At 42.4% G+C, this 65,384-nt stretch overlaps 2 protein-coding genes across 2 annotated transcripts; one reads left to right on the forward strand and one right to left on the reverse strand.

The window, feature by feature from the left end:
• Positions 1–5,404: 5,404 nt before the first annotated feature.
• On the reverse strand, positions 5,405–19,706 carry LRRC38 (leucine rich repeat containing 38). The gene is made up of 2 exons (XM_068171447.1): positions 18,916–19,706; positions 5,405–6,995 (listed from the first exon to the last, which is right to left on the reverse strand). Exons 1-2 carry the CDS (start codon positions 19,541–19,543, stop codon positions 6,742–6,744), a joined length of 882 nt encoding a protein of 293 aa, XP_068027548.1. The 5' UTR covers positions 19,544–19,706; the 3' UTR covers positions 5,405–6,741.
• An 18,536-nt stretch (positions 19,707–38,242) lies between these two features.
• On the forward strand, positions 38,243–50,827 carry PDPN (podoplanin). Its single transcript, XM_068171358.1, has 5 exons — positions 38,243–38,646; positions 49,384–49,469; positions 49,975–50,068; positions 50,307–50,345; positions 50,712–50,827. The coding sequence occupies exons 1-5, from the start codon at positions 38,577–38,579 to the stop codon at positions 50,825–50,827; spliced, it is 405 nt and encodes a 134-aa protein (XP_068027459.1). The 5' UTR covers positions 38,243–38,576.
• The last annotated feature ends 14,557 nt before the right edge of the window (positions 50,828–65,384 follow it).

The following is a 65,384-nucleotide window of genomic DNA, read 5'->3' on the forward strand; positions in this document are numbered from 1 at the left end:
GCCCTAGGAGGAAATCAGTGAAACTACTTACAGAGCATTCATTTTTTTATGAAGATAGGCTCTAGGGGGGGTTTTTGTTTGCCTGTTAATTTTGGTGGCTGTTTTGTTTTATATTTAAATAATAACAATCATAAGACAACTGAATTATTTTGGACACTCGGCTGTTGCAGGTTATTGGTCAAGGCACTGCAAGTCTAAACTCACAACCTGTGTTAATTTATAGCCAATATTCCACACTTCCCTGCCAGTCTGTAGATTGAAAATACAATCTCTGATATAAATGTGAAAATACAATCTCGTTACAAATAGATTGTAATATTTACAAATTAGGTAAGTACTCAACAAAGCAACTGTCTTAGGTTGCAAATGCAAGATGTGGGTGGGGGTTTGTATTCCATTGCCATCTGTTAGAATGAGGTGGGGCAGTTTTCTTTATCTCTTCCATGACCCCTCCTCCCTCCAGGAGATCTCTTCTGTTCATGGGCCATTAATTATTAATTATCTTCTGTTAATGGGCCAGTGAGTGTCCCTGCATGACTGATAAAATCCCATCATCCCACTGGGAGAAGCTCCAGTCAGAGGGAGGAGCCAAGCATTCCTACCTGGATGCAATCTGAGTTCTGAAGCACCACAGCAGCCTTTGCCCACAGCATTCCCAGAGAAAGCCCAGGCCCATCTCCAGCAGTCCTGGAGCTTCAGAGGAAAACTCCCCCCTTGTCCAGGATCCCTGCTCCAGTAGAGCCACAGCTGGCACTGCAGGAGGGCTGAGCCACCATGGGATGGGACGGCTGCCACCACCCTGACCCACAGGGTGTCAGGGCCTGTGCTGACTCTGTCAGTGTTGATTTGTATTACTGCATTGTTTATTTTTATTTTTCCCAGTAAAAAACTGTTATTTCTGCTCCCATATCTTTGCCTGAGAGCCCCTTAACTTCAAAATTATAACAATTCAGAGGGAGGGGGTTTCCATTTTCCATTTCAAGAGAGGCTCCTGCCTTCCTTAGCAGACACCTTATTGGGGTTCCCAACACCTGTCTTTTAAAACCAAGACAGCAACCCAAAACTAATGTTCTGCTATGAAAATACAAGTCAATCTAATTATGCCTCATCTTCCTTTTTAATTATATTTACCATACATCTCTCTCATCCTTCTGGTTGCCCCTGTATTTGTAAAACCATCAAATTCTGTGCTTTTATGGAATCTTTTGGAGCTCAGAGAAGTGTTTTCCCATTTTCATATGTACAGTTCATAGAGATGCAAAGGGCATCTCATTGCATTTGCCAAACTGACCAAAGCGACCTGGGGGTGATATTCTGGTCATTTCCTCCCTTGATCCAAATTCATGTTTGAAGCCAGGTTTTCAAAGGCTAAAGAGTGATGCCAATTGGTGAGAAGCATGACCAGGAGAAGAAAAAGGAGTAGTCCAAACCTAAGCACTGATATTCCAGTGATGATAATTCAGCTTGGAGGAATGACCTCACACTCTGGAAGGGTTGAAGCAAAACCTGCCAGCACCATTATCTGGATGGACTTTTTAACTTCTGAGCTGATATGAGATTTTTATACAGCCTTCTGAGTGACAGCTCACATTTCACATTCAAATGAAAACTTTTGAGAAGGCAAATGGTACTTTGGTTGGGAGCACTAAACTTTGAAAATGCACCTGAGATTAATTTCTGGTGGAAATAGACAATTCCACGTACCTGGGTGTGAGCTGGCCAACCTTCAGAGCTCACCACTGCTCCAGAAACTGGTGGAAAAGCAGCTCTGAGATGAAAACAAACCAGCTTTGAAGCAAACTTGTCTCTGCTGAGCAGCCCTGGCCCAAGCTGGTTCACTCCTTACTTGCTGCCCACCTCTCTGCAAGCTTTTCACATCCCACAAAATGAACAGTAGAAGCCTGCTCTAAAGTATTTACTGGTAGGGGTTTTGACAAGCCCCAAAAATACACACTATGTGCTGCTAACCCAGAGTTACACAATTTCACATGGCTTCAGGGAGCTCTGGGTGGGGTGTGAGAGCTGCTGGGAACTGGAAAGACACAGCATAATTCAAGTCCTGCTTTGTGACAGAGGGGCTGCTGTTGCTCTCTCTCTCTATGTCAGCTCAAAATTCAGTAGTTTTTTTCCTACTCACTCTTTATAATAGAAGTTGGGTGGTTGGATAGATAGCTGGACCTGTGCTTTTCCTGGTTTGGTTAGTTCTGTGGTGATTTGTTGCTGCACTGTTCAGAGGAAGCACCAAGCTGGGATGTTATTTTAGATACAATTGTGATATGAAGATACAGAAACCAATACCTAAAAGTCAATGTGGGAGTGTGAATCTGATTACAAATCCAGGTATTTTTGTGACAAAGCATCACTAATAATGTGTTTGTGGTTCTCCATAGTTTTCTACAGTTCTGTGACAAGGCTATATTGCTCCAATGGTGACAGGGAGGACATGAAATAATAAAAGATTCTGGTGGCTTGTGTGTCACAGGCTCTTTGTCACTCAGAACCCTTGGCAGATCTTACTCTCCAAGAAATTTAATTTCCTGATGTATATTTCTGGTTTCTTCTTGGAAAGACTACACAAGGATTCAGCATTCCACCATCACCTTCACCACCACGAATCACAAGGACTTTCCTCCACAGTGCCACGGGGGGTCAATGAAACAGGTTAAACCACAGGTGATCAAACATTGTCCTCTCAGAGGAATGGTTGGATTTGGACACTATCAAAGCCCTGCTCCTTTATTCTGGGGGATGTGAGCTGAACTTAGACATGCCAGCCCTGGAAAAAAACTAATTAGTTGGAAGGCTGGAAGATCTTGCACAGAGCTGCTGCCTGGGGTCTGCAGCCAGCACAGAGGGACCTCGGCTGGGGATGGGGGACAGGGCCCAGCTCAGGTCCCCCCCAGCTGCAGCCCCTCCTCTGGGGCTCCAAGGGGGGACAGTAACAGCAAGCTCCAGGATTGTCACACACCTCTGCCCACACAGGGGAGTGCACACAGCTCTTCCCACAGCTGAAAGACAAGGCCAGTTTTTGCCATTTCTATGTATGCCAGGCTGAATTTTAGCTGCCAATGTGCAATGGGTCACTCTCTGCTCCTTGTCTGAGGTAGGCAAGCACTGTGGTCCTCTGTAGGATCATCCAGAGCCACCCCTTTGACATATCCCAGTGCATTTTTATTCCAGTACTGCTGTAAAACCTGGCCCATTAATGTTCATGTCTGAGCAAGAGACACAGCAGGAAAGATGGTGGCTCACTGGGGATGAAACGTTGGGTTTGGACAGTTGTTTTAGGTGATCTTTCTTTTAATATTTTGTGGATTAGGGCTTTTTAAAACTCGTGTGCACACTTCTAAAAGTCAGACTGTCTCAATGACATCGTGCAGGTTTGGTTTTTTGCGCAGATTTTGGATCCTCACACATACCAAGCTCTAGCATTTCATCAAGGAGACATATCTGCAGGCAATGTGGCAGCTGCTTCCTGGCTCCTGGAGCCTGCAATGCTTTATTTGGGTCATGCAGAGTGTCTTCCCTTCCCCTTGAAGCAGGTAAAATGTCTGCTTGGTTCTGACAGTGACACCACGAAAGTGAAGCTATTTTAGAAGGGAAGTTGTAAATGAAGAACTTTGCACAGTACATTTCTAATCACCTACTGGCAGTGCTGCTGGAGTAAAGGGAAGCTAAATTCAGCTCTCACTTGCCACCACTGTAACTCCTCTGATCCCAATGTGGGTCACTGCAGCCTGGGCAGGGAGTGCAGGCTCACCACATCCCAGCCACGGAAATATCCCCTCACAGCAACACTCCCCATGCCCCAAAACCTGGAGAGGGGATTAGCTCTGTGTTCCACCTTTGTGGAGCTAAATCTGGAGTGCAACACAGCCCTGAGGCTGATGATGAAATCAGCTTTCAAGGTTTTGCAGGGGATCATTATGGTGCTCACTAGTTCTGGCAATATTCCGACAGGAGAGTGTTTTGCTCTCAAAATTCTGTAAAATTAGAAAAATCCCAATTAGAACTAAATCCAAGTTCTGTCTCACTTACTAGCAATTAGAATTATTCAAAATCAATATTAATCGTTGGCAACTGCTAGTGCTTACAATGAATCAATATTACTAACTGGAGATGTTCAATAGTTCTGAAATATACTTTTTTTCTTTACTTATAGGGAAAAACAGAATTTAAAAATATCACTAAAGTTTCTGATCCAGAAAAAACCCTACATTGCAAAATCCCTTTGGTGCCATGGAGTATCCAGAATAGCAGCTTCCCAAATAAAGCTTTGCCAAGCCTTGCTCTCCAGCTTGTGCTGCGTTGTGTGGGTGGCAGCTTGGTGTGCTCCTCGCTGTTCTGAGGGTGCTACGTCCCAGATAGAACCAGAGCTTGCAGGGCTTTGTGTTGGGTTCAACAAAAAGCTACAAACTATAAACAAATCTACATCTTCCTTCCGAGGCACCAGAGTAGGGTGAACCTGCAAGTGAGAGCGGAGCCCAGTGAAGACAGCAGAGTTTGATACATGACCTCTGCACAATTACTGAGCCTTCCAGGCTGATGACACCAAGCCATGAGTTCATTACCAGGGGCAGGGAACATCCCCTGGTGACTCCCTGGGAGGTTTGGCAGGACAAATCATTTTGCTAACGGGTTGTGAGTTTTGGGTCCATAATAAGTATGACCCAGTTTCCTTTTCCATGACTGAACAATTTGCACGGCTCTGAATATCAAACTGTTGATAACAGATCTGTATTTGTGGGAAAGGTAGGTGGCTGAGGAACTGCCCTGGACAACATGAGTTTCCAACCACCCCACACAGCCTCCCTTAGAAAGGGTGAATCCTGCATGGTTTTTGTCCTTTTTCATTCCCACATACAAATAAACATCAAAACCCAGGTTGAAATTATAAATATATTTGTGTTGTTAATAATCATGGCACTACACAGTGAAAATCATGTAATTTCATTTTTTTCTTGAAGGAATTGTATTAGAATAAGACAGCATTGATACAGATTAGCCTCTCACTGTCCTGCTTAATTCTGTCTCAGTGTGTTTCCAGAAGTCAGCTCCTAGCAATGGGAGCAGGAAGTGCATTGGATGAGCTGTCGAGAGAACAGAAATAAACGCTCTCCTGGTTGTGACCTCAGCGTGGTGCACACCCAGAGCCAGCCCTGGCAGCCAGGCAGGAGCTGCAGAGCTGCCAGCACAGCCCCACTGCCCCAGGACAGGGCTGACCCCCAGGGACAGCCCCCGAGGCTTCAGGGGGATGAGCAGCTGGGTGCTGGTCAGGCTGCAGCTCCAGGAGCTGAGGCACGGCCAGACTGGGGCTGGCTGAAGGTTTTCCAGCTGATCCCGGCTGGGTGGGGATCCCCAGGAGTGCTGATGGGAGGTGTCTGCTGGACCCTGTCACCCCCAGCCACGCAGGGTGACTCCCTCCTACTGAGCAAGGCAGTATTTTAAACAAAGAGTGCTTTTTAAAAGAAATAATAGCATTTACAGTAGTTAAACAAATGCTACTTTTTATCAGCTCTAATTACTTTACAATAGCATACAGTCCTTAGCTTGCTTTTTACTATGTTGTTCATTACTTTAAGCCCTCACAGCTACTCTAGATAACAATTTAAATACACAGAGCTTTAAAAAAATATTTCCATTTCAAATATTTTAAAAATATACTTATCCTAAAAAGCTGTCCAGCACTATTCCAAAAATCTCTTGTAATAAATGTCTTTTTAAATTTTAACAAAAATATCTACCGTCATATAGAAGAGCTCAAGTTTTGACAAATCTATAATACAGTCAGAAATATGTTGGGCCAGATTTCACTTTTGTTTATACAGTTGCCAATTTGGATCATGGTATTTGTCTCATTTGGGTTATTCCAGTTTAACCAGGAGCAGAATATAGCCCTTAGTGCTTTAAAATAGCTAAATGGACTGGATGCTGCAACAGTTACTGGTGCCGAGCATTTCGGGGAGGGAAATCCTTTACTTCACTGCATCTAAAAATGCAAAAGGATGTTAAATTTAGTATTTGTGCCATGACCAAAGAAGTGCCAGGCATCTGCAGTGGATGACTCAGACCCAGAATCATATTCACTTACAGAATTTTCTTTTTTTTTTTTGCTGAATGGTGCCTGCAATTGCTGTCATTAAATGGAGGATGAATGTTTCTGGAGAACTTTTGTAGGGGGGAAAGTGCCAACCTTCCTCTCATGCTTTCTACAATTCTAGGAATCATTTTAATTGAATTTTGTGTGAGTTTTCATAGAATCTCCCAGTACTTAGATCTAGGAAGGATACAATTTTGAATTGCTTCTGTATTTTCAACCTGAAACATCTCCATTCATCCAGCCATTTTCAAAGTGTATCTAGAACAAGCTTCAAGCACTTATGAAAATCTGCATCTCATCAGGACAATCTGGAAACTCATCTTTTAAAACATTGGAGCTTTTTTTTTTTTTTTTTTGCTTTTCCCCCCTTTTTCTTTCAATCTTCAAGCTTAAATGCAGTGTTTGGTTAAGGACCATGGGAATCAACCCGGTCTGATTGCAGCAGGGTACATGTGCAAGAAGAGGTGACAGTCTCAGCTCTGCCATTCCTGCCTGTGACCAGCAGTGGCTAGAAGGGATCCTTACACATTGTGACTTTAAGTCATGTTTAAAGCTTTCACTCTGCTTTTTTTTTCCTCATAGACTTTGGCTGATGATCTGGTAACTGATAAACCAAGGAAATTTAAGGATTTTGACTAAGTTCAGTCCTCACTGTCATCTTCATCTTCATCGTCGTCCTTGCTGGGAGCACACCTTTGGAAGCAGTGCACCAGGGTGGCCAGGAAGAAGCTGGAGAGAATTGCAGCGATGGACACGGCGACTCCAGAGAAGATGATGATAAAAAGGTCTGTCAATGACAAACTGAATTTGCATTCACTAAAGCTGACCTCAGATAACTCATTCAGAAAGATCCTTCTGTTCTCCATGGGCAGGGAGCACTGGATTTCATGGAGACCTGCAAGGAAGAGGAAAGGGAAGCAAATCAGTAGATGAATTCTTCTGTTGTTCTGGGTCAGAGATTGAATGGCTGAAGAAAAGTTTTAGGGTTAGTTCCAGGTTTACAAAATTGTAAAATATTCAGGGGGAAATAGAACAATGTCACTATCCAAAAGTGACAAGTTTTGTTCCCTGTTACTTAGCCCCATAGCCCCTTTGAGCAGCTTCTGGAAATTAGGTTATTTCATCTGCAGCTTTCCAGGGATCAGGTGTGATCTAGGACCATGATTTGGAGGAATTAAGAAAGTGAATGTTGAACCCTAGATGCATATAAACCTGCAGACCTGAAAGCAATTCCCAGCTACTCCATCTGAACAAAAACTCTGACTCCAAAACAGGGTAAGAGGGACACTGAAGTTCCTTCCACACCCTTCTACATTACTTTTTTTCCCTGTAGTTCCAAACTAGAGTTGTTTTCTATTTTTTTTTTCCTGGTCAAACAAGAGTTTGGTTTTAATGGATGCTTCTTTGTCTGTGACCTGCTTTCTCCTTTTCTCTCTGGCTGCCCTGAAGCCATTCAGACTGACAGATATTGTTCCTCCCTGCATTACTGGAGAATGCCAAGAGCTGGGTTCTTTGTAGTGAAAGCAAAAACCCCCAGATTTAAGAAGTGGTGAGAATGCAGTTGGATCCTGGATGGTAAAAGCACACAGTTCACTGCATATGCCCAGCTCCCTCTTCACGGGGGAACATCAGGAGAGGGCTTTCCAGGGCTAGAATGGAACTCATACTGAAGTGAATAAAGTCTGTAGAGATTCTGGCAAGGCAGCTTTTGTCTCACTATTAAGGACATGAATGTAGAAATGCAAGAATTGTGTCTTAATGACACGAGATCTGCTGCTGAGTTATTTGATCCACTTCTTCTCTACTGATGATCCCGGGCTGCTCTCTCTGGTTTGGGCTCTGCCTTGCTGTGTGCACACAGAGGATGGCATTTCTGTCCCACGGGTCTGCCACAGAACCATGATGTCACTTTAAACAAGGAGTGGTGATGATAAGATTCCCTCTGCATTTGTGAACCATAGCTTTCCTGTGGCTGGATAGCTGGGGCATGTGATGTTTCGCTGCTAAACCCATGCTCCTCGGGTTAGTGCTGCTGCCCTGACTGATTGTCTGCAGCCAGCCCGGCCCAGCTGTTGTGTTGATTTGAGAAGGAGTTGTAATTAACTCCACTGTGGAACCAATTATCACCGTGACCTACTTGACCTTGCAATGACGATTGTATTAAATTTTGATCCCTAAAAGCCATCCTTTATCTGTTGTGTTTGCCTAAAGTTCTGTGGCTTTCCCTCTTTCTCATGCTGCTGTGACTGGGAAGGTCCTGAGAGCTGCCCAGCAGTGTCAGCAGCCAGCCTGGCCAAGGCTCGCTGGTTCTGCAGGCACACTGCTGCCCAAAGCCACGCTGGTGCTCCTGAGCCCGGCGAGCCCTGGCCGTGCACAGCAGATGGGGAACAAGCACAGCTTGCTCTGGAGATCTGTGAAACCTCCTGTCATTGGGACTGACCTGGCAGAGAAAGCAGCTACATGGTTTCAAACATCCTCTGAGACTTCTGAAAGTCTGACCCTGCAGTGTTCATGTCTTCTGCACGAGCTGATACCCTGGAGCACCTGAGCATGCAGAGACTGAGGAGATACAAACCTGCCCTCTCCAGCCTCCCCCTACAAACCTTCCTACTGAACCAACTGAGAGCTGGCCACCACATCATACTTTCATTTCAGTAAGACTTGGAAGTAGCAGCTCTAGGCATTAATCAGAGTAAGCAAAATGGGGAACAGATGAATATCCTTCTCTGTTCAAAACCATGAGAAATGAGTGAAAAATTATAGGCTGGAATTTCAACACCTGTGTCTTTTAAATCAGATTTTAAAAAGCAAAGATTTTTTTTTCAGTAAATAAATATAATCCTGACAGTAATCAAAGCATTTGCATGAGTGCAACATACTGCAAATTCATTTGAAGAAGAAATTCCTTGTTAATATGAAAAGATCACTGCAGCATTTTGGCAGGAAAACCTGTACCAAGTGAGTACAGCACCTACACAAATTCCATTTCACTTGTAGCAAGCACAAGAAAAAACAAGGGTTTTTTGTACAACTGTGTTTCTGGAAAAGAAATCAGTCTTACACAGGTTGAGACCTCCTGAGAACTGCTGTTTTCAGAGCATCCGAGTCAAGCTCCTCAAAAGAAAGAGGGCACAGGTGACCATAAGCAACTCTACCTTTTAAAATTTCTGTCCAACTGCAAAAGAAATACTTCTGTGCAGGAGTGATGGGATGGAATATCAGATCTGGATAAGGGAGGAAGTAAAAAAATAATATATTAAAAAATAAAGAGAGCAAAGAAGGCTCCAAAAGAAAACTCTTGTCCTGAGCAGTTCTACGTACTGCAGTCCTTGGCTTTAGAGAAAACTTACCATAGTAACATTTGCCCAGGATCCCAAACATGGGAAGGAGCTCTCTCCTTCATTCCCAGCAGCAGTTCTGCCATGGATCAAAGCTGACCCTGTGCACTCTGAGCTCTATTCCTATTTCCCTGATGCTTTCACTTTACAGCACAACACACAGAATGCAAACAGCAAAGGATCTGCAGCACACCAAGGCACTTAGAGGGTATTGCTTGCTATGAGAATCAGTGTGCTGCAAGGATTTTGAGACTCATTATACAATAAGGAGAAATAAAGATGCTCCTCTCCATGTAGCCATGGGTACTGGAATCTAGGTCATGTTCTCAAACCAAATAGATAAGATGGGAATTTGCTGCTTGCTTTATTCTGTGACAGCCCAACACACTTCTGTGGCCTCAAGTTTTTAGAGAATTCTTAGTTATTGGAATAACAGATGCCAGTAGATGAAATACAGCACCACAGACCAGGGGCCAGGGCAGGGGTCTCATGGCTCCCAGCCTGTAGCTTCAGCCACGCTGTGAAGGCACCACCTCTTCCAAAAGACAGGAGTGAGCTGAGCTCTCCTACCCACACACAGGGCAGCCTCCCAAAGATGTGCTGGAACAGCCAGGGCAGACTGCAGAGCTGGGGGCAAGCACAGGGCAGTGGCTGAGGGGAAGGAAGATTGGTCAGTCCTGTTGGGTGGATGTTTCTCTTCACGGAGTCGTGACACTGTTGAAGAACCCAGCACAGCCAAACAGAAGCTTTTCTTTGGACTCCAAAGAGAATTTGGGACAGACTGTTCATTTGGAACAGTCAACAGTAAGACCAGCAGTTCTATCTTTGGTGGCACGAGCAATTTCTCCTTCCAAAGCTGATGCAGGGGTTGTTGCACCAGAGCTTCCAACTCTTCACCTGAAAATACCATCACTTACTGGTCACACACCTGCTGAAGATGAGAAATGGACAAACCCATTTCATCTGCTTCCTTCCACAGACACACAGCCCTGGCTTTACATTATTTACAAGTAGGCTGTTCCTGTGACATAAGAGTCCTGAGAACTGAGGGTCTGTACCCCACCTGTCTGTTCCATTGGTGCCAGCAATAGATCCATCTTTGCTCTTTCCTTGGGCAGGAAGAAATTCCAGGCATTAAACACCCTCTGCATGAACAATGAACTAAAGAGTGGTTTCTAGAAGGTGATCAGTATTAATTGTAGGGTGTAACATTTTTCCTTTGTCTGATTCTGCTGTATTTAGGCTGGCTCAATCAAATCCCTGTCCCCACACACAACCTCTAAAGGACAGGAGATGCCATTTAACATTAGAGCTCTGCTTTCTCACACTTTTACCTGAATGATATTCATTTTTATAGTCTGTTTGTGAGGGTTTTCTGTATTTTTTAATGATTTATTTATTCTGTAGAGTTTATTCTTTTAAAAGACCAGCCAGGATTCTTGCAAAGGGCATGCCAAAGCAGCTTGGTATTTAGTGCTTGGCTGCAGCAAGAGAGCCTTTGATGACAGTTATATATATCTACCTCATTGCTCCCACAACATATTCAAGGAGTTGCTTCTTCATACCAAACAAAACTGTAAATGAAATAACAAGTGTGAGTGTGCTATAAATACACAGCCTGGGTTATTTTGGTCAGGGCCATCCCATTATCTGTAATGACTCCAGCTGTCCCAAGGACAATGTCACACACCCTGTATCCTTCTGCTATGTCACCAGAAGGAGCAGATGTACTGCACTGGTGCTGATTGCTTTGAAATGCCAGGCAAGGCACAGGTGCTGGATTCTACACAGGCTTCTCTCAACTCTGGGAGAATAAGGATGGAAATACAGGTATGTACCCTGAGGAATAGATTGTCTAAGTAACACGGGAAGTGTGAAAATGCTGGAATTCCAGAACCACAATGTTAAAATGAGAGGTTTGTTTTTAAAAAGAAGGGGAAAAAAAGGTGTGTTCATAAAGAAGTGATGCAGGAGGGTTCCAGGTAGAGTTATTTCAATGAAATTCCCAAATAGGTTTCAGAACAATATGACTTGGGACACCTTATATTAGAGGAGTACAACTCCACCAAGTCCAGCAGTTAAACCCTGCCAATAAATCACAGGCAATTAGGCTGCTGCTAGATCCTAAAAACCACTTTGAGTTTGTTTCTGTTCGGGACTATGCCCAGGCTGAAATCTTTCCCTGTATAACTGAGCTTCCTAGAAAACAGAAGCAGCCCAAAACTAGTCTGCATGCAAAAAATTAATAATTTGTAAATTACTGAAAAGAGACAAAAAAGGCTGTAATGCCCCAAAGTTATAACTGCACTGATCTCACCATCTCAAAACCCCAACAAAGACCCAGAGGCCCTGCTTCATCTGCACCCTGCTGGGACTTTGCAGCCATAACCCAGCCACGTTTCTCCCAGGTTCTTGTGATCAGGAATTTTTTAATCATCGAGTGCACTGACATTGCCTGCTCCTGCCTGTGCCAGGGGCTTTCCCTGGGCATGTTGACTGCTGCCCTACTGCACTGTGAGTTTCAGCTAAAGACAAGCATCAAGGGCATCACTTTCTCCAGGTCCACTTGACCCTGTTTTGAAGGACTCCTTGTGTCTTTCTGTCTCTGCTTATTTCTAATCCCTATGCTAAATATATTTTTGACTGGAGAACTTCTGGAATTTATTATCATTTCAAAGTTATGGTCTGTCTGTTAGCAGAAAGACATTGCCCAGCTATAATTTTGGATGCTGAGTTAAAAAAAAAAAAAAAAGGGAAAAAAAAGAAGCCTCAATTCTTTTGGGGTCTTTTAGAGTTCACAAAAAGCAGGTACCAGGACAAAGAGCTTCCCACCATTCAGCAATGGACAGCAGAATGAGATAATGCAAAGGCTCACTGGGACATGCATTAGGATGTATGGAAATAGATCCACAGAAATATCTGAAACCATAAATGTTTAAATGAGCTGCATGCCCACATGTTCACTACTACGGATACACTAAATATAAGAGCACTACAATAGGCTTTTTATTTTAGAGTAAAATTGGCATTTGCCCTTTTGGGTGGAATTTAGCTGTTTCCTTGTGTTGCTGAACGCAGTTGACACAGATTTGAAATGTTTAAATGTGGCATGTTGTTTCTTGTGTAGTATTTTCCTCCCAGCTATGGTTTGCCTTAGTCTCCTTAAACACTGTCACAAATGTATTAGATGTATTAATAAGCAATGAGAGAGGCATTGCCTCTGAAGTGAGATGAGATTTCATTGAAAATAGCCTTGAGCGATCAGAACAGTAAAGCTTAAAAACCTTGAAGCCTAGATTTAGGTCCCTAAATAAAACTTTTTTGGCCAAGTGCCCTAAAGATTTGCAGAACAGCTTTGGAGGGTACTTAGCAGTTTTTCTCACTGCCTAAATACAAAGTTCAGCATCAGGTGTTCACATCTGCAAGTGCTGTCCTCACATCTTCAAATCTGTGAAAGATGGAAGTACTCCAAACAACCTTAGGATGGAAGAAACAGAGTGAAAAGCCAGTGGCAGTCAGATCATTTTACTGAAAATGTCTGGGAGATCAAATTATATATTTATATATGTATATATAGAAACAGATTTGATGTGCATGTTGAAGAATATAATTTCTGTGAGGAGTTTCTGCTTGAGTGGCATAAAAGCTGCTGAATGTGTGAAATGTCTTAGGGCTTTTAATTCCTTTCCAGGCACACAGATCTCCTGTTCTGTCCTGGTGATGTGGGAGCATGTGCATGATACTGGGGGAGAGCTGATGGTTGCAATGGACAGAACAGCCTGTCCTTGCTAGCTGCAGCTCACTCGGGTTCTATATTGGTACATGAAGTTAAGGAGCCTTCTCTCCACAGCAGATGAACAAATAAGTGCTAATAAAGACTGATAAGGCAAGAGGATTTGTAAAACACTCAGTTTCCTTGCTGGCTGTCGGTTCAAATGTTAAACAAAACCTGTTCTCTTGTGTCATTATGATGCTTTGTTTTGAAGAAAAGATCTAGTATTTTCTGTAAACCCATTAAAGGCCTGGATTAGTGAAGTGATTGTTTAATTTATAAGAATAAGTTATGCAATAGATCTCAGATTGGAACGGGATAGTAGAGAGAGCCAAGAGATGGTAGAGATGGTAACCTCATGGCACGGAATGTCTGAACAAGCTTAGAAAAATCATTCCTTTCTCCTGGGTCTAGAAGGGTCTGGAGGGTAACTCCTGTGAGGGGCAGCTGAAGGAGCTGGGGGGGGCTCAGCCTGGAGAAAAGGAGGCTCAGGGGGGACCTTGTGGCTCTGCACAACTCCTGACAGGAGGGGACAGCCGGGGGGATCGGGACCTGCTCCAGGGGACAGGGACAGGAGGAGAGGGAACGGCCTCAGGCTGGGCCAGGGCAGGCTCAGGGTGGGCACCAGCAGGAATTTCCCCATGGAAAGGGTGCTCAGGCCTTGGCAGGGGCTTCCCAGGGAGGTTTGGAGTGCCCACCCCTGGAGGTGTCCAAGGAAGGGCTGGAGGTGGCACTCAGGGCTCTGGGCTGGGGACAAGGTGGGCATGGGCACAGCTGGGACTCGATGGCCTTAGGGGTCTTTTCCAACCTCAGTGATTATATTTTATGATTCTCACTACACTGATTCACTTCTGAATCCCTCTTTTAGGACTGAATTCGGTCTGAATTTCCTGCTTACAGCCTCACTGTCACCTGCTCTTGGCTTTTTTCCTACCTTCCCTCACTGCCATCCTTCTCCCCGTTCTTTTGCTTTATCTGGAAGTATGCTACTTCACCAGAATTTACTTCTCCATCCATTCCGAAGAGGTCTTGAAAACTACAGAAGCCTTTCAGGTAGCCAAACAGCATCTGTGTCAGTACTGACACTAAAACCTTCTTGGAATATCTTAGAATTGTGTAGCCACCACCCACAGCTTTCCAAAATGGAGCAACAGTTGATCAAATGAGCACCAGTCCTCACCTCAACTTTGGCTACTTCAATTTCAGATATTCAGAACATCTGTTTTATTTATCACAGCACAAATCTATTTGGAATTCTGTCTCTGGCCACTTCTGAACGAGTTTTTAAAATCTTCCTGGAAATACAAACGTGCAAAGGCTACCCATAAAAATGCTCAGTCTGAACCTTTGCTAAAAGTCTTTCTAATACTGCTTTTATAGAGAGCAGCAAAATTTTTAATTCTTGCAATGGGTAGTGGGGAACTTAAATAACTAAACAAATAAATCAATTAATCCCAGAAACTGAATACAATTTCCCAAACATAAGGGGAAGAAAGAAAGTAAAAAGCAAAATGAGGGCAAGATGACAGAAAGGAGACACTACAGTCACTCTCCAAGGAGTACTTAAGTTCTAATTAAAAGTATGTTAAAAATACTTTAGTCATTAGCAAACAAGGTCGCAGGCCCAGCTGCCCAAAGCCTATTCACAGAAAATAAAAATCAGCAACAGGAATTTCAACAAAGACCTTCAATGTGGCCATTGCAGATTACTTGTCTTGCTTTGTTACAGGCATTTATCTGAACCCAATCCCTTCATCCTGATGGGATCCTCAGAGAGATTCAAGAAATGTCTTTTGCACTAATTTTAAACAAGAAGTATCAGCAAAAATTTATTTCATCAAAGCCCTTTGTATTTAAACACTGAAATGGAAGGTTCATAACCCTCTGTTCTGTCATTTGCACCAGTGAAAATCTTTTGCTGGCTGAGCCCTGAGTTTCAAAGAGTATTACTAAAAGGACTAGGTTAAGAGATGAGCAAAAAAAGAAAAGTGCAATTTTAGCCAAGATAAATGTGATGAACAACAAGCTCTGAAAGCAGAAGAAAGCCTGGCCAATATGAGAAGTTGCTGAGTGTATTTTTGTAGACCAACTTAGGCATTTGTTCTTTCAAGGTATTTTTTTGTTCTATGAGTTTTCATGACCCCATGGAGTAAAACCTACTATAAAAGTTTTTATACTTTGTAGGGATAAATATCTTACAGCAACTCCTCTATTTCCAAAAGAAAATAATCCCAAATTCTTAATATCCATTCTCCTGCTGATGGGAAGGCTTTGATATGTACCATTTGCCACCATATGCCATTCAGGTGTAACAAATGCCTACACAACCAAACATCCTTCTACAGAAAATCTTTATAACTGTTGTACTTAACCACTTCGACCAACAGCAAGCACTTTGTCTTCTCCAGGGAAAAGAACTTTTCTATCTTTTCCACTCGTCACCATTCCACTGCTCTTCACAGTTCCTTTGCCTTCTTTGTACTATGCTCACTAATTTGTTTTTAATCAATTACTAACCAAATCAGAGGGGAAAATTGTAGTTTTCTTTTGCAGCATGAAGAAAATGCTGGATTTAATATCTCTTAATGATAAAAAACCCTGTGTTTGCTGTTTTAAAGTGCTAGGTATACTAGCAAAATTTTAGTGCTGTTTTTTAATAAGTCTGCCTGCAAATTTGCCAGGATGAGGGCATCATCTGGGGAGGGTATTCACCTAATGCCAGTTAAGCCTGTATTTAAAATTTAGGCTAGATGAATAAATGCTGAAATCTGTAAAATGATTGAAATCCCAGCTGTTTGTTGGATGAGCAGAGGCAGCTCAGCTGGGCAGAGCCTTTCCAGCTTTGCAGCCAGCTGGGCAGGCAGGCCAGCAGAAGTTAGAACTTTACAAGCTGCTTCTGCTACTGTGCCAGGAGGAAAATGGAGGCTCCTGCAAAACTAATGAGTTGAAGTACAGCTTTTCTTCATATCACTGAGTCCTCCAGAAACCTTAATTACAGAGGGACAGAGCTTCAGGGTCAGTTATCCAGATTTCAGTTCAAGGATACAAAACTCCCCTTTTTAAATCAACCTGGTATTTCTTGTGTAAAAGCCAAGGGCAGCTTGGGCTGATGAGTTCCCTACAGTGCTGCAGTGGGAGGTGGAGCAGGGGCTGGGCTTGGTGAAGAGTTCAGCTGCTGAGGGACTTCCCTCAGACAGGCACATTCTACTACTTTAAGTGTCATTCAAGGTGAGGAACCTGAGGGAATGCCCAGACCCTAAATCTGTCTGCAAACGTCCTTCTCCCAGTGCACCACAAACTCTTGAGCTGCTGCAGAATTCCAAAGGAGAAGCAGCCAAGATCTTTTCTTGGGCCCTGGAAATGCATCCCTATCTTTCCTCCTGTATTTCCAGACAGAAAGCTGCTGCCCTACTTACCCTGCTGTGTTTGCTGCAAGAATCCTTCATTTCCAGCTTTACAGAACTATCAGGAGCAGCCAGGGAGTCTGAATGCTCAGTGTTTACTGAGTTGCCCTTCCCACTGTTCCCAGAAAAGGCCAGACAAGCGTGGTCTTGGATGAGTGTAACCAGACAAGTAACACTAATTTAATCAGTTCCTAATTGGAATCATGTTGTGACATCATTAAAAACTGGAAACTGGGTGTAAAATGCTATCAAATCATAATTCTAGTAATTTAACTCTGACTTTCCAAAAGTTGTTTTGCAAGGCATGCAACTGTGGCCATGTATTTCAAAAAGTCATTGAGACAGTCTTTCCTTTTTGGGGTTAGTTTTGCAGTCACCTTTGTGGGGAATGTTTTGGTGCTTTATTGAAGGAGGCAGTGAGTGTTTTTGTGGCGGCAGCTCACAAGAAGCTCTGATGCTTTCTGCATCCATGCACATCTCTCCCTGGCATGGCTGGGTGCAAAGAGAGCAGGGTGCTCACTCCAGGCAACAAATCCAAATCCTTGCAGGACACCTCTGACCAAATCAACCACTGGAATATTTGCTCCTTCCTTCTTTGTCTTCCCAAAGTTGTCTTCCTAGTTAAAGTTTGGAAGATCTGGATAAGCTAGTCATTTTACAGCTATTTGGCTAAAACACAGCTATGGATGAGGGAAAACACTGTGGGAAAGCATCGCTGAGCTGGGGAGACACTGGGAAACTGACAGTGCTGCAGGAAAGCTCACTCACTTGAGATGCCCAGACAGAAGTTCAGATACACTTTAAAACACTGAGGGGGCAGCACAGAAAGAGGTAGGACAGACTCAAACTGAACAGATCAGGATCTCAGTCAGGATCAAGGGGAACAGCCTGGAAGTTCAGTAAAAGCCTGGAGAAAGTGAACTGCTGAGTAAACTCATGTTAACATTAGAGACAGGTAAATACTTTATTCAAATTGAGCAAACTTAAGCTAAAGCATCAGGAAAGGTGGGATAATAGGTTTGCTTTAGAAAGAATCGAGATCAAAGTTTCACTGACACAGAGAGGAAAAAAAACCAACACTTTTTCCTCAAATCACTTCTTCCTTAAAACAGCTGACCTACAGCTAAGAATATTCAGGGCAACATAGATGAGTGTACTAGAAAGATGCTACCCAAGGTCACAAGCATGGGAAGAACCTGAATAACTGACTGCAGAGTCTGAGCCTGGAGTGCCAGGACACAGGAGAACAGCTTCAAACTGACAGGGAGTAGGTTTAGATGGGATATGAGGGAAAAATCCTTCGCTGTGAGGGTGGTGAGGTCTAGCACAGGTTGGCCAGAGAAGCTGTGGCTGCCCCATCCCTGGAAGTCTTCCAGGCCTGGTTGGATGGGGCTTGGAGCAACCTGGGATGGTGGAAAGTGGGGTGCCCTCCCCTCTGGGGCCCTCCCTAAGTTTCCCTGCTCCCAGCAATCTGCCTTTGGGAGCAGCTGGTGCTGCTCAGTGGCAGGAGTTTATGCCCTGGTGCTTGTTGGGAGACGTGAACTGTGAGATGATCTCCTGCTAAAGCTGGATTAGGAGAGGCTTTGGGGTCTGGTGGGACATGAGTCTGGATTCCCTAGACATAGCAGTCTTAACACTTTTATTTTTTCCCCTCTGTGCCTTTCTAAAGATTACTGGCTCAAATACCGGGATTATATATCTTGTATTTTGGGGGGTTCTAAAGCTATTTCAATTTATTTCTCATATTGGAAGCACTGCTTTTTTAATGAAAAGAGCCCAAATCGAGATGCTGAAGTGTTTCAAACACAGAGCATCACAACTAAATACTTTCAGGAAGGGGCTGATGATCACAGTTGCATAAAATGGGGATTTAACTCTTTTGTAGCGGCTTCATAACTGATCAGTAAAATGAGAGGAAAAACAGTTTTCCTAAGGAGCTGGCCCAGAATATTTAGCTGCTCAAAGGACTTATTGTAGGAAATATATTTGCCAGAGAGAAAATGAAGTCTGGAAGAGAACCAGCTGTGGGCTGAATGAATTTGAAAAGGCTCTTTCACTGCCTATGCAAGTTTAGTCTATAAATCAAAATTATTAGGGCTTAATTTTTAAATTTTATTTCTTAAGTGGGAGGAGGACCTGCTGCTAAAAGAAGCCAACATGAATTTAACGGGCTCGTTTGTTGAAAGCATGCAATTACAGCCTGAGCAAACTGCAGGCACACAGACAATGGGAGCAGGAACCATCCTGCCCTCCCAGCCACACACAGACACACAGACTGCTCTGAGAGCCACAGAGCTTTACCTTTCTGGAGCTTGGATGCATTGTCCTGTATCCAGCTGAAAAGATTGGCAAAGTCACAGTCGCACACCCAGGGGTTGCCCTCCAAGCGGATGGTCCGCAGGGAGGGCAGTGCTTCCAGGGCTGCCACGTTTAGGCTCTGTAAGTTATTGTCATTCAATTCTAACACTTGGAGCTGGTCCAGGTTCTCAAAAGCAGCCTCGTCCACATCCACCAGGTTGTTGTTTCCAAGGCTCAATTTTATCAGTTTCTCTGCTGATTTGAATATCCCAGCATCGAGCTGTGTTAAATTGTTGTAGCTTAAGTCTAAATACACCAGTTTGGTAGAACTGCTAAAAGTGCCCTCTTCTAAAGAGGTGAGGGAGTTATTCCTGAAGTCCAAATAGACTAGATCTCCATAAAATATAAAGAAGTCAGCTGGTATTGCCTGAATGTTGTTATCAGCTATAAGAAGTTTCCGTACATCCAATGGAAAGGGATTAGGAACACTTGGGAGTCCTTGATCCCGGCAGTCTATGGTGTGGTAGTCCATACAGCTACAAACAGCAGGGCAAAGATGACCCCCGGGCAGGAAGAGCAGGCAGGCAAAGCCAGCAAAAGGAAGGAGGCAGGAAGGAAAGCATGGCAACATCGTCAAGGATCTGGAGGCTGTGATGAGCACCACTTCAGGAGAAAGACATTTTGCTCAGCTGAACAGGAGTGCCTGGTACTTGTGTGTGTGTCTGATTGTATCCAGGAGATCACATATCATCACAGATCCGATAGCAGCAGTCCGGAGGGGGAGGGAGGAGGGAGGGAGGGAGGCAAATGTGAGGATTTACACTGTCAGAATATTATGATGCTGTACAGGGTGAGGAAAGCAATGATTGGGTACACGGAGGATCTTTCAAAGGACTCCCTTGCTTTTGTGAGCTAAAAAAAGCCCAGAGCCTGTTTGGATATTTGCTGTCTATTCCAGCAAAGGGGAAATCACACCTGATCCTGTGACTCTGACAGCAACAGCTTCTGCTTAAAAAGCCCTTCAGGTAAAAATCCCCGATGAGATCACTTACTGTGTTTCTTAGCAGGAGCCTCCATCAAGGTGACCAACAACTATGGAAATGCAAGCGAGGGTCAGGCAGTGTCCTGGACACCTGCTGAGGACAGGTTTCCCTTTTATTTGTAAAACAGGGAGCAGAAGGGGAGAGCCCAAAGACAAGGAACTCTGCTTTGTGCTGTTTCTGGATTCCTCAGCTGTTGGAGCAAGCCTGTTCACATTTTCTAAATATGACTCAATATCTTTTAAGCAAGAAGAATAACCTACAGCAGCAACAAGGAATATGATCTCCAAAGTGAGGGACTTTTCCTTCCTGTTTTAATGACCCAAAAACTACTTTCTACTACAGCACTAGTAATGTCTGTTGGGCCACGTGAAAGTGCAAAATGTGGATCAAATCTTTAGCTAGTTAAAATTGAATTGGTTTTCTTCATTTTCAGGGGATGGAAATATTTGACAGTCAATCTGCCTGTCTCCTGTGGGACAGCAGAAATGATTTTGCAACAAGGCATCTATGTTTTCCTGACATCCTCAAACCCACACCCACAAAGGCAAGTCCTCAGCTAGCTACACACTTTACTTTTAACTCCATCCCTCCCTCTTTATGTGTAAGCAGAGAGTTTGGAGAGCTGGGGTCACACCTATGTGCTGTGATGGAAGATTTTTCTAGAGACAGATGGTATTTGGGTGGAAGAGCACAAAGTCAAACACCTTTGGCTATTTGGGTGGAAGAGCACAAAGTCAAACACCTTTGGCAAGCTCATTCTTAGGTCAAAGAGGCCAGAAATTTCAATTTAAGGTCATATTTTATAACTGGATTCAGACTATTTTTCATCCAGAATGGGGGACAAAAATTTCCTTCTCAGACAGCCTTTCCTCCAAGATACCTGTGCCTGAACTCAAACAATGAAAGCAGTATCCCCCATCTCTTTTAGTATGTACCTAGAAACACTGAATGCCTGGGAGGGAACAAAGAGGGAGCCTCACTGTTCTCAGCAGCACCACTGACAGAAAACGATGAAATGAGCACAGATTGAAAACCATCTGAACACAAGGAAACACTTCTCTGTCTGTGAGGGTGGCCAGGTTTCCCAGAAAGGTTGAATATCACCACAAAACCCGACTGGGGACAGCACTGGGCAAACTTGCTCCGACTCTGCTTGAGCAGGGGACTGGACAAGTTGATTTCCAGAGGTCCCTTCCAACCTCAGCATTTCCCTGCACTGCTCTTGGGAAATGAACATATCAAGGTTTATACCTTTGAGTGCCTCTCTCACATTTTGCAGCACACCTTGTTTCTAACTCATAGGTCTTTTATCTAAACCACCTTGAAACAGCCTCTAGATCCCTCCCATAAAGACACATCCTGCTCCAGGTGCCTTTCATGTCTTAAATTATTTTGAAAACACCACCCAGAAAGAAATGGGCACAGCTCCCTCTATAAGCCACCAGGGTAAAACCCAAATAAATTCCTGAGGTGCTTATTTGAAAGTATTTACCTTTAAATTACAAAGGAAGTGGCAGTTTGACAGGCTACCTCTGATTAGTAAAACCCAAACATGCAGAATAACTCTTGGGGTCAGGATTCATTGAATTGGCATCAGCAAGTAACTGCAGCTGATATTTCTCATGCAGAACTGATGCTTTTTTTAACTCTTAGGGCTGTATCTTGCAAACAATTGCTCCTGCTGCAATCTACTGGTTTTTTGCCCCTAATTTAACCAAGACTTTAGGTCAGAGATAAAGATGTTTCTAACACAGGAAAGCAGAACTGCTTTGATGTCTTTAGCAATGTAGTTTTATATGGATAGATTCAGCTCTCTATTAAGAGCAGGTATTTATTCACAGGATTTAAGGGTCTCTGTGGCTCCTCCTCTGCAGACCCCCCTTTTTTTACCAAGTGCACAGAATCAGGATGTGACATTTTCATTTCCAAGATGCCTCAGCCTTCACAGATGGGAGACTACAGACAATAAGGCATAATTTGTGAAAGTTCCAAGAACATGCTTGTGGCAGGGGTGGAAAAGGACTCAGCTTCCCTAAGAATTCCACCAGCCCTTGCTAAAACTACCACTCCTTTCTGTCCAGAACAGCCCTTCCTTTTGCTCAGCTGCTCACCTGTATCCCTTACCTGTCACCCCTGCATCCAAGCCCACCCTGCCAGCCTATTCTGCACAGAGCCTGTGGAGTTCTCCTGGCTGAGATCTCAGGGAAAGGCTTGGCAGGAGAAGAGGGATTCCTGTCAGGTTCAGCATCTTGTGGGAGAGGTATCACATAGGTTTGTGAAGCATCAGCCCTGCTCCCACAGCAGCCAGGGAAACAGAATTTCTTTGGCAATGTGTGACAGCTCTGATCTTCTGCTGTACAAGTCCAGCTGCAGTGCCTGCCATGGGCTGCTGTCTTTGATTTCAGAGACTTTCTTCCTGACCCATCTTTCACTTTGCAACATTTCCTGTTTAATTTTGTCTTTTTTAGCTTCTGCTTATTTCTGTTTCTCAGCTGTTTCCCTCATTCCCTCACAGCACAGAAATTCTTTTGAATCCTTTTGAAGCTTCATTCACTTGCCAAACATTTTGTACCGTTTCGGCTAGCAGGAAGAAAGCAAAGCTTTCTACCTAAAAAATATTAAAGCTTTACTTTTTAAAATTGCTTATTTGCATCACTCAGTGACAGTAACCTGGGGGTTTGGCTGTGATGTGCTGAGTGCACAGCACCCTCTTGTGCCCTCCTGATACTGGGCAGCCACAGCTGCTCTGCTCCCTTCTGGTGAGCTATTAACAAGTTTTACCATATTTCTGTCTCTCATGTTCCCTTCTTCCTCTTCCTGTTAAAGAAACCCCAATCAAAAATAAAAGACATAAATCAGGTGGTATTCTTACATACTTCAACTGACACTGTGGTAAAACACAAAATTGCATCAGTGAGTAGTCTCAGAAATAAAGGTTTTTTATAATCTGTGCTTCTTCAGTGCTCCCAAGCAAAGGCCCACAGAGCTTTTTCACCTTCTTTCATACTTCCAGAACTACATTTTAGTTCCTACAGGTTTGAAAAAGCACAAACTTCCCAATTGGGAATTGATCCCCAACAAAAACCCCAAATATTCTTCTTCCACAAAGATGGGATCCCACATTGATGAGATTTTGACTGTCAGCTGATTTATCTGTGAGTCTACCTTCCAGGCTCCCCTAAGGGGACAGAATGGTTTTGAAAAACATGCTTATAAATCAGGATAACAATTCCAGTTGTGGTTCTAAATGTAGAGGATTTTGTTTTGAATCCTTCTGTGGAGAACAAAGAAGGAAAACCAATGTCTCTCCACACCTCCCAGTAGCAGGAGCTGGAAAACCACAACAGTAGGCAGGTTTTGGACTAAAAACAGTGATATGGATTTCCACTCTTTAATTTTTTATTCAGGATACTACCAGGAGAAACCTTGACAATAAAGGCAGTGACAAAGCACACTGGTCATGGATCCTCAGTGTGCTTCACATCAAGCAGTAAGGAACTAAGAGAAAAAACATTTGCTCCTGACAGAGTTTCTATCTTCCAGCACTCCCCTTAGAAGTGCTCAAAACTTCCCCAAATAATTTAAGTAAAGGAGTTAAAAAGAAAGAGCAATCACTGTGCAGACACACGTGAAGGATTCGGGTCTCAGCCAGTAAATCCTTTCTTCCAAGAGACTTGGACTGAAAACTGTCCATCCTCATGCACATTTTTGAGCAGCTAATTGAGCATATTTTTCCATGAAGGAAGTTATTATTCCAGGCTTATGCTTCATTGAGTTAAGGCACATGTCATGGCCAGGCTGCAGTACCAGGTGCACAGAATGATGGCAAAGGGTTTTCCTCCTCATTTTCAGACATCGCAAGGTGTCCTGGGCACCACTGCTTGAGCCTGAGTGACCAACAGTATGTTAATCAATGCAGCAAGCACTTAAACCATGTGCTAAGCAGCATCTCTGAACATAAATCCCATTTTTATTCAGATCTTTACCATTTTGGCTTTAGTGTTTTTGTGGTGTTTTTTTTTTTTTTTTTTTTTTTTTTTTTTTTTTTTTTTTTGTTTTGGTTTTTTTTTCTCTTGAGAAAAATTATCCCCTGCTCTGACTGGGCAGTTTTATGAATGCAGCCAAGGGGTACCTCTGGGCAGTTTGCCCTCTGGTCTTATATCTAAAAAGGACTGAAAACGCAAAAGTTTTAACATTTATGAGATGATAGAAACTGTGAGCTGAAGCTTTGTGTTACACCTGCCCAGTCCTTCTCTGCTGCTGCTGCTGCTCTGCTGGGAGGGAAATTGCATCAAAATTAATCAACGTGGCAGAAGCAATGATTGAATTTGAAAACTTCAGACACTGCAGTTCAGCAGCCAAATGAGACCAGCCTAAACCCATCAAAAGGCTTCCATCATCTGCCCCAGACAGCGTGTCTTACACAGACATGTGGTCACTCCCTTAATGCAAAGCATTTACAGTCACTAAATGCAGTCACAAGAGATGGGAGAGTGTGAATTATATTTCCTTTTTCCCTCAGGAATGAGTTTGTACCCAGCTGCTGCAGGGTAGTCTGCTTGCCCTCTATATAGTTTATCAACTGGTCCAGAATTACCAGAGATTTAAGCAAATTAAAGGCAATTAAAAGTCCTCCTAAGATACTGACAGAGTTGTGCTCATGTTTATCCACTGCTACTGACATATGCAATGAAATGAAAGGTGGTATCAAGATTCCCCTCAAATCACAGAATCACAGAATTATCTCGGCTGGAAAAGACCTTTGAGATTATATTTATTTGGTCAGATTTACCAGTGGGTCTATTGAGATCAGAAAAAAACTCACAGAGATCAGAGATCCAAGATTTTCTAAAAGCTCAAGAGTTTCTATAATAAAAATTATGTAAGAAATCCAACACAGGATTTCTGGAGGAAAAATTATGAAAGTCAGAGGCTTTTAAAACAGCAGCTGGAGCTGAACACAATGTTCATATCTGAAACTTGTTTCAACCTGCACCTTTTTCAGCCTCTCACCTTTCAGTGAAGCTGAAGAGAGAAGGAAGTATAAGCAAATTCTCAATGCCTCAAGATACCACAACACTTAACCCAGCTCTGATGCAAGGTCTAATAAACTGGATTTTTTAACCTATGATTGCCATTATAAACATGGTCTATTTGCTTCAAAAGACAGGAAACTAATAACTCTTAGGAATTGCTTTCCTTATGATCCTTATCTCCAGCCCTGCTGGAGGGAACAGCTGCTGAGCACCCACCAAAGGCTGAGCAGAGGGCAGAGCATCACAAAGGAGAATGTTCCAGTGGAAAGGAGGCAAGTTCTCCTCTGCTCCTTTGTCTCAGGTTTAGCTGGGTGTGTATTCAATTACCATCTGTTAAAGGTGGGGCAGTTATCATCTGTTAATTGGATGGTGGAAAAACAGAAATTATCTTGAAATATCTGCAAAGCAAGGTTGTATTCTCTCAGGAGGAAGTGTATAGGTTTAATTTGTCCTCTGTGCTCCCTAGAAAACATTTTGGGGTGTTTGCTCTGTTCTAAGGAACAGCAAATGGATTTACAGCAATTGAAGCAGTTGACTAATGTTTATAAAAATCCCACATGTAAACTGTCTGAGTATAAAGCCCTTCCAGATCATGAGGTCTGCATGGTCCACTGGAGACTGTAAAAAAAAACACAAAACCCCAAAAAACACAAAAAAACCCATAACAACCAAAAGAACCCCAAAACAAACCAAAAGAGAACTCGAATTAATCTTTGATTAACACTGTAACATTGATGGGCTGAATTTTTGGCCAAAAAGGATGGTGCACTTGAGAGGATTTCATGCAAATTAACACCAAACATACACCCAGCAAGAAAGTTCCATTTACAAAGGCACTGATTGAATTGCAGGTGAAGGTCTTTTAGTGACTCCTCAGTCTGCTTCGATAAGGGAATTTCACAAAGACATTCTGTGAAATGTCTTCTGTGGCTGTATTTATTAAAGTTATATGTGGTACAAGCTATTCACTACAGGAGTTAAAAACAGGCTGGATCTTCTAAATCTTTGTTGTAATGCAGAGAAAACAACCCCAAGACATTAGTACTCCCTTCTCTTCTCCCTTATTGATTGTTGCTGCCTGCACTCCATGGATTTAAATATGCAGAAAGCATGTTTGTGTCAGTGGAAATTCCAGGCATCAGCTGAGAGGCAGAAATAATGGAAATAATTATTACACACTTCTCTGTTGCCCTTTACCATAAAAATACTTCATGAAAAATAGAATTATGTTCTTAAAATATCAGACTACTTACAAAATAGGACTTGAAAACTGCCCTTTAAAGTGCATCTCACACTCATTAAATCATGTGCATCCTTACCAGAAGTGCACAATTCCATATTTTACAGGTCAATTCTAGACAACCAGATTTCTGCAAAAAAATTACTGCACAGAAATGCATCCATCTCTGCACTGAAACCACAGAGCACTCTGGAATACAAAGAGACAACCAACAGGGCTGTCCAAAGGGACAACAACTTGAGGCAAGATGAGGAACGTGAGATCTTGCACCGTGTTCCAATGGAAGTAAAGTGGCAGGATGAGGGTGTGCAAATGTGTGTTTGTGTGTATGTGGCCATGGGCCCTTACACTTGAACTTTAGAGCTCTTTCTGTGGACAGATCTGTCATCCTTTGTAATCCTATATTAAATAAATCAAATTCCCACTCAAAAGTCAAGAATTCCCAGGTTCTTCTATACTACATGAAGAACAGACCCAAACAAAACATTGACAGAGATCCTTGAACCAATGGGATGAAATCCTGTGGTGCAAAGGACTTGTTTCTACCTTTGAAGTATAGAGCAAATGTTGAAAACACTCCCTGCACTTTACTGCAGAAAAATGTCTTCAAGAGGACAAACCCTTGTTATGGTTATAAATACAACTGAGGCATCCACAGTGCTCTTCATGGTAGGTGATCCCTGTTCGCTTATCTTCACTCTAAAGGGATCTTTCTATCCTCTCTAAAGTTTCTGTGGCTGTGCAGAAGTTGAGTGTCCCTCAGGGGAGGCAGCAGACGTTGACTTGATGCCTTGTGACATCTCCCTGGCCCTGTTAATAAGCTGGGCGAGATGTCAGGTGGGATCTCGTCAGCGGGCGCAGCAGTGCCCGCGGAGCCGCGTGGAGCCTCCGTGCTGCCTCTGGAGCTGCTTTCCACAAACCAACGCTAATTATTACACCGAGCAGCTTTCATCACTGCCTCACAAACCACTCGCTCACCGGCAACACACTGGGGGGACTTCTCTGGCACTCGGTGATGTAAAAAATAACCTCCCAAATTTTATTGCAGTCCCACTTGGAGCAGTGCGAGCTGCTCTGACACAGATTTTCAGCCTCTGTGGTGGCACTGCAGTGGCAGGAAGTAGTTGGAATACTGGAACTTCTGTAGTGTGGTATTCACATGTCCTCTGAACAGAGAGAGACTTAGCTTTCTCAGGATTTCTTGTGAGAGAAGCTGTGAGAGAAAGAGAGAAAAGAAAATCAAAACGATTCTTATCTCGTTGTTGTACACATGTGGAATGTATTACAGAGATTGTTCACCCAAGGTGATTTCTTAATTAGACACTGGTAGTGGTGTTTTAGATTGATTGACCAATTAAGTCACACCTGTGTTAGGACTCTCAGCTGGGAGAGTCACGAGTGTTCTAGTTAGTGATAGTTCTTGTTAGTGTAATAGTTTTAGTATAATATGGTATAATGAAGTACTTAGTTAACCTTCTTAAACCATTGGAGTCAGAGCTCATTCCTCCTGTGTGTTGGGGATCCCAGCTGTAGGAGCCTTGGTGTCCCCTTGGGGAGGTGGAGGTGCCTCAGCAGCCAGGAGCTGTCCCACAGTAACCTGGTGTTCCCGTGCAAGCAGGGGTAACTCAGTGCCCTGTGCTGTTTTATGGTTGTAATTTATGTCTGCATAAATCCTTCATACATCTGCTTATACTGCCTTCTAAAATTCTGCCTCATTTCAAAGACTCTAAAGCTGTGACATCACCAAAAAATGGTAAACCCCAGGTAAAGCCCATTAACTTCACTTATGTTCCTCCCTGAGGAACGTTAGTGAAATTAATGGGCACTGTGCAGTGTTCTCAGGCATCACAGCCTGAGATGGTTCTACAGTTTTTTCTTTCTTTTTTTTCTTTTTTCTTTAGTAGCATCAAAAATAAATCCATCTCACAAGAAAGGAATAAGTGAAATCACTTAAATCTCAAATTTGAAGGGAACACAGAAGAGAAAGTAAGTTTGCTTCAGGCTCTTGTAAGTTTTTCAGGAAGTTAATGGCACAAAAAAGAAATATGGTAAAAATATTGTCCACATGGTAACATGAAGAATGCACTGTCCATTTTCTCAGGCAGTGCTAGAAGCAAAAAGACATTTTTAGGGATTGTGGAATGGTTGCAGACTAAAAATGGAGAAACCAAAAATGTCTAACAAAACACGTTCAATTAAAAAAAAATTGAAAATTACTTTTTGTTGTATTGTTATTCTTGGGTCCCTAAAGGTAGAACCTGTCCTTTCACCAAAATTATATAAGTCATGTATTATCCAGAAGATCAACTTTCCTCTGGCTACAATCCCAGTCAGGTATCACATGCTCTTCCGTGGGATGGCCAGAGGAACAGAGTTAATAAGAAGTGTTTAATGTCCAGTTTTTGAGTAAGATGAATCAGTCACTTGTGATGCTAAAAAAAATTAATCCAATAAAGGATTAGTTAATGCAAATATTCAAGAAAGCCCTAATGATTTTTAGTTTGCTTTAGACTTGTCACTTTTCAGAAAATCCAGTTTACTGCAATATTGTCCCCGATAAAGTGGCACCAGGTGTCACTCAGAGCAGACACCTTATTTTTCCTTTCCAGAGCCCTTCTGCTGCTGTGACACATCATCCTTCCCTGCTGTGGCAGGGGCCAAAGCGGGAGAAGGCAGGGGCACCACTGAGGCAAGAATTCCCGGGGAGGTCTTGGGGAGATTTGTGTGCACACAGCTTTATGCAACATAAATGTTCTATACAGTAATGAACTACAAGTCAAACTCCGTGGATGCACATCCTGAGGTAAAAAAATCCATCTCAAAACCAGAGTTTTACCTTAGCTTCCACTTAGAGTGTAATACCTTGGGGCCTTAGTTTCCCTTTTTTAAACAGAGGAAGGGGTAAAACTGCTCTCAGGATGATGGGCTATAATACAAGATATTTAGGTCTAAGTCACCCATTTTAGGAGTAATCTGGTTTGCTATGAAAGATACTGAATTATCTGTAGCGCTTGCAGGCGATTAAAACTGTTAATATTCTTTGTACTTGGTGTACATCTGTCTACGCCTACAAATCCATGAATCACGGTCCTCTAATTCAGTTTTCTGCAGTGAAAGCAAGATATTATTAATATTCCAATAAAGAAAAAACCCTCTTAATTCACTGCTTGTATTTAATGAAGTGATTTATAGAATAGAGACCGTATTGGCACTGGAGGGAGAATCTGCAATATTTATTTCCACTCCTATCTACTGTATAACCTTGGGAAAGTCACCAGAGTGCTCAGCACCTACCTCAGTTTCTCCACCATTTCATATGGAAAATAACTCGAAGCAGCAACAGGATGGAGCTTTAAAGTTAAATGATATTCACTGCAAAAGCTTTCAGCATTTCCATGTTAAAAGGCCCTGGCTTTTAAATATTTATTTTTTAACAACACAATAGTGCCTTGATCTGAAGACAGCATGTAGATGGCTTGGGGCTATTAAAGTGCTGAGCAGGCCTCCAAGAGTGCAGCTATCTCCTTCTCCTTTGTGTCCCAGGATTAGTTTATGCAAGACAGGTCTTGCAAATACAGAGCAAAGCATAAAACATTCATCCCCTAATTTAAAGCATGAATTAACTTACCCCTTAGATAGGAAAATCCTGCTTTTAAACTGCTTTCCCTTGTCTCCCTGGACTGACAAGCTGCTGTCACACACAGTGATCCCAGGCAGTGGTTTGAGTAATGCAAAGATAAGGTCGATCTTTGTGAACTCCTTTTAATTGTTTTCCTCGAGGTCCACCTTCTCCTCACAGATTGGCCATCACTCTCAAGCCATCATTTCATTTTAACCAGACATAAATAATTTATAGTGTAGTCCAGACAAAAATCAAACTCTGAATCTGATAGGTGTTTTAACTATGATGAAGATTCGTTAAATTTTTTTGGTGTCCTCTGTTGCTTTTTTTCCCCTTGCCATGATACTTACTCACTTCATTTTTCAGAAATACAGTGCAACGTTATAAATATTTGGCAGAAAAGTTTGTAAAGCCATGCTCTTGGTCTAGTATTTCTCCTAGACAAAGCATTTGCAGTGGCAGCTGAGACCCTTTGTTAAACTCACTGGTATAGAATTTCATTTTAAGAGATTGCAGTGCGTGATTCAGCAACACGTCAGTGCAATAATACGTGAACGAATCCAGATTTTGCAAAACAGCTGAAACACCCATGATCTCTGCCCTGATTTCAATGCTTGGATTCATTTTCAGTTGAGCTGTGCTTTGCTCCTTAATAAAATCTCTGGATAGCTGCTCCCTGTTGGTATGGTTGCCAGTCAAAAGGTGAGCTGGGGTCTGTCTCCATGAGTGTCACTGTTTTCTGTGCTGAGATCACTCTGCCTGGTTTCCCTCACCAAACCACACATTTCCATCCCCATCTGGAGTGGAAAACCATGCTGCTTCTTGAAGATGTGGCAAAAGTATTGCAGCTCAAACCTTACTTGTCTGGAGTGTATTTCTCTGCTCAAATTCCTCACTGGCATTAGGCAAGCAGTGGAATCCAGCCCTGCACTGAGGGAATTTCATCCCAGCCAGGACCTGTGAACATCTCACTCCCTCTCGTGGCCTGGCCGCAGGTACTGTGGAAATGAGCTCTTTGTTGATTCACTTACATTGCTTGCAGATAAATCCCAACTGAAAAACACCACTCTGCACTCTCTTCTTCCCCACATTCCTGAGTCTTCATCCCCACATGGACCTGCTTTTGTGCCCCTCTCTTCCCTCCTCATCTGAAACACAACTCTTCTTTCCACCAGCCTTTGTTCATTTGTGCACTTCCTCCACGAAGCTGCTTATTCTTGGGAACATGCTTTGTACACAGAAAGGGAAAGAAACCACATTCTTTTAGACATGATTCCTCCCTAAAATCAGAGTTGAAATGGGAGTTTTTTCATGGAACTTCATGGGGGTAGTATTTGTCATTTCTTCATCCATGTGCATTTCATTTCTTCTCGAAGACTCACGAGTTCATTCAGAGAGACAATTAGTCATGTAATGAGGAACTGGCTGTGCCCTTATGCAATGTGTGCCTTGGTCTCCCTGTAATCCCAGGCAAGTCCTGCTACACCTTGAAGGTGCCCAGACAGCTCCTGGCTGGCTATTAGGACACAGCATGGCTTTAAATAGTCCAGGGACTGCCCCAGGTTCTGCTGAAATTCCCAGCAGGTGTGATCTAAGTCACCTTGTCAGGATTTCAATGTCTCTTGCTAAATTTCCAGCACACTATCACAATGTGTATTTAAAAAAATTAGGGCATGTAAATTCCTACTGACAGGCATTTGCTTTATCTGTATAAGCTCACTCTCAAAGCAGTGAAAGCCTCTGAAAATATTAACAAACTCATAAGATCATTCTGCAATAAATGAGGCTGAGTCTGTGTGCTTTCCCCTTCTGGCTCCATTGCTGTGTTGCTTTCCTTATATAACTGTTCTAGTTAAAAAACACTCCTGACCTAAGAAAACCTACATCAACCTTATAATTTTTTGTTAAGTACATGGTGGTCAGTGACAGGTTTAAAAGTAGTAAAGAGTGGGCATTCCATATTTAACTCTGAGTCACTCCATTGTATGTCACGTAGAGACAGCTGCTGGCAGACTTTGAGAAGACTTTTCCTGGATAAGGTACTCACTGACAGAAATCCCAACTCCAGGGTGTCCTGAGGAGTGTGTAAACTCCCTACAATCCGCTCTTAACCTGTTGAACTCCATGAAACTTATGTTTCCAGGACTGTGTCTCCTGAGAATTTCTCTGTCTCTGGAGAAAGCCTCATTGAGGAAGCAGCTCAAAGCTCTGCTCCAGGGTCCTTATAAACAACCAACACTCGTATCCTCTTGAGAAAGGCACTGCAGACCATCTACCAAATGTCTCCTACTCCCTTCACACCTGTGTTTTGCTTCAGGTGGGCAATGGTGTTATCTTACATAAAAATATAATTCAGGCTTTTGTGTTAAATGGCCTGAATTTATCTGCTACTAATGGAAAACCTTAAAATATGAACAAAATCCAGTTTCAACTTTGAAACTTCAACATCAAATGACAGACTTTGAAATATCATCTTGCCATTTTACATGAACCAACTTGCTCTACACAAAACTGCTGTGCAGCCCTCTGTGCCCTTTCCCACTCCCAGAACATCTTAATCAGCTCTTTTCAGGACTGACTAAAATGCCATCATGGAGAACAGCAACTTGTACAAAGAACATCTGCCCATAAATCTCAAATGAAACTATTTAAAATGTAGAGGCTTGCTTCTTTCTCTTTAAATATATTTACTTTGAGAGTCAATTCAATACATCTAAGATTTCCTGGCTAGGAGGGCACTTGGCTGCCCCAGAATTTCTCTCTCCATCAGCCTCTTGTGCAGCATGGAGGCACTGACTCAGTGTGTGCCCATTTCTCAAATCCTAAAATATTTTTGGCTTCCTCTATGTCCCATAGATTGGAGGGCTGATTTGTGTACACTGGTATATATTAATTTTGGTGAAACTGATTTATATCAGCTGAAAATGCAGCCCCATCTCTAAAACTGAATGACAAATATCACTGTTGTAGCTTAAGGACTCCAAGCTCAAGCATTGTTGCCATTTTCTCATTCACCGTCTTTCTTCTCCTCATCTGACAGCTTGGGCTGCCCCCAGCTCTGTGCATTTATTGTACTCTCAGGAGCACAGATGGTCAAGGAACAGGGCTTGATTTACAGCTGCTTATCTTAAAAAAGCTGCATAATATGCATATTTGAGTTTGTCAATACTGAGACCAATCTCTTCCTATAGGACACATTTTACTTTTTATTCTTTTATTAACAAGTCTGACTTCACATCCCGAGTGGTCTCCCTGTCAGTCAGGAAAGGCTGCCTGAAACACAGACAAGGTGAAAGCAGCACCTTCCCTTCTCCCATTCCCTGACACCTGCCCGATGAAACACTTCAGGATTGCCATTTGGGCAGCTAGAGGCTACTAGGCATTCTCACCTCTTGCATTCCAGAAATCAGAAACTAAACCCACAGTGACTTAAACCCAAAAGATATGACCGAGTGACACGTCTTTAAGATATGATGGATTTGAACTCAAACAGTTTGGGACTAAGGGAAGGTAAAAGCCATTCCTGAAGGCAAGGATCTGTAGTTCTGCAAAAGCTGTCTGCAATCCCACACAGCATAATCTGCTGGAAGATCACCTCACAGTAAAGCAAAGCTGCCTCATGGAAAGCAGATAACAAAAATTGGAGCAATCACCTGGTGGCTCCTCCTCTCTCAACTAATTGAACTTTTCTTCAGACTGAATCGGGTGTTTCTGTATTTCAGTACCTGCCAAAAGGGGTGGGTTTGGCTGCAAAGGGAAAACAGGAAATGGCTTGAAAATTAATAAAGCTTGCAGAAAGCAGCTTTTATGCTTCTGACCAAATATTGCAGGACCCACAGCTGCCCCCAGGGTACAGAAACAGGAAATTTGGCAACAGAAAGAGACAGTATTTTTTTGAGTTACAAAGCAGATTTGTAAAGGATGTCATCAAATGGAATGCTTAATTTAAACTTTTTGAGTGTTTTTACTAAAAGAATAGGAAGTGAAAATACGTGTTTACTTTCTATGGATTGAAAGTGTTGTAAGCTAGTATTTCACTTGTCCAGTGATGATGGATCAGATGGGTCACATCACAGCTGGTCTGTAGATAGATAAATCTGGCCATAAAAAAAAATTCAATTCAGTTAGCTTAGTTTGTTATAGAAAAGAAGTAAACAAGTCCCTGAGTGAGCAATGATAGGATGGGATTAAACTCAAACAGGGCACCCCAGCCAATCCCATTCAAACCTAAATGCAGACATATCACTGGCCAAGGAGCTGGGTGGTGCAGGGGTCCTGACCAGTCAGTTGTCCAAGGGCAGGAATTTTGAACCCCCTCTAAAAGGGGGTGTCAAACAATAAACCGAGGTGTTTGTCACATGATCCTTGGTGAGTCCTGTCCTGTGTCTGTCTCCAACCTAATGTAACAGAGATGGTCCCATGGAAAGAGAAATTTTAGCAGCACATGGAGTTGCACATTCACAGAAAGTTCTGTAAGAAGTCAGGCAGAAGCCAGGACATTAAAATGTGTCCCCATGCTACAACCCCTGCCCACTTGTGAGACTTTGTGGGACTGTGGAGGGGTAGCTGGGATATTCCTCTGTGGAGAGACATTTGTGTGCCCTTCCTAGTGTGTGTTTAGAGAGAATTCCTCCTTGGGTGTAACTTTGGTCTACACTGGACATTAAATCGAGCATGGATGATCATGTTCCATAAATCTTATGGGTTATTTACATGAAATCAAACCTTTTTGTGATGGGGGAATCTGATTGAGTTCAACCCCTGGGTTCATACAGCAACACTGACTGAGTCAGGGGATAACATCCTCCCACAACAGCTCTGTCTGTGAGGCAGAACACATTGCAGGTTACAGTCACCACTTCTCTACTCCCCCAGCTCTGGTTCATTCCTTGCTCTCACTGAACCAGAGACAGTCTAAGCCTCCCACAAGAGTCTGCAAACCACTGGTACAATGAGACAGAAAGAACGGATTATGAAATGAAAACAGGAGTGCTGAATGTACTCGAGACCCTTTCCACCTCCTCCCCTAAACCACAGGGATTGAAAACACAGACCTGCCTGGCAAAAAAAAAAAAAAAAGAAAGAGTGACCCATGCACTCATATCCTGGCAATTTGTGGGATTTGTCATAACACATCCAGACCAAATTACAACATCCCTGCATAGACCTAACCTGCATTTCATGGCAGCATTCGAGCACACGTGCAGATCCACTGCAGGCAGCACAAACACACACTCTGGAATGGGCTCACTCCTGTTCTGATACAGGCACAGGACTAGGTGCTGCTTTAAATGCAGACGAATTGTTAAATCAGAACCTGTCCATTACTCCTTTATTGTCACAGAACCTATTGGCTTAACAGAATTACAAACCAATGATCCACAGTTTCATTAAACCCCCTTAATCTGGTACAGTTCAGAGGAAAACTGCTCTCTCATCTCCCTGGATCCATCCCCTCTCCCAAGGGTATATTGGCTTCTGTGAAACAATTTTGTTGATGTTTTCAATCAGAGGGCTCAGCAGTGTCTTCCAGCCTTAATCTCCTTGCACAGCAACATGCTGTCCCCATGGAGGCAAGTTCCTGCCCCTGCTGTCCTTCAGGAACAATTCCATCCTGAGATGACAATTACTGAGACATTTCTAGCTTTTGCTCTAACTTCTTTTGCATCTGTGGGCACATTTTGTTGTGGGCACACATGCCCTTTGTTGCACTATGATACCATGATAGAAGATGATTTCATTAAATTCTTTATAGTTCAGTAAATTTACCTAAGGAGTTTTCCTTTCAGGAACAGGCTGGAGCAGGAGAAATAGGCTCGTATAGAAGAAACTCTTCCTTATTAGGAAGAATAATAAAAGTATTAAAAAATGTTGGAGTAGCCACTGGAACATGGATATCTCCAGTTCCTGAAAGCTCAAGTGCGTCAACTCTATATCCAGAATACAGCACAGTTTAAAGCAAGAATTTATATAATTCAGCAAAAAGCTTCTCCTTTAGAAAGACTTATTCCTAAACATGAGACAAAATTGTTTATATGAATAATCATAAAGGTAAAAGGTCTTCTAAATAGTTTTGAAAATTGAATGGAATTCTAAAAATCCCTTCTTTTCACTCTTGCTGAGAATATGTTAACATTTAAAAGTCACTGTTTGTTCTCGTTTGTCTTTCACAGTATACTGCATTAATTTTTTGTTCTGAAGATACATACAGAATTCCAAACATTCCATTCTGATAAGGTAAAAAAGAATTTGTTTCAGTCTTTCAAAATAAGTTCCATTAAAAAGGACACACTCCCCTAGCAAGCTTCAGTTTCCTATGAGGAACATTTCCCCAATAAGCAAACATTCTTTTAAATAAATTTGAAGCAGATTTATCAAGAAATAATTAATCCCAGATTTTAAGATGCTGAAAGTTAGTGGCAGTACGTGGCAATATTTATTTTGCTATTTTCCTGAAGACAATCAGCCAATATTGCCTGTTGTTTCTTTGCATTGACACCAACTGTTCTCATCCTACACTCCTTTTCATCACAAATAACACAATTATAGCACCATAACTAATAGCTAACAAATTCCTTCGGCACCTATCCCTTCCAGAAGGAAAGAAAATCCCTATGGAAGGTGTTGCATTCCTCATGTGCAGCCCTTTTTACATCACTGCTTATGTTTAGACTTGTTTTGGGCCTTTATAGTTGTGGGAATCCAGAGCATCCCTGTGGCTGCCCTGGAAGGTCTGGGACCCTGGCAGGGGGTCAGGAACCCCCCTGTACAGAGCCCCAAGAGACACTGTCTCTGATCTCTGTCCATGGAAAAGAGTTTTCAATATTACAGGATGAATTACAAGCTCTGAGTGTTTGATATAAGTAGTAATTAGTGTGGCACGGGTGCAAAAGTAGAATTTTAGAATTCTAGGTAAGGGGTTCAAAGGAGGCAAGATGGAGGAAACTGGGCATGCCTTGTCCTTTTTCTTCTTCTTCCTGCCCTCCACGTTTCACTGTGGTGTTGGCATTTTTCTGTTCGTTTAGGCTGGGGACACACTGTTCAACATGGGTGATAGGTATTGGCACGTTATTGTAAATATACCACATGTCGTTTTTAGCATATAATGTTTGTAACATCCCACTGAGGTCAGAGCCCCACACACTGTCCTGCAAGACAGACCTGCTGCAGGTCAGAGAGAAAATATTGTAGATAAGAAGAAATAAACAACCTTGAAAACCAGCACAGACTAATTACGACTCCTTTTTTGGCAGGGGGCTGAAAGACAGAGACTTTCTACAATCCCGGGAGCATTTAAATATCACAGATCCCAACATATAGTACCAAGTGTTGTGGGGTCTTTAATGACCTGACTCATTCCCTGAGCAAAACAATCCAGTCCTGGCTTAGGGTTTTCTTTTTTTCTTTAGTTGGTTGGGGGAGGTGTGTGTGTGTGTGTGTGTTTAGAAAAAGACAAAACCTCTGCCACAAGTCTGCCCACTCCTCTGGCAGAGGTTATCCTACAGCTGTGGGCAGAAAGGAAGCAAATCTCTGCTGCTGCTGTGCTGGAGCCTGGTGTCCTGGCCCTGCAGAAGCTGAGGGAGAAGGTCCCACATTTCCTCACCCAGCTCTGTCACTGGGACACTTAGCTCACACATGAGCCCTGGTTAAAACTCACTGCACTCTTAAATAGATGTAACTCAGTAGGTTATCCCTTGCCCAAGATGAGGCAAGATTCAGAAAAGGATTGATAGAAATCATTGCTCCCCAAGTCCTGTTCAGCCCCAGTTTGTGTCTCACAGCCATTCTGTGAGCAGAGGTGTCTCTCACAAATGGTGGGGGTATCCAACCTCACTCTCCTGCCCTGCAAAGCTGCTGCCCAGAAACACAGACAGGGAAAAAGAAACAAGTCTTGCACAGACTGTTGTAGGGGCTGCACTCCTAATACTGCACATGAAAAGGAGAAATCCTCTCTCCGAAGGGTGGTGTCGGCTCTCTGAGGCCAGCAAGACTGTGGGCAGAGAGAAGTGGTCGAGCACAGCCAGGATGTCACTTGAGGACACAAGCTGAGAGACACAGATGAAAATTCAGGCAGTATTTACTGCAGAATTAAATAGCCTGTCCTAAAAACTATTTCAGTATCCCTAAATGCACATTCAGTACCACACTTGCTTAGATAAACATGGGGGCTCACTTTGAAATTAAAAACATCAGTTCACTGCTGGAAATAACAAGAAAAGTGTCCTTAGTTTAAAAAAAAAAAAAAAAAAAAAAAAAAAAAAAAAAAAAAAAGGATTTTTTAAAGACAGTTTGCAGAAGGGAGGGAACAAACAACCTCGCTTTGCCTAAATTCCTTTTCCCCCTTTGCTAAATAAAAGTCTTCTGAAAGCCACAGCAGGTCCTGTAACTTTAAATCTGAGCTGAGATCATAACTTTGGTCCTGACCAAACAGCGTGGGGAGGGCGGGCCTGGCTGCTCATTGAGGACCACCTTAGGCTGCTCCCATCCCTTGGCTAAAGAAAATAATTCTGACTCCACTCAGTTTTCTTTAACTGCTCAGTTATCATCTGAGAAAACTCCCCTCTTTACATTACAGTAGCTAAAGGAATATTTGGAATACCAAAGTATTTTTTTACAGTGATTTCTTTTTATCATCGCAATTCTCCACTACCTCTACAAAAAATAATCCAAATTTGGATCCATCTGGTTTCAGGATTGGAAAGCGACTCTCTAAGCAGATAAATATGTTTATAAAAGTTCCATTCTTCATCTTCATCCTCGGGAGCCTGCCTTTTGTAGCACTTGCTCAAGAAGGTAAGGGGAAAGTTTGGTTACAGTTATTCCCAGTAATTTCCTGTAATTTAACAGTTTCTGTGCTCTCTCGTGGGTTACAGAGTTACTCTGACCTGTTTGCAAAACTTACTTTGAAATTCTTAAGCTGCAACAGGGCATCTACTACAGCTGTGATCTGGAAAGAAGCAGTAAAAGTTTTCGATGGGCTGAGTTTGACTCCATTAGGAAAGAATTTTCTGTGTGTCTGTACGGGAGGGAGAGGGGTAGGGGCAGGCAGGGGAGGTATTCCCTGCACAGCCCTTGGAAATGGCTCCAGTCTCACTGGAACACACACAGCGGGCTCTGCAAGCAATGATTTACTTTAACTAATTTAGGATATAACTCTGTGAAAGTAGCTTGTAAATCTGTTCATTCAGGAGATTAACTCCTGTGCTTAGAGACATTTCAGACTCTTAGAATTTGAGCCTTATGCAGGGCTTTGCTGAGTCTAACTTAGCCATAAGCAATATATATACAATGAGGGAAAATAAACCAGGGGGAATTATTGCCAAAGACAGATTTGAAAAGTGTTATGTACCAAAAAGATTAATTTTGGAAGTTATGCATTTTGAATTTTATAAGAAAGACACAATATACACTTTTAGGTAAAATAGACATTTAAGTCTTTCTACAGCTAAAGCATCGCAGTCTGATTTGTTAACAGTAAATCAGAATTACCCTGACCAATACTTGATTCCAGAAATGTCATTTTGAAACTCAGTCTTTCCGAGTAGTATTTGACTCATGTGAATGAATTGGGCAAGAGGCAGCATGGTTTACAGCTGCCATGGCCATGGAACATGTTCCAAGTAGCAGCCTAGCAGTTTCATACCAGTGCTCTGAACAGAGTAACTGCAAACTCAGCCCACTGCTCTTCAAAAGCACAGATCTACTCAGCAGGCTTAGATCTGGGGACCCAAACTGAAAAAATTACCTGATAACAATCATCCTGCTGGAAAGAATGGAGCTATATTGACACACACTGTGTGTGGATGTTGACTTGAAACTTCTAATGGTGCTCTGTATGGCAGAATGTGAGGCTGAAATTTGGAGTTGTGCTTCAAAATTTCACAGAAAAACTAAAATCAACAGCTATTAGGCAAGTCAGAAAAGTTGTTTTCTAGGATCACCCAGTCACCTTGTTCTTAAAAAGCATCTATATTAAGTGCACCAAAGTTTAAAGCCATTAGAAATGAGGCAAAACCACCACTACTTTATAGAATTACCTTTAGCAATCTAAGATACCAGAATTACAGGTTAAAAGGTCTTTCATCCTCAGGCTTTTGAGAAGTTTTTAAGCATATTTTCTCTCAACTCTGAGAGGAGTCCAGCGATACTCAGGCTGAAACTCTACTAGTCATTAAAAAATATAAGACTATTTCCTGCTTTAAGAATAAGAATATAAGAATATTACCTCTGCTTTATTACCTGTACAGTTTGCATTGAACTCCAGAGCTGGATCAAGAATGCAATTTACAGTATATGAGGTTTTCTGTGTCTGTTTAGGGTTTGTGATTTTTTCTTCACATGGAGCCAGTCGTTTAGGATAACTTCCAAAGGATACACCAGGAAAATAAACTCCAGATAAAATAAGTCTTGAATATTTTGTGTCTATCACTGCTGTTTACTGATAATCATCAGCAATTACAATTTAGAACAGACATGAAATGGCAATCAATCAGCAATCTCTGCTAGCTGACAGGGAGATGGGGAAGGCTTGACTTGTACAGTGCTTGGTGGAGTGGCTTTATCCAGATATGTAAACCTCTGGGGAACACAGTGTGGCCTGAGGGTTTTAGAGGAAAAAGGTCTCCATCTGACACCTCTTAACCTAGAAAAGGCCATAAATAAATATGCAGCTACCCTTTTCTTATGGTTGGGCACTCCAGGTTATGGACTGAGACCAAATGGAGAAAAGCAGCTTTGTTTCCAGCAGGAAGCATATTTCCAATTTCCAAAATTATTATTACTATTATTACAATTATTAATAATATTAATTATCCTTATCATATTAGCAGCTACATTTTGGCCCTGCTGATCTCATTCAGCATGTCAAAACTCAGGCAAATCTTCACACACAGAATCAGATCAAAGGAGCTGAGATGGAATTTGGCCTCAACAAGCATCCAAACCAGTGCTTTGCAGAGGCAACGCATTTCCTGATTCCAAACCTTTCCCATGGTGCTGTATCATTGCAGGGAAGGAGATTTACTCTGTTGGCTGTCACATAACATGAACAAAATTTAACATGATTGTTTAACAAGATACCACGTGTCACTTAGGCTGTATCAACTGTCCATGTGCCTGATCTTACCTAGAGGCAAATATTAGATTATATTTCCTTATACAAGGCAGGTTTATACTAGGTCATGTTACGTTTGGTTTGGACTGAAAGTAAGAACATGGACAGGATATTCAGATAAAAAGTGTTTATATCATAAGAAAGGACATTGAAGTTTACAGTCAGCTATGAAAGACTAAAAAGTTTTCTGTTTTTCAAAATCATAACAAAGAGAATTAAAAAAAACACAAGAAAAGATTGTTTCAAAAGAGTCCTGATTTACCCAAACTCTGTCACTATTTCAGTGGCAAAACTAAACAATGAAATCAGGCAACTCTAAAGCCTTTTGAAAATCAAACTCTGTAACTGCTGGTGGTAAACAAAATGTAAAAGCAAATGGAACAGTCACATTTGACTCAAAAGGGACCCAGTTTTCTACTAAATAAGCACTGCACAACCTTTCATCCTGCATGAAGAATCATGAGTACTCTTACACAGGTCCCATATGTGCCTCTTCACTATAAGAATCTAACCCTACATGTCCAATACCCAAAATGATTATCACAGAAAGGAGAAAACCATCTTGCTGAATCTCAGTTAGTAGGTATGCAAGTTAGTGTACCTGAATTTTTCAGTGTATTTGTGGAAGACAGCAGAGAACAAATAAAAGTAGATTTCTCCTCAGCTGGGCAAGCAGAGAGGTTTGCACATCTGTATTCCAACAGTTAGTTTTTGAATCTGTAACTTCACAAACAAAGAAAAGAGTCATATTTAAGGGCTTACAACTAGGCCTTTCATTAACTCAGGCTGCACACTAAAACTGGAAACAGAGAGGCCAGATTCTCAGCTCCTCAGCAATTCAGCAGTTTCTATTGAATCTGTGCATTTACCTCAGATCAAGGACTTGTAAATCATCTGCAAGAAAAAAAAAAAAAAAAAAAAAAAAAAAAACCAGCAAAAAAACCCCAAAGCAGCAAAGAACCTGGAGAGCATTTAGGTAGATAATGAGGCAGTGCAGGAAGGTTTTCAGGCTGTGAGGCTCCAGCAGGACCGTGTGGTGTTTCTCCATGTGTCACTTGAGGTGAGCCACACAAGGACCACAGAAATGCCCACTGCTGCTGGTGGCCCAGCTCGGGCACAGTGGCTGGCTCAGTGGCACGTTTATTTTGTTGGTTTGTTTGATTTTGTCTGGATGTGGTCAGGGACTACAGGATGAACCGAAATGCTGCCAGATCCTGCCACTCGTGGCCTCCCAGATCCTCTCAAAGGCACCCTCTGATTTGTGTGTGTGCAGACCATCCCCTCCACAGGGATTAATCCCACAGCAAAGCTCAGAGCTCTGCAGTGCACAATTTGTTGCACAGAGTTTCAGAAAAAGATGTGGGATTGGGAGTATAGGTATGCTGGGATGTGCTAAAGAGAAACAAATGAGGAAAAATAAGAGACAAATGCACTATTGATTTCCAACTCTCCATCTCAAAAGCTTGGCCAAAAACTCTCAAAGGACGTAGAAGCTGATGCTGAGCACATTCTCATGTTGCTTTATGACTTCCTCATGTTTTTTCCATCCTTGAACTTGTTGATTACAAACACTACAACATCGAGCACAGACTGCATCAGAATAATCCTCAGTGATTATTCTGTGATCAGAATATATTGTGATCCTCAGGCAGAATTCAGCTGTTACACCAGCACCATTTTCAGGCAAGCATGTACTCTGTCAGGAGAGCTTGAGACACTACTGAATCTCTAAGGGGGACACACTTAACTCCAAACCCATATTAAAATGTTTTTATGACTATGAAACCCATCCAAACATTAGCCTATTGTTAGTGGAGTATAAAAGTCAGACTAAACACATTTGCAGAGAACTTGCCTGCATGGCAATATAAAGTAGGTAGTCAAAATCACTGTGTGAACAGAATTAACACTTAAGAGTTTCCAGTTCAGTGTCTGCCATGAGTATTTCAAACAAATGAGTTGAAGAACCTGCAAAACATTCTGCTTGCAGATACAAAGGGTTGGTAATCTACAGCAAGGCAGCTGTGAAAGGGCACATGGCTGTAGCCTCAGAGTCCACGGAAGGAAATAATTTAGGGAAAAGATTAGTTTATTACTGTATTAGAGGTCATTTCTTAATTCCTTTCATTTGCATTTACATATCCCAGTATTTGTATGCAGTTGTCTGCTTTGTGCTGCACATCTGCCCAATTTGCTGATGCCTTACACCAAGTTTTGTATTTTTTTCTTTGTCTTGGCTGCAACTCTTCTTCCTAGTCAGCCACCCAGAGAAAGACTGAAAGTTCTGTGATTCTGCCACTTTACAGCAAGATACAAGAGACATTTACACCTTGATCACAAATCCAACCTTGTTCCATCCCTCATTGCTCAGAGGAAACAATTAGACTGTAATAAAACTGCAAACAGGGAAACAGGGTCACGGGGCAACAAATCTTGATAAGAAAGCAATTTTATCCCATATTCATGGGATAACAAGTCTGAGGTTAGTGTACTTAGTAGACAAGAAAGCAGATGTTGACAGAGCAACATTATTAAAAGCATAAATTTGGAATACCCATCTCTAGCTCTGCAAGGAATATTTTAAAGGAATATCCTGTAATGGAGTTTGTCATTTCCTTCCTAATGCCCATAGCTCTATGGCTGATTTCACTGTATATAAGACAAAGCTTAGGAAGTTTGCAGCTTTTCCTCTCCTGGCTTTGTTTTGCGGCTCTGGTTGGGGGTCATTGCACACACCTAGCACTTGAAGAGCAGTTGCTTTTCTGTGTCTGCCCAGTTAAAATACATTTTGGTTTGCTTTTCTGTCAGGAGAATATTGTAACATTCAGAAGACATGTGAATTACTTGAGGAGCAGCCGAGTGGTTCTTTGGCACTTTGGGACTGTCGATTTAAACTCTGACTTTGTTCCTTTGGCTAAGCCAGCCCCAGCAATAAAACCCATCTGCAGCAGGGTGTGGTGACCAAAGGAAATGTTTCTGACAGTTCAGCAAAGCATTGTCATCACAAGCTACATGGAATACCTGACCAAAGTCAGTCATATTCTAAATAAAATAAATTCTAAATCCTTTCTTGTGCTTCATGACCATTTTCCCAACTGGCAGATACTTTCCAAAGTTTCTGGTATTCTGTCATCCAACTTCCTTCATTATATATAGCAAAGCTGTCAGTCTTTGTCTAAGGAAACTGCAGAAAGCACTTCAGGATTTACACAGTACATACTTTCTCCTGAACAACAGTCTAGATACTTAAATACATGCCAGGGGATTTTTAATGACATGACAGATTACTCCAGCTTCCAGAAAGAATTAACAGAGAAAGAAAATGCCAATGTTGTGGCCCCAAGTAGGCCAAGGACACAAAGCTCTCCAGATACTGCAGGTATGACTTTGCAGGAGCCCCAGGCACAAATGAGAATTTCAGTTCTCATTAACAAACTTCCCTACTTTTCTGAAGTTTAAAAATATTTACTGTCCAAAAAGTCAAGATGCAAAATTCAAACCCCAGAATCCACTATATTATATTCTTCAAACCCTTGCATTTTCAAAGTACAAAAAATTTTGTGGCTTGGATTTGGCAGTGTTGAACGATTTCACAACCAAAGAGACACCTGTGTACTTAAAAAGAAAATACAAAAGTATAAAGATAATGGAAAACTATTCTCATACAAAATTAAGCTAATGTTGTAGGTTTTGGACATGACTCTGGAATATACTTAAATTGAGGATGAAGCCAAATCACAGACAAAACTGCTTTTAAAAAATTACAGAGCTCCTGTATTTAAAAGGCAGATCCCTTGCAAATCATGCATTTTTGTTAAACCTCTACTACCATGAATAGAAGTTTTCATTGACCTACAACAGAACCAATTCCAATAATGAGATACTGACTAAGACTCTGCTCACAATCAAATTAAGGTCTCTAAGTGAAGAATACTTCTGCAGAAATGGAATTCCTGTATCAGAACATAAATGCTGAATAAAATGCAGTCAAAACAGGATGGCCAACACACACATCCATACACAGTCTTTCAAACAACACCACTTGGTCTGTAACAATTCCGGAAGCAGATATTGAAAACCATCAGTCAGCTGCAGATGTTTGCTCTGTTACATCTCCAACAGAAAACTGATATGTCCCAAGTGACCCATCCTGCTGAACTCTGCTAGCTAATATTTTTAGCTGTTATAAATAACTGAAGCTGGTTTTTTTTTGGGGGTTTTTTTTGTTTTTTTGTTTGTTTGGTTGGTTTTTTCATGTAGAAGCAGAGGGCACTGAGCAAAGTATTACTGTAGTTCTTGCTAGAGAGAATCCTTTAAGGTTTGCCATTTTTATCTCCTGCTCTCTTATCAGAAATGGAAACATTCTATTTTGAGGGCTTACTATTTCAAGGACCAAGCTAAAATACAGGCCTACAACTGCCTTTACCCACTAGTGTTTGGGTTTATTTAGGTTTATGCAAGGAAAGAAGCAAGATCCTACAACATTTTTCGTCTTCAGATGTATCTTTGTTGGTTTTGGAGATACCTGAAAGAAATGCTAATGTACAACAGTTTTACAACTCCCTCTCCTTTCCAACACAACCCCTGTGCTTTGAAAGCAGCTCTGAGAGGTTTCTCTAGTAAATTGTCACTCTGTGCACGGAAATAGTGAGCTCAGCTTCCCCTAAGTGGGTCATGGGATGCTTAAGCATGGGAGGTTTTCAAAGTAGTATTAAACTTTTAAAGACATCAAATTTTGTCCTGGTGTGAGAAGCTGCACCCTGAGAGCAGCTGGGACTTTGAACTGAAAGGCTCCCAGCTGGAACTTTGGCAGGAAGGGATGCAATGATTAATTCACATCTGCAGCAACATATAGCTGCAAGGAGGAGGCTCCTTGGAGACAGCACCAGCACTGTGAGGCAATGTTTTTTATTTACAACCTCCTCTAAGATAATATTAAGAACACATGCAGAAGCACCACTCAACCCTGACTCTTGCTACATTTGGCCCACATCAGATGAAACCAAGAAATGACACAAGCACACACCCCTTTAATCCCCTTGACATCCCCTTTGATGTCAGTGGTGCTGAGCCTTGTACTGGGTACAGTGAAAGAAGCTTAAAGTCCAGCAGTGTCTCCCAATTTCATTTCAATATTTTTCTTTATGACTTTCTCTGACAAAGAGCTGTCTAGTAGCCAGTGTTGCTTGCTACAAATGCAAAACACTGAGGATGAATTGCCTCCCACTCTTTCTGTGGGTAATAGTTTGGTAGTGTCTAACCACCAGCCTGCCACTTCCACTGTCAGTCTAAAATGAACCTGCAAATAGAGTCCAGGGATTATTCTGCATCAGATACAGAACCTCAGCTTGAACAAGGCTGGGACAAGACCTTCAGACTGCCAGAAACCAGATCAGATCAGTCTGAGCCTTGGGCAGTACATAGGGAAGCCACATTCCAGTTTCCCTTTGCAATTAAGGAAAGGCAACACTACCAAGGATGACCCAAATCTCAGGTGATCTGAATTATCTTCTAGAGGTATTTATTTTTCCCTACAGACTATAAAAGAAGATAAGGGCAAGTAGACACTTTATTTAGGTGCCTTTATTAAGAACCTAAAATTAGGCAAGATTAATCTGGGCCACCTCCTTTTGTCAATCACAGTACTGAGAGGGCAAAGGCACTGAAATAGGTTTTCCACATGCCACCCATGGCCACAAATCTGCAACAAGCATCACACAAAGCAAAATTATTTTATGTTTCATTGTGACATTCACTAATTTTCTACACCTTTGCTGTGTGACATGCTTTCCTTTCATGCCTTCACCATCAGGCAATTTTCAGGGCTGAAAGCTACTGCCATGCCAGGAATATAAGCAGCTTCTCCCAATAAGCTGCTTGTTGTTAACATATAAAATTTATTTCACCTTCTACTTGGGGATTTTCCTCTAGTAATTGGTTTTCTCCATCTGTGCTTATTTTCAACTAGTGAATAAAGGATGTTTCTTCAGTTCTGACTGGGATTACAAGGTAAACTGATGCATACACATTTGTGCTGCTGAGTTCTATTGCTATTTCTTTGTTCACACTTTACATAGCTGTGATTGTACATCACAGTGTTGTATTTTAAAGATATTGTTTAAGAAGCAAAAAATAGGGATTATAAAATAGTACTATACCTTAAATTGCACTGGTACTTAGAGAGTGTCTAAATATACAACAAAAAATCAGCCCCTTTTATGCTACTTCAACAATACCTGAGGTATTTCAATCAAAAATGACCAAACCATTATTTTTACCATCTAATTTGGAACTCTGATTTACCCTGTTTTAGTTTTCCCATGGATTATAAAGTGATTTCTGGAAGACTGACTGGCTTAATTAGCCACTATATTTGGCCTCATGTTGGCATAACATGAATGTAATTTCTTCATCTACTACAGCCTAAAGTACTACCTGCACACCATTTTGGCTCCTAAATAGAAACTGTATCTGTATTCAGGCTTATAAGGGCACAGAAATATAAAATTCTATTTAGTTCAGTAACATGGAATTAGAAATCTAAGTTTAGTTCAGTGTTTGGTCTCTTAGTAATAGGACAAAGGTCTCAGTCTTATATTGGTTGAGATGGATAAAAATTTTCTAGTTTGGTTCAGAAAACAGTTTTGGAAGCCAAGGAAAAATATTTGCAAGTTTCCAGTAGAATTCAAATGAGAGTTTTGAGTAAAACTGGGGTTATTTGTCTCAGTGGCAAATCATTCATCTTCTGCTTGAAAATTTTTCTCTAAGCTGCCAGTACATTATTTTTTTACCAATTTTAAAATTAAATATTGGCTTTTTAATTTGAAATAACATGTTTATAGTAAAAGGGGCAGGTAAAAATGATCAAAAATTAAATGGAACTCACAATTAAAGAAAAACTATTTCTGAGTGATATCTGCACAGCTGATTCAAAGAGATTCTACCTTTTATATTCATTTTTGGCTGCTATCAAGCAAAATGCCCATCCTTTCTAATTTCAGTTACAGAACAAAGCTGTTTATTTGCCTCCATATCATTTATAAAACAAGTAGAGTGCATTTAGCAGTAGTAAAGTTTTCTATAAAAATTATTTGCAATCAATCTAACAATTCAGAAATTGTCCAACTTCATATGCAGAGGAGATGAGAATGTTTTTAGATCACTAAATAAAAAGTGTCATTAGTAGAAACAGTGTTACAATTCAATAAAACAAAGAGGTTGTGACTATTTCTCATACCTAAGATATTCAAATGGTACAGTAATTTTCATTTTTTAAAAGAACTGTCAAGAGCTGTCCTTCTTCTGATCTGGTTGCTTTAATAAATAGAAGTAAGATGCAAAATTTGAGTCCAGGAAAGAAGTTTTCAGTGGTTATTTTTTTGCCTCAAGTGCTTGCTCAGGACATCTACTGTTAGCTCTTTGCTTAAGTTTCAGCACTGGTATCTGGAATTAGCAGGACCTTTATGCCCCAGGCAGCAGCAGGACAAGCAGCCTCACCTGGCTTTGTAATCACCAGGAATTACAAACTCCCAGGAGCTCTCACAGCACATTAACATCACACTCTGCCTGTCACAGGTTTATGAATCAGCATGAAATTGAATTAAATTATAGTTAGGTTTTCAGCACATTCTTGGTACTGCCAGTTATCTCCACACAGCCATATCTTTCCTGTTCTACCTTATTCCAGCTCATCTCCCTACTGATTAATTCTGGCTGTATTTATAAATTAACAGATCTGTGTGGGCGAAAATCTAAATATTCATTTTATCAAAGAGCACAGATGAACTAGGGGTCTAGAAAAAATTTAAAAAAAAAGAAAAAAAAAAAAAGAAAAAAAAAAGAGAAAACCAAGCCTTACATTGTTATCTAAAATTTCAAGTTATGGCAACTAAGGTTTGCAACTCTAGGAAAGCCTCAGGACTGATTTGTGTAGGAATATTTCCAAACTATAGCTGCACTCATAAGCATTGTTGGTAGCTCTAAAAAGAAAGATTGCAGCTGGGGCTGAGCAGAAAGATGAGAGAAAGATTTTACTATTTTAGAAAATGGAAGATGCTTGAAGGAATCTATCCCAATACGTAAGCTAATGCTTAGCTTGAAATCTAGAATCATCCACTTGGGAGAAACTTTTCTTAATAAAAAAGGAAATAATTTCTTGGACAAAATGTTAAAAACCAGTATGTTTCAAGGTTGTATCAGAGTTAAGTGATAGGTACTTCAGCTTTTTGTCCTACTGCTTTGGACAAGAGTATAACAGAATTCAAGCTTATTCCAAATAATTTCCCATTCCCATGTGGGCAAGGGCAGGGAGACAGAACATCACACAGAAGTCATGTTAAAAAAGTTTATGTGTTAGAGGAGCCAGAACACGTGACTACCAAGTAAAATCCTGACTAATTTTCTAAAATTTTATTCAGCAAGCTCAGTTCTAGAAGGAGAAGAAAGTGCAACAATTGATTTCAGAGACAGAAATGACACAGAATTTGAAGAATTACCAACAATTGTGAGTATATAATTCTAAATAAAAGATCCTTTATGCTACCTTCTTATTCACTGCCACTTCCCACCTCTTCCAATCTGGTATCTCCCAAACAGTTTCAGTGAAACTAAACTCAAAAACTACTTTACAAAAAAAAAAACAAAAAAAACCACCAAACAAAAAAAAAAAAAAAAAAAAAAAAAAAAAACAAAACAAAAACCCACTGAAAAAAGGCAGGTCTGCAAAATTCTGCAGCCTTCTACACCTTTTGCAGTCCTACCAAGAGATCTGGTGTAGAAATCCTCTAGCTGGGAAGACAAATCAGCTTATCTTGGTTTGTTTGGTCACTCTATGCATGTCAAACATGAGAGGTGACAGCTGAAAAAGCATCCACACATGACAGACCAAGAAATTTAACTGTTACTTTATACATGTTGACTGAATGTACTGAGGGCTTTTTTTCCCCCTCTTTCCTCCCCAATTCTTGTCATTTTCCACAAGACTACACAATGTAACAAATCTCTTGCAGTTTGGAGACCTGAAGACCACAGAAAGTACCTTCGTCCTGGATGGAGAAAGTGAAAATGCTACTGCCTATGAAGTTAACACAGAAAGTATTGATGGTAAAAATCCCTTTCATTTCTATTTTTACTTATCAAAGTTATCCTGCCATCTACTAAACAATATCTGGAAATCTCAAATACTCTCTCAAACTTCAATTGCTCACTTTCTATCAAAAGAACAAGCTCAAACCATTGTGACAAAGTCAAGAAAAGTTTTCCTTGGATATAGCCTTTCAAATTGGAAGGCAACACTCTGTACAAAGCAGAGGGAGTAATTATTGTCTTTCTGGATTTACAGGTGGGGAGCGGAGTGGGGAACCAGAGACAACTGATGAAGGTATTAAAGAGAAGATTTGCTTATAAGGGACAAGGGATAAATGAAACTGCCAGGCAATTCCCCTCCCAGCAGCCCTTCCTGTGCCCATGCCATTCAGTAAAAGTTCCAGGGGAGGCACAACCTGCTCCCTGAGCTGCTTTCCCGGCTTCACCTGATCACTGTCTCCATATTCACATCCATATGGAGCCCTTCAGCCCAAAGGCATGCTTGCAGGCTGCTGAACATCCCAATCTACTTTAGAATTCACAAGATAGTAAGAAATTTCCCCAAGGAGTGAGATGCAGCAGAACAGCACCAGGTCTATCAGTAGCCCCTCATCAATGGTCTCCATGAGATAACACTAACATTCCCAATTTCTTCTTTCAGGTGGTCTGGGAACAATTGCACTGGTTGGAATAATTATTGGAATCATTGTTGCAGTTGGAATCCTTGCAGGAATAATAATTGCAGTTGTAAGGAAGATGTCAGGCAGGTACTCGTAAGTAAATTGCTCATCAGGCTTTTTCTTCAAGCACCTTCCTCTGAGCAGGGTCACAGGAATCACTTGGGAAATTTCTAAGTTTTCTATTTTGACATAACCAACCTATTTTCCTGTTATACAGTGCCTTAGACAGATTCAGCAAGAGCTGCCAATGTGGTATGGAGTCTGCATGCTCTCATGCGCTCCAGGAGAACTTCCCAGACAGTGTGCACATGCTGTTATAATGTCAGGTGCTTGGGGCTGGGATTACTCGGGGGAACAGAGTAATTCACTAGGAAGTATGATAGGACTAAGTTCCAGAAGCAGTGGATAACATGTGAACATTGGGGAGCAATCTCTACCTTATTTTTGGTGACACGCAAATCTTAAGAGTTTTCAAACTCTGAAGGAGTAAGAAAACCCCAGGAAATTGAACAGATACTGTGCACCAGGAGAAAGCCAAATAGGAACTAGGAAGAGAAATAAAGAGGTGATAGGAAAGACAAAAAGAAGGAGAAAAAAAGATCATGTAACTTACATTTGGGTAATGATGAACATAAAATCTCTGCTTTTTGTTTTCCAGGCCCTAAACACTGTTGAAACAAGCAACCATGCCATTCCATGCTGGAAAACACAAGTGCTTCATATTTCATACAAACTAAAGACTATTCCTGTATTTGTGTGAGAAGATGATCCATGGAACATATAGTCAAAGAATTTCGGATCTATGGGGATACCACACAACTCTAAGGACCCCCCCTCGCACCCCCCTTGCAAAAAGCATGGATTTTTTGCTAACCAGAATTTTATTAGAAGAAAAAGATTTTGCAGTAAAAAAAAAAAAAAAATCTGGAGCAAAGAGATGTACATCTGAAATGTAATTTGCAGGTATTATATGCTTGGGTTTTAAATGCTACCAAAGATTACTTCACATTACATCATATGTATTCTTTTAAAACAGCAACAAAAAAAGTGGTTTTAGCTGGTTAAGTGCTCCTGGCATGTTTATCTACCACATGATGTATCAAAAAGGAGGACTTAGCTTCAGTGAGAACCAGTTATTTACAAAGTAGGAAAATACTGGATATTGGAAGCTAAAATCTTCCCACTGCTGATACAAATTTTCTGCTCTTGATATTTATGTTATTTTGTGGCAAAATATGGTAGGTCTGGCTGGAACTGATCTACCAACTGAAAGCTTGCTCGTCTGACTATGGCATCAGGAATTTCCTGCCTTCTCTTGCTGCAGAGACATGCAGGAATTGAAATACACATCCTGAATTAAGGGGTGCTTGGAAAATACCCAGTTTTGATGGGTCACTTTAGAGCTGACGTGTAGAAGCTTTTGAATTAGTGTACACCATGTTTTTTCTTTATGCCTGTCCCATTTTCTAACTGTACATTTGATTTGTTTGACAACATGTGCAACACCAGGTCAGAACGTGTCACTGAAGAGTGATGCAGCTTTGGAGTCTGCAGCTTTTTTGTAGCATATTTAGAGCAGCACAACCTGAATGTACAGAGCTCAGAGCAAAGGCTTTGCATGTCAAGTGACTGCGGTGCATCAGGTTTCCTAAATGCTATGACACTTCAGTGTTTGGTGTAAAAATCATGATAATCAATATCGTCATCCATTGCTAAATTTGTCAGCTTATCTGTGTTTGCTTTTCTGTTTCTTTCATGTGCCTTGAACTATCATATCGATACAAGCTTTGGAAATAAAAATCGTAATATAAATGGTATTATTTTACAATAATTGTTCTTGTTTTCTTCAAAAAAAAAAAAAAACCCAGTAAAATGTCTTACACTTCCTTGAATTTTCCTGACTTATTTTGCTACTTGTCTTATCAATGTAATGTCTACAACCAACTCATTTGACACTGATAAATGAAACTATAATTGAAAACTAAACATGTGAGAGAAAACTAATTCAGAAGTCTTTAGTTAGTGCTGGAGCTGATGTGATGAGACCCTCAGTCTGTGACCAAGGAGTAAGCTTAATATTTATCTTTGTGTAAATTGATGTGAAAGCAGGAAAATTATGTTTTGTTTTTTTTTCTTCTTGCAGCAAAAGAATATTAATTCTGTTAGCCTCAATTTAACAATTTCTTATCTGTACTGGGAAATACCTCATAAGGTGCTCTGATGCCTGCTCAAATGCATGGCATATGGAATTATGAATTATTCACCCACTGAAGGGAATAGCACAGATGTCACCAGTTTCTTCTGCATCAGCTCACTCACTGCTATTTTGTAAATACCAAAATGAGGAAATCTTTCTTATGCCACCAATAGCCTGTAGTACCAAGTAACAAGCCTCCCATTTGAAAAATGTATAGCAGAGAACCTTTCTGGTTTTCTGAGTTTCTGAGTTTCCCTGGATCATGGACAGAACAGTTGAAAAGGCAGCATTCTGCTCAAGGACACTGTGCTTTGTTCCTGCTCCAGAAGTAATTTTAACTTCATATTACAATTACTTAATTTTTCTGGTCTTAACTGTGCCTTTATAGCCCACCCCCGTGTTTAAAGCAAGTTTTTAAATCTTAGGTAAAAAGTCAACCCTTGACCAAATGGCCCATGCTCCACTGAAACATTTAGGGGGCTTCCAACACTGGAAACTCAGTACTAAATATTGAGCTGTATTAAATCTGACCAACAAAAACATGAAGACAATTTCCTTCTGATTATAAATTGGAGTCCAGGATACTTTGTTATGGCTAAAGAAAGCAAGGACTCCAAAGAACCAGAAGATATCTCTTACTTTGAAAATCCAACACTGCTGCTGCACTGATACATTCAATATTCTGATGATTCATACATCTTGCTGCCTAGAAATCTCAAGTGCAGAACATTCCAGTCAGCTTCAAACAAACCTCAAGAAACAATGGAAAATTCATTAAAATCTTGCACATTTGTTACGTATCTATGTGTTGCTGAATCCTTAATTTAATTAATCTGTAATTTCATGATACAAACATTTTGGAAATGCAGACTAAAGATGCACACAGAGGTTTGTATTTCACATGAATCTACTGTAGCATTCTGTGACTGAGCTGTCACATTATCCAACTTCCCATTACTAGTTCAGGAGCTCAAAGGTGGGCTGAACACAAGCTATGTGGGTTTTTGGTAGAATTTCTGTAGAAGATGGGACCTTTTCTGCTTTGTGAGAAGTCAAACAGCATATTGTCCCAGGACAAATCCTTCTGTGAGGTGAAATGAGTGATAGGTACGACCAAGGCCAAGGTCAGGAGACTTCCTATGCATGAGAACACATGAGGAAACAACAGCTCCATACTTTCACCAGCTGGCCAAGCCTGACTTTTATTCACAGGGAACAACACTCAATAAATCAACACTTGCTTTTAACTTAAAGTCCTCACTCCTGATCATATTCATTCCTTTAGAGTTAGTAACAATAATGTTCCCTTTTGCAGCTTGGCTTTGAGTCATGAATGTAGCTCCCCCGAACAGACAAGCAGGCACCAGGCTTCCTGTGAGAATGCCAGATGTCACTAAGAAATATCATAAACATAGTTGTCCCCTTGCATTTGTGTCTGTGGGGAAGATACACAGCAGTAGTAACTATGAAAGCAGTGACTTGATACATCAATATTTATAATAGTTCTGGACATCAATACAGCAATTCTTACAAGAGTTCATTTAAGGCATGTTTTTCCTGTAAGAGCAGAAAATGTCAGAAGAATTGATTCAATAAAACCAGCACTAAAAAAGTGTGCACCAGAAGAATTATGGAGATTGACTTACTCCTATAAATTAGTGTTCATTTATAATTAAATACCAATTAAAACATGCACAAATTGCTTATTATTTTAGGAGCACTGCAGTATGCTGTTGTAATTATTTTGACCAGATCTGATTTTATTGAAGACTAAGGACACTCTGCACATTAACCCCTCTGTAAAGAGTTCAGACTCAAAAGCACAGACACATTGTTCACAGGCGGATGGCAAGGACTGCCAGATGAAGTGACTTGCCAAAGGTTATAACACAGGTAAGAGAAAAGCCACCAACCCAGGAAACTTTAAACATTAAAACATTCATCCTGTCACAGCTTCCTATTAGTTCCAATGAAGAGAAGTTCCATTACATTTTACGGTAACACCATCCTTGATATTGTTTTTTATAAGACAGGAATAAAGGATACAGAGCAAAAAAGCACCTTACTGAATCTCCAAGACCACTCAGGTCAGAAGTGTGCTTGGGTTGCTTTTGATGAGGAACGATACAAAATTTCTCTGGCACCAGCTGAAGTTCTGCAGTGTTGATGCTGCTGAACCACTCTAAAGCTGAAGACATTGTTACACCTATTTGGACTCGCCTACTTCACCAGCTAAAACATCAGATTGCTGACCCATCCTTCTGCAGACAGCTTTTTTAAGCTAAAGGATTAAACATATTGAAATCCCCAGCTTTTTTTTTTTTTTTTTTTTTTTTTTTTTTTTTTTTTTTTTTTGACAACTCCTGATGGATGCAGAAGGTAACAGGGGATCTGTAACTTGACACCAGGTGCCATAATGAGAAGGCTGAATTAATGCTTTGTACACTTTCACAGCTGCAGCATGGAGGTATTTATGGATAAATAAACTGAGCATCACACTGGCCATGTGTCTTTGTCCAAGCCTTGTGGATTTAGGCATCAGACCAAACCCACAGCTCCCCCTGCTCTGCAACAAACAGTTGGGCTGCAACACAAAGATCCCCATTCAATCATGGAGCTTGTTCAGCTCTTCCAGTCTTGACAAGTCAGATTTTCAGACTCTGGTAAATGCTTAACTGGCAAATGTCTTAGCAGGCAAAGGAGTGCTGCCCATTCCATGCATTTTCAAAGATGTGTTCTGTCTCCAGAAGGCAGTTGGCAAGGATGAATGATTATTGAGAGTTCAGAATCAAAACCAAAGAGTGACATGCACAAAAAAGGAGGAAAATGGAAGAAGAGAAAGTAGAGAACTGCAACACTTTCTTTTCACTAAAATTTAATTTTTGTTCACATTTCCAGCTTGAGATAAAATTGGGCTTGCCAAAAGACTTGCCAGCCTGTGAGGCTACTTCAGATGTTAACCCACATCAGTACTCAGATAAACTTTCATCAGGGAAAACAAAAAAAAAAATCTTAAAAAGGTTACGACCTTATTTTCCAATAGGAAAGGCAGTAAGAGTGATGCTGATGGAACACAGCAACAAGTCCAGTAACAGCCATGTAAAAAAGCTGGGTTTTAAGGGGATTCCACTTCCTATTGAAGTGGAATCTGTCCTATTATTCAGAGAACCCTGGGGCTTCTTTCTCCTGTGCAGAACTGGAAGCTATTGATGTTCTAAGAGTATGGATTTCATTGTATTACACAAGCCCTTTAAGTAATTTTTCTTATAATTACTGGTAATAAATTGAAGGCAATAATGACCAGCAACTGAGTTTAGTCATTGTCTAGAAGTGGATGAACCTAAATCCTTATTAAAATACTCTGTTCTTCCCTCCAGAATGACCAAACATTTTTTAACAAGGTGATTTTAAATATACTGGTGTTTATCTTAGGAAATTAGCACTGTATGTCTCATTTGAGCTGGGAAGCAACTCCATTTCCTGCCTTTATGAACTATGTTATCCTCAAATAACACATTCCTTTGAGTCCTGTGGTTATTTTGCCTCATGACATTTGATTCATCCTATACAGGAAACAGGGAAGGAATTAGCAGGTTCAGCAGGTGTGCTCAAGGGAAAAGAGATAGGAATGTCAGCTCTTCCTCATTTCCTACCCACCACAGGAATAAACCCCACAGGAGTTGAATAAGCAGCAATAACTGAGCATGGTGTAGTACATTCCAGCTTCCTTCTTGAAGGAATGTCCTCTCCTGTACATCAGGCATTGAGGCAGTTTACTGAGAAATAAGGGACAGCCCAGAGCTGTTTTCCTGCCTACATCCCTACAAACTGTTTAGACAAAGAGAACTGAGAAAAGTCCACTTCTCACCACTTAGACAGAGCTTTACATATAGGTAGTGCAAGAGATTTTGACCTAAAAGCCAGCCCTTAAAGGCAAGTTGTATATAAAAAGCACAGCTCACTTTTACAGGCTGCCTGTTATAAAGTAATGGAAGAATGTATTGATTTAAGTTGCTGTTCAAAGTTCCCTCTGAGATCCAGACCTGGACTTAGCCTGAGGAAACTACTCCTGGAACTAAGATCTGAGTCTTAGTATTAGACAAAATATTAATGAGATCATGTAAGCATACATTATTGTTAATCACCTCTCACAGGGAGGCGAAGCCTGTCACCTGTTCATTTAAACCTGGGAGGGCTAAAGTTAAAAAATATTTAACTCATAACTATGATGCTTCTCCATGAAAGCAATTTTCCTGATGAATCCTAGTTAATTTTGTCATGATCAATACTGAACTTACTAACACAATAAGCATGCTTGATTGAGAGGAAAGTAGCAATAGAATTATTGAGAAGGTAAACCATGCTTGCATTTCATGTAGAAAAGTGACCAAGAGATGCAAGAATGACTTCAGGTTCATACACCTGACAAAAAACAATGGGTAAAGAAATGCAAGAGCAGAATATTAAAATTAAAGACTCCTCACTGCAGGCTGATGTAGATGCACAATAACTGCACACTCAGTAAGCTGTACCTGAGCCCCAGCTAGTGGTGGGAATTACAGATGGCATTTTTACAGGAAAGATGAGCATGTTCATAACAGAAAAGCTTCAGATTCTTATGTATTTCCTCCTACTCATCGAGCCTGATTTCATTTTTAAAATGCTTCCAACAAAACAAAAGCTCCATATTGGTTACTCATGGTTTGCTTACACCATCTATAGTGCACCTCAGTGGTTCTGGCTGATCCAGCTGCTGGAAGTTGGAAGAAGCAGGAGTGCAGGCAATGAAATGCTTTTTCTTTTCTTGGTGCTATTTTCATCCTCTGAGCCAGCCTGTCACTACACAACTAGTAGGCAGCACAACCCAGAGCTGAAAACAATTCTTACATGTTCTTCCTTCCATGGAGTATCGCCAACATATTCTCTCAACATAAATATTTCTTGATTAAGTAAGTTTAAGTGATTAATTCAGCTAAGAAACTAATGGTCATCAATTTTCTGGACCCAATACTGTAGTGTTCAAATCAGTTTATAGAGACGGTCCTAAAATATCTGCTCCAGTTTGCAATGGAGATTATCTAGTGTCATTGATAAATTTGCATTTTAGTAAACTTTATCTTTAGCCCTGTGACACTGTTGGTGTAATTGATACAGATGAATTTTAGCCAGTTAGTGTGAGTAGTATGCAGGAAATTTCTAAGTCCATCTTAGTACAACTGCCCCATCCCTGGAAGTGCCCAATGCCAGGCTGGACAGGGCTTGGAGCAACCTGGGATAGTGGAAGGTGTCCCTATCCATGGCAGCAGGGTAGAACTGCATAATCCTTAAATTCCAATCCAGCCCATTCTATCAAGTCCTACAGAATTTACCTGCTGGACTGGAGAGCTCAGCAGCTGTCATGTTCTGGAGAGGGCAATGATCAGTTTTGGACAGGAGTCATCTCTTGTGTGAAACAGGGTAAAAGCCTTATGATCACAACCTGTGATCAAGAGGGAATAAATCAACATAACTGTCTTAACACCCCTCTCCTGTCCCATCAGATATCCTGGTTACCCTTTTGCTAAAGTCAATCAAATGGGAGTTGTGGGAAGGATCCTTTGGGGCAGGATATAGAACCCAAATATGTAAGACTAACTAGGTATGACCTATGACCAATTCCATAAAGTGGTCCTGAAAAGGGATCCCTCCACAGCTGTAGGAAAAGCAGCACTTGCGGGGCAGCAGGTGAGGAACTTTCGCACAATGTAACAGATGAGTGACAACCAAACCATACGACATTTGAGTCATGTGAAAACTTGGACATTGCTTTAAGCTTTGAAAAATTAGATGCTTGTAACAAATCCTGCGACTGCTGCAGGCTGTAGAAAGCAGAAATGAGGGCTGTGAAGGACCTTGAGGTTAGAAGGGCACACCTAAATGAGCAGGAAGGCAAAGCAGCAGGAATACTTAATGCTTGAGTCTTAAAAGTCCCATTCCCCAGGACATTTTGAGAACAACTTCCCAAAATATCTGAGCGGTTCAGCCGATTCTCTATTTTCCAAAACTGCACTTGTAGAAAAAGATGGTAATATTGCTTAAATTCAGAGCTATTAATAACCAGTTACCCGAGCAGTTCAGTCTTTCCCAGAGCCATAACATGCAGCACATTGTCTTCTATGTTTATAAGGACAAACCAGAACAGCGCAGATAAAAGAGACCTTGTCCCATTTAATGAGAGAAAAACTGGCCATACTGGTATCACTGGGGTCCACCTAATTTCAAGGCTACTTTAGAACTTCTGATTAAAAAAAAAAAAATCTTTTCTAGAAATGTTTTTTCCTGCCATGGCTCACTAAGATTTTCACACACAAGAAGATAATTCTCTCTAACCCACGAGTCACCTTAGCAGTCACCCTGATTATATTCAGTCAGAAGCCCAAGATTTACAAAAAGGTTTTTGCTAGTATTTGTCTCTCCTGTGTGCTTACACACCTCCAAGTAACCAGAAAATCTTATTCATCACTTTAGAGACAACAGCAGCAGAATTATTGATGTTTTCAGAACACAAACAATTAAATGTTCAGAACTTTAATCAAATAAAGATTTGTAGGCTTCTCTGAAAACTGAAAGTGTAAATTGAAAGTGCAGATCCCCTGGAACACCACCAGATGGTAGATATTCTCAGTATAAATGTGGGGAAAATAAGGATGACTTCTACATACAGTTGGAGAAAAGTTGTAATTTCTGTTATTTGTGATAATTTTGAGAAATCTTATACTTAACTTTGAAGGTAGAAAGGTTCATATTCTAGCTAGTTGGGTAGGTAATTTGTTCTAAGTTGTAAATTTTTCTGTTTCAGGTAAAGGGCTCTAACATGTTAAATGGGAACCTTGATTTTTCTTAAAATAACCTTCAAACTTACACAGGTGTAACTAGTCTAGCTTACTTATAAAATTAAATGTTGATACAGCTAAATTAGAATTAATTTAGTCTAATAAGTCAAAGTAGTTTAAACCTATTTGAGGTTTTCTTACTACTAAAATTAGAGGCTTCAAAACTGATTATGGTGTACCTACAAAACATTTTGTAATAGAAATGCATCCTGAGTGTTCCAGGTGGAAAAATGACTGTGTCCGGTTATTTTTCAGTCTGTTGTTGCTTGCCAAAGCTAAGCAGCACTGCAGAGGTGTTCAAATTCCCTGGCAGTGTGTGTCTTCCAGATGTGTGAAAGGTTATGTTTGTAGCTGTTTCTTGGTAATATGGTGGATTCTTTTAAAAAAGATGTGTTTTGATAGGAGTGGGCAGACAGGTGATTGGCTTGGCTACTTGCTGAGGAAATCCAGCTTCATGGAATGGAATGGGATTCCTCTGTCCTGATGCTATATGAGTACTTTTTGTGCCCAGCCTTACTGACAGTTTTAATGTTACTCATTGATGTACATAATCAAATAAATGTAGAACATTTCTGAACTTACTCTTCTCTGTAACTGTATTAATGTCCTATGGATTTAAATCGGGGGTTTTCCTCCAGGAAAATGGCAAATTCTTAACAATTCCAGGTAAAATACAGTCATAGCCTGGGAGGAATACATCTTTGACTGCATTATGAATAGAACATTCAGGGGAGAGAGAAATTAAGGGCAGACACACTGTTATGTCCTGCAGTACAAATAGAGACATCTCCCAGCAGGAGATTATGTTTTTTCCTCTCAGGTATTTCCTCAGAAATAGCACAGCAAAAAACTTGCTTTAGATGGAACAGTACAATTTATGTGCAGCACAAATGGGTCCAACCCAGCAACAGCCTGGGCCCTTCAGGGCTGTGAGGGTCAGTTCCTGCATCATCAGTGACCCAAATAATTTCCCCCCAGCCACCTCGTTGGCTTTTTTTTTTGGTTTTCAGTCACAGGTGAGAACCCTGTGGAGCTGCTTTACTGCAAAAAGATAAAAAAGACATTAAAAATAAGAGGGGGGGGAAGAGATTGGAGAACCTGTTGATTGGCAGAGGGCAGTGGATGGAGGTGGCTGGGGCATGTGGTGTGATCTAAGGGGGGTTGAGGGGATGGAGGGGATAAAGGGGGTAAAGAGGGTGAAAAGGGACAAAGGGGATGAAGGGTATGAAAGGGAGGAAGGCAGTGTTGGGGGTGAAGAGGATGAAGGGGGAGAAAGGAGTCTAAGAATGAAGGTGATGAAGGGGAGGAAGGGGGTGAAGGGAATCAATGGAGAGAAGGTGATGACGGGAACAAATGGAATGAAGGTGATGAACGGGCCCTTGTAGATGTTGGGCATGAAGGCAATGTAGAGGATGAAGGCAAAAGGGGCTGTTGGGGATGAAGGTGATGAAGGGCAGGAAGAGGCTGCTGAGGATGAGAGCAATGAGGGTGATGAAGATGATGAGGGGCAAGAAGGGGGCATTAGGGATGAGGGCAATGAGGGGGATGAGGACGACAAGGGGAATGAGGACGATGGAGGTGATGAAGGGCAGGAAGGAACCCCTTGGGGTTTGGGGATGAGGGTGATGAGGGCGATGAAGGGCAGGAAGAGGCTGTTGGGGATGAGGATGATAAAGCCGATGAGGGCGATGAAGATGAAGGGCAGGAAGGGGCTGTTGGGCATGAGGGCGATGAAGGGCAGGAAGGGGCTGCTGGGGATGAGAACGATGAAGATGAAGGGCAGGAAGGGGCTGCTGGGGATGAGGATAAAGGCGATGAGGGCGATGAAGGGCAGGAAGGGGCTGCTGGGGATGAGGATAAAGGCGATGAGGGCGATGAGGATGAAGGGCAGGAAGGGGCTGCTGGGGATGAGGATAAAGGCGATGAGGACGATGAGGATGAAGGGCAGGAAGGGGCTGCTGGGGATGAGGATAAAGGCGATGAGGGCGATGAGGATGAAGGGCAGGAAGGGGCTGCTGGGGATGAGGATAAAGGCGATGAGGGCGATGAGGATGAAGGGCAGGAAGGGGCTGCTGGGGATGAGGATAAAGGCGATGAGGGCGATGAGGATGAAGGGCAGGAAGGGGCTGCTGGGGATGAGGATAAAGGCGATGAGGATGAAGGGCAGGAAGGGGCTGCTGGGGATGAGGATAAAGGCGATGAGGGCGATGAGGATGAAGGGCAGGAAGGGGCTGCTGGGGATGAGGATAAAGGCGATGAGGACGATGAGGATGAAGGGCAGGAAGGGGCTGCTGGGGATGAGGATAAAGGCGATGAGGACGATGAGGATGAAGGGCAGGAAGGGGCTGCTGGGGATTAGGATAAAGGCGATGAGGGCGATGAGGATGAAGGGCAGGAAGGGGCTGCTGGGGATGAGGATAAAGGCGATGAGGGCGATGAGGATGAAGGGCAGGAAGGGGCTGCTGGGGATGAGGATAAAGGCGATGAGGATGAAGGGCAGGAAGGGGCTGCTGGGGATGAGGATAAAGGCGATGAGGATGAAGGGCAGGAAGGGGCTGCTGGGGATGAGGATAAAGGCGATGAGGATGAAGGGCAGGAAGGGGCTGCTGGGGATGAGGATAAAGGCGATGAGGACGATGAGGATGAAGGGCAGGAAGGGGCTGCTGGGGATGAGGATAAAGGCGATGAGGGCGATGAGGATGAAGGGCAGGAAGGGGCTGCTGGGGATGAGGATAAAGGCGATGAGGGCGATGAGGATGAAGGGCAGGAAGGGGCTGCTGGGGATGAGGATAAAGGCGATGAGGACGATGAGGATGAAGGGCAGGAAGGGGCTGCTGGGGATGAGGATAAAGGCGATGAGGGCGATGAGGATGAAGGGCAGGAAGGGGCTGCTGGGGATGAGGATAAAGGCGATGAGGACGATGAGGATGAAGGGCAGGAAGGGGCTGCTGGGGATGAGGATAAAGGCGATGAGGGCGATGAGGATGAAGGGCAGGAAGGGGCTGCTGGGGATGAGGATAAAGGCGATGAGGGCGATGAGGATGAAGGGCAGGAAGGGGCTGCTGGGGATGAGGATAAAGGCGATGAGGATGAAGGGCAGGAAGGGGCTGCTGGGGATGAGGATAAAGGCGATGAGGATGAAGGGCAGGAAGGGGCTGCTGGGGATGAGGATAAAGGCGATGAGGACGATGAGGATGAAGGGCAGGAAGGGGCTGCTGGGGATGAGGATAAAGGCGATGAGGGCGATGAAGATGAAGGGCAGGAAGGGGCTGCTGGGGATGAGGATAAAGGCGATGAGGACGATGAGGATGAAGGTCAGGAAGGGGCTGCTGGGGATGAGGATAAAGGCGATGAGGGCGATGAGGATGAAGGGCAGGAAGGGGCTGCTGGGGATGAGGATAAAGGCGATGAGGACGATGAGGATGAAGGGCAGGAAGGGGCTGCTGGGGATGAGGATAAAGGCGATGAGGACGATGAGGATGAAGGGCAGGAAGGGGCTGCTGGGGATGAGGATAAAGGCGATGAGGACGATGAGGATGAAGGGCAGGAAGGGGCTGCTGGGGATGAGGATAAAGGCGATGAGGGCGATGAGGATGAAGGGCAGGAAGGGGCTGCTGGGGATGAGGATAAAGGCGATGAGGATGAAGGGCAGGAAGGGGCTGCTGGGGATGAGGATAAAGGCGATGAGGGCGATGAGGATGAAGGGCAGGAAGGGGCTGCTGGGGATGAGGATAAAGGCGATGAGGACGATGAGGATGAAGGGCAGGAAGGGGCTGCTGGGGATGAGGATAAAGGCGATGAGGACGATGAGGATGAAGGGCAGGAAGGGGCTGCTGGGGATGAGGATAAAGGCGATGAGGGCGATGAGGATGAAGGGCAGGAAGGGGCTGCTGGGGATGAGGATAAAGGCGATGAGGGCGATGAGGATGAAGGGCAGGAAGGGGCTGCTGGGGATGAGGATAAAGGCGATGAGGACGATGAGGATGAAGGGCAGGAAGGGGCTGCTGGGGATGAGGATAAAGGCGATGAGGATGAAGGGCAGGAAGGGGCTGCTGGGGATGAGGATAAAGGCGATGAGGATGAAGGGCAGGAAGGGGCTGCTGGGGATGAGGATAAAGGCGATGAGGACGATGAGGATGAAGGGCAGGAAGGGGCTGCTGGGGATGAGGATAAAGGCGATGAGGGCGATGAGGATGAAGGGCAGGAAGGGGCTGCTGGGGATGAGGATAAAGGCGATGAGGACGATGAGGATGAAGGGCAGGAAGGGGCTGCTGGGGATGAGGATAAAGGCGATGAGGACGATGAGGATGAAGGGCAGGAAGGGGCTGCTGGGGATTAGGATAAAGGCGATGAAGATGAAGGGCAGGAAGGGGCTGCTGGGGATGAGGATAAAGGCGATGAGGGAGATGAGGATGAAGGGCAGGAAGGGGCTGCTGGGGATGAGGATAAAGGCGATGAGGACGATGAGGATGAAGGGCAGGAAGGGGCTGCTGGGGATGAGGATAAAGGCGATGAGGGCGATGAGGATGAAGGGCAGGAAGGGGCTGCTGGGGATGAGGATAAAGGCGATGAGGACGATGAGGATGAAGGGCAGGAAGGGGCTGCTGGGGATGAGGATAAAGGCGATGAGGGCGATGAGGATGAAGGGCAGGAAGGGGCTGCTGGGGATGAGGATAAAGGCGATGAGGACGATGAGGATGAAGGGCAGGAAGGGGCTGCTGGGGATGAGGATGATAAAGCCGATGAGGGCGATGAAGATGAAGGGCAGGAAGGGGCTGTTGAGCAAGAGGGGGATGAAGGGCAGGAAAGGGCTGCTGGGGATGAGAACGATGAAGATGAAGGGCAGGAAGGGGCTGTTGGGGATGAGGATAAAGGCGATGAGGGCGATGAGGATGAAGGGCAGGAAGGGGCTGCTGGGGATGAGGATAAAGGCGATGAGGACGATGAGGATGAAGGGCAGGAAGGGGCTGCTGGGGATGAGGATAAAGGCGATGAGGACGATGAGGATGAAGGGCAGGAAGGGGCTGCTGGGGATGAGGATAAAGGCGATGAGGACGATGAGGATGAAGGGCAGGAAGGGGCTGCTGGGGATGAGGATAAAGGCGATGAGGACGATGAGGATGAAGGGCAGGAAGGGGCTGCTGGGGATGAGGATAAAGGCGATGAGGGCGATGAAGGGCAGGAAGGGGCTGCTGGGGATGAGGATAAAGGCGATGAGGACGATGAGGATGAAGGGCAGGAAGGGGCTGCTGGGGATGAGGATAAAGGCGATGAGGACGATGAGGATGAAGGGCAGGAAGGGGCTGCTGGGGATGAGGATAAAGGCGATGAGGACGATGAGGATGAAGGGCAGGAAGGGGCTGCTGGGGATGAGGATAAAGGCGATGAGGACGATGAGGATGAAGGGCAGGAAGGGGCTGCTGGGGATGAGGATAAAGGCGATGAGGACGATGAGGATGAAGGGCAGGAAGGGGCTGCTGGGGATGAGGATAAAGGCGATGAAGATGAAGGGCAGGAAGGGGCTGCTGGGGATGAGGATAAAGGCGATGAGGGCGATGAGGATGAAGGGCAGGAAGGGGCTGCTG

The sequence above is a fragment of the Anomalospiza imberbis genome, chromosome 23 (genome assembly GCF_031753505.1).
Source record: "Anomalospiza imberbis isolate Cuckoo-Finch-1a 21T00152 chromosome 23, ASM3175350v1, whole genome shotgun sequence".
NCBI classification, from domain to species: domain Eukaryota; kingdom Metazoa; phylum Chordata; class Aves; order Passeriformes; family Viduidae; genus Anomalospiza; species Anomalospiza imberbis.

Bases quoted from the DNA above. Each gene is read 5' to 3' on its own strand.
- LRRC38 (XM_068171447.1), bottom strand. From the start codon at position 19,543: ATGTTGCCATGCTTTCCTTCCTGCCTCCTTCCTTTTGCTGGCTTTGCC. The intron at 6,996-18,915 runs GTAAAGCTCTGT...TCTTCCTTGCAG, and splicing joins TGCATCCAAGCTCCAGAAAG to GTCTCCATGAAATCCAGTGC.
- PDPN (XM_068171358.1), top strand. From the start codon at position 38,577: ATGTTTATAAAAGTTCCATTCTTCATCTTCATCCTCGGGAGCCTGCCT. The intron at 49,470-49,974 runs GTGAGTATATAA...AATCTCTTGCAG, and splicing joins TTGAAGAATTACCAACAATT to TTTGGAGACCTGAAGACCAC. The intron at 50,346-50,711 runs GTATTAAAGAGA...TTCTTCTTTCAG, and splicing joins ACCAGAGACAACTGATGAAG to GTGGTCTGGGAACAATTGCA.